Source organism: Pongo abelii, chromosome 4 (genome assembly GCF_028885655.2).
Source record: "Pongo abelii isolate AG06213 chromosome 4, NHGRI_mPonAbe1-v2.0_pri, whole genome shotgun sequence".
Classification (NCBI taxonomy): domain Eukaryota; kingdom Metazoa; phylum Chordata; class Mammalia; order Primates; family Hominidae; genus Pongo; species Pongo abelii.
Window position 1 is genome coordinate 182,340,333 of NC_071989.2, and position 72,089 is coordinate 182,412,421.

The following is a 72,089-nucleotide window of genomic DNA, read 5'->3' on the forward strand; positions in this document are numbered from 1 at the left end:
CTTTCTTTCCTTCTTTTCTTTCTTTCCTTTCTTTCTTTTCCTTCCTTTCTTCCTTTCTTTTTCTCCTTTCTTTCTTTCTTTGTTTCTCTCTTTCTCTCTTTCCCTTTCTTTCTTTCCTTCCTTCCTTCCTTCCTTCCTTTCTTTCTTTCTTTCTTTCTTTCTTTCTTTCTTTCTTTCTTTCTTTCTTTCTTTCTTTCTTTCTTTCTTTCTTTCTTTCTTTCTTTCTTTCTTTCCTTCCTTCCTTCCTTCCTTCCTTCCTTCCTTCCTTCCTTCCTTCCTTCCTTCCTTCTTTCTTTCTTTCTTTCTTTCTTTCTTTCTTTCTTTCTTTCTTTCTTTCTTTCTTTCTTTCTTTCTTTCTTTATCTTGCTCTGTTGCCTAGGCTGGAGTGCGGTGGTGCAATCTTGGCTCATTGCATTCTGCCTCCTGGGTTCAAGCGATTCTTGTGCCTCAGCCTCCCGCGTAGCTGGTATTACAGGTGCCCGCCACCAAGCCTGGCTAATTTTCGTATTTTAGTAGAGATGAGGTTTCACTGTGTTGGCAAGGCTGGTTTCAAACTCCTGACCTCAGGTGATCCACCTGCCTCAGCCTCCCAAAGTGCTGGAATTACAGGCATGAGTCACTGCGCCCAGCCCCCATTTTTATTATTTTTATTATTATTATTTTTTTGAGATGGAGTCTTGCTCTGTCACCCAGGCTGGACTGCAGTGGCACAATCTCGGCTCACTGCAAGCTCCACCTCCCGGGTTCCCACCATTCTCCTGCCTCAGCCTCCCAAGTAGCTGGGACTACAGGCGCCCGCCACCACGCCCGGCTAATTTTTTGTATTTTTAGTAGAGACGGGGTTTCACCATGTTAGCCAGGATGGTCTCGATCTCCTGACCTCGTGATCCACCCGCCTCGGCCTCCCAAAGTGCTGGGATTACAGGCGTGAGCCACCGTGCCCAGCCCATTTTTATTATTTCTATTGGTATATACACACTCTCTGTTTTGCTTGCTATTGGTTCATGTCCCATTTATTTTCTGTGATGATTTATTTCAGTAGAATGAAAGGATTGCTTCTGCTTTAACTTCTGATGCTTTATCAAGGCCGAGCTGAGGGCTACACCATCGGGAGCTTGGTAAGCTTGGGTGGCTGGCCCTGGCGTGGGGAGCGGGGTTGCTGAGAAGTGCAAGTGGGAAGGGCCCCAGAGAGTCACTGTGCCCACAGTCAACTGAGTGTTTTCACATTTTTCCCAGTCTGGCATCGTGGGAATTTGCCTGGCCTGCTTTATGGAGAGAGTCTGACTTGGATTCTGAGGGCTTGGAAAGATAGTCGAAAGATTATTCCCTTCCCTGAAATAGCCATGCATTTGTTTAAAGACTTGACACTGTTCTGATGCTGGAATTTCCCTCTGTGTTTATTTTCACATCTGGGTGATGGTCTTCTGCCATAGGAGGACTTTTAATGAATCACTTCGGAGATTGCTTTGAATGTTTCCCAGACAGGAGGGGGCTGGTGCTTGTCTTTTTTCTGAAGCCTTACAGGGCAGGACTGACTTGGCTTCTCAGCTGGCCGCCTGGCGCTGTCCCTGGGGGAAAGCAGACATTTCTCGTCTTTCTGGGAAACCTGTGCCTGCGGAGTTTCTCATCTCAGGGCCCTCTTTCTACGTCAGCAGGGGAAAAAAGGTGGAATGGACTAGAAATACAAGAGATAGACTGGGTTTAACTGGTTCAAGATGTACTCGGTGGCGTTCCCTGGGGTAGCCACTTGTAGACACTTCCCTTCTGCTTCCATAGGCTCCCGCCTGCCGTGTCCAGAACTCCAGGAGACAAAAACGGCTGGGGTCACCTTCCAAAGTGCAACTTGGGAAGTTATTGGCTGCCAGGGGTCGTTTGATGGATGCTTGTATCCAGGGCTTGCAGCACAGGCCGGGGTCTCTATGAGCACAGAGGTCAATGTTCCTGCTTGCTCTCAGCCTGACAGGTCTTTTGCGGTCACATCCCTGCTCCATGTCCTTCTGTCTCCTGTCCCACCCGTATTCCATGTTCCAGCCACATCTCATACACTCTATTGGGCATTTTCCAGTTACCTCCTCCCCAGAGCCTCACTCTACTCGTCTCTGCCCAGCTCTGCACCCAGAAGTCTGACTACAAGGGATGCTGGGCCAGGCTGCCCTGCCCCAACCTCTGGCTTGTGGTTGGGTTGGTCATGGGGGGAGGGGTCCCACAAGAGATCTGAGGAGGGAGGAGAGAGGTGGGGGTATTTATTCCCTCAGCGGTGACTTAGGAGTCTCAGGTCCTTTCAAGGCGGCCCTCTCTACATAATTTTCTCTTTCTGTATTCAGATAACTGCTGCCTCCTTCCATATTTTGCATCTAGGGGTGGTACGGCCCCCCCGGCCCCCACAACTCCTGCATTGTCTCTTGTGGTTTCCCTGTAATGTACACACACCTTTGTTAATAGTCCATTTTCTAAACTTATCTTGAATTCTCTTGAGTATTCCAGCTGGAATTCAGACTGATCTATACACAGTGTCATTTTACACACTGGTACATGTTCCCATGCTGTTTCTCCTTTTCTTTTCTTTTTCTTTCTTTCTTTTTTTTTTTTTTTTTTCCCCGAGATGGAATCTCCCTCTGTTGCCCAGGCTGAAGTGCAGTGGCAGGATCTCGGTTCACTGCAACCTCCACTTCGCGAGTTCAAGTGATTCTCCTGCCTCAGCCTCCCAAGTAGATGGGATTACAGATGCCCACCACCAAGCCTGGCTAATTTTTGTATTTTTAGTAGAGACTGGGTTTCATCATGTTGGCCAGGCTCTGGTCTCAAACTCCTGACCTCAGGTGATCTGCCCACCTCTGCCTCCCAAAGTGCTGGGATTACAGGCAAGAGCCACCGCGCACGGCCCCATGCTGTTTCTTCTACCCAGAATTCCCTTACATTGGCTACCTGTTGGTCTGCTCCTTGTCCTTCAAAATCTGCGGAAATGTCACCTCTCTGAAGCCTGCCTTGAGTTCCCCATATGAGTTAATCACTCTCTCCTTGGCCATCTACCTCTCTGATGGTGGCAGTCTTGTCCATATAGCATCCTCATGCTAACCCCTTGCTATCTAGGACATGTCCAAACTTTTCCTCATCAAAATTTTACAAAATTTAATTTCTTTAAGGTCTGATTATGTGACTGTCTAAAGAAACTACTTAAATTCCTGGTTCAGAGTAGATGCTTCATGAAAAGATTAGACTACTCCATGCTAAAGTGTGGATGGGCTGTGTGGTTTAATACATTATCCCTCCCAGGGACACACCACATTTATAAGGGAACTTTCAGGTTAATATTCCACCCAATGAATCCTAAATTGGTAAGAAGTGAAGTGGGTCACTTCACATCCTACCAAGTCAAAGGGTCTTCTTCTGGGGCTCTTCAAACTATACCAAGTCCAAGGCTTCCCTATCTGTAGGTTGGAGAAACAGAATCATGTCAGGTCAATCTCCAGCATGCAGAGGCTGCTTGGAAAAGTGAGCCAGGTTGCTCAATTGTGGCTTAGGGGAGCTGTGTCTGTGGAAAAAGACAGATGTGACTGGACACATCTCTGCTCAGCTAATATGTGCTTCCAGTACTATTGGAATGTGATTTTCTAAATTGTGACTGGCCGACTTTCTTCTCTTGTGGTTGAGTTTGCAATAACATAGACTACGACTCTAGTTTTGCCAAAGTGGAAAAAAATGCCATCCAATGGATTTTTATGGTGGTTCTTAAACATTTTTTAAAATGTTATTAAAGACGGAGCTCAGTGAGTCTTTCATGTCCCGCTTTGGGCTGATGAACCAAGGCACAGACTTACAAGGTTGGGTGTGGGCAGCCAGGGATGCTACCCCGGGACGTGCCAACACCAGTTAAGTCGCCCTGTGCAATTTTGCCTAAAAATGGAGCTACCTACGTAAGTACAAATCCAGAGTATTTTGATCGTCCCTGGCTCAGGGCAAAGATCAAAACAAAGCATCTCAATCCTCATTAGGTTCAGGAATCCAGGGAGCCTTCTGTGTTCCAAGAAGCCCAGATACATCTTTCCAGGACTCCAGAGTCACAGCTCACATCTTAGGTGGTAGACAGACAGAGCCAAGTGAAACTACCTATTGCAAACTGCCCTCCTCCCTGCTCTGTGAAGAAGTGGGGACCCATCTGACATATAGTTTCACAGTCAAGATGCTTAGGGACATCTTTTCCAGCAGGGTCCCATGGACATCCATACAGTTGGCAAACTGGCAGGATTCTTGGGAAGAACCAAAAGCGATGTTTGTTGAGTGTCTTGGAGTAGTCAGGACAGACGGTTTCTTAGGGGGTTTCAGGTCAGCAAAATAGGAAGCCTCAGGACTCTGAATTTGCTGCTCTTTCGTCCGGTTTCTCTTCTTATTAACATCGTGAATTCCCCTTTGCCTGGAAGCTGTCAGGTAGCCATTGTGAGGTCTCAAAATCTAGGAAGAGAAGTTTGTGAACTGGGCTGCAAACAGGGTTTGTCTTGGGATTAACTGCAACCTAAGTGGCCTCCTTTCTGCTGCCTACCTGAGTTCTTCCCACCCTGCAATGGGCTCCGGTCTCCCATGTAGTCATGTCCATGTCACCCAACATGGCTCTGGTTATACACACTTCCTCTGCTGTCTGAGTGGTCTCAGTTAGCACATAAATCCATTAAGGACCTGGAGGGCAGCTTAAATGTTGCATGTCTTAGGAGATTGGGCACATGAGTGAATCATAGACCATGAGCTCTAAGACAGCTGAGCATTGTGCCTCCAGGGCTTGGCACTTAGTAGATGCTCAATAAATATTTGTCAACTGAATGATTCTGAACTGTCATCTGAAATGCTTTTAGTTGTTCATTTTACCTCTTCCACCCCAGTGCTTATTTTCCTGGCTTGGACCCAGTTTTGGGAGGCCACTTCCATTGGCCAAAAGTGATGTGCTTGCATTATGTCCCTGGCCCGGGATGCTGTTACGATGATTCTCGCTTTATGACCTGTGCTGTCTGACTCAGGACCCTTGCTTCATGGTGTGGTGTGGAGCAGGGAAAGCTCTCTGGGGGGAGTGGCAGTTGAAATCCCCCTGGTTTCAAAAATGGCCCAGAAATATGTTGAAGACATTTAAAAAATTTCTAGTCAAAACATTTTGGGAAGAACAGCCAGATTTTGTAAAGAAAAAAAAAGGCAGTTTAATGGGCAAAGATGTTCTGAGCAATTCCAAGCTTTACTGACTCTCCGAGAGGCTGTTCAACAAGCATTTTCAGGAATCGTGGGCTCCAAGCTGACTTGCCATTGGAGCATCTTCAGTGGGTCACGGGGAGGTGCCTTGGTCATCTCACTGAGTGTTTGGACCTGACCAGAAAACCCTTGTTCCCCTTCCTTGCCTCCCTCCCACCCTTCCACAGCCCACCCCCTGCAGATTTCTACATCAGCAAAGTGACAGGTGAACATGATGGCAGAAAGGTTTGCTTTGGGACTGTTGGTGAAGGGAAAATGATGGAGTGTGTGTAACTTTGCTGGCTCCTTGTCTCTCCCAACCTGGAGGCTAGAATGCCTTCCCTGAACAGTAATGGCAGAGAACCAGAGAGCTGTTTGTCCACTTGGAAGTAGTGGGATGGAGTCAATGCCCTTTGCAGAAGCCTAGGAATGCAGCTCTTCCGGTATTCTCCCTACCCCACTCCTGGGCACACCTGCTCTTGGATTCCCACTGACTTCCTGTCCTTTAGGGCAGGTGCATTGGGTAGAGCAGAACCCACGGCAGAGGTGGTGAAGTTGCTGCTCCTAGTGATTATATTTTTAGAGCATTCTGTGACCAGAGGTAGGTCTCTTAACAGCTTTGTGCCTCAATTTTCCTATCTGTGTGACACAATATGGCAATGTTGTGATGCAGTCACTAGGAGACTGTGTTCATAAAAGGGGTTTGTCCCTATCCAACCCCATTCCCAACTCCTTAGTGGTGGCCTCTCACCTCTTATTGTTACCCAAATCTATTTTACTCTCAGCTGATTGTCAGTTTCTCTGTCCCTTCTAGGTACATTGGTAATAACTTGAGGGGTGTTTTCTTTAAGGACACCCTAACCAGAAAAGAGGATTCTGGAAAGGCAGAAGTCCTCAAGGTGCAAATGAATTCATCTCCAATGATAATATTTTGGGTGACATTTTTCCCCTCTTTTTTCAAAAGGGTGTCTTTTCTCAAACGCTTAAATTCCATCATGGTTGCAGAGGAGTCTCTAGCTGAGGTGGTTTAGTTTGCTTTTCCTGCTAAGGTTATAATGTGACTATTTTTCTTGTCACTAAAATTATTTTGTAAGCATCAAGTTTTCTAAGAACTTAAAGATTTTCAAACAGTGGAGAAAAGTTGAAATAATTTTAATGCAAGCACTCAAATGTCTACCACCTAGATTCTACAGGCATTCACATTTTAGTCTACTTAGCTTTATCTTATGACTTTCTGTCTGGCTCTGCTTCTAGCTATCCATCATCTATAATTTTGGGGGTGCATTTCAGGGTAAGTTGCAGACATCAATACACACCCCCTAGCCAGTTTACTTTAGAATGGATATTGTAAACTAGAGTTCATTATTTTCTTACAGTTATTTTCTTTTGAACATCAATGAAATGCACAAATCTTAGGTATCCTATTTATAGACATTGGTTTTTAAAAATTGCTGTGTCCATTTGAGTCTTGTATTCCCACACTTTCTTATTTAACAGTTAATTTGTTACTCAAGTAATAATTAATTCATCTACTCTGTCTTTTCCATTTGGAAGGGGAGGCTTAGCCTTCTTTATTCCTCAGTAAGGAGAAGTAATTTTTGTCCCACCCAGATTCACATCCAGTCTGGTCTCTCAACATCCTGGCAATGAATGCAGACCCCTTCCCTGCTCCCTTCCAGCTCTAAGCCTTGGTCCAGGAGGCTCAGAGCCACTTCCTGGTTCCATCTGATGCAGCCTGGCCTTGTCCTGTCAAACCCAGGACTGCTGACTCTCTTACCATGTAAGAGTTGAATAATTGTAGACATTAGCTACCACATTAGCAGGTGTGGTTCTTCTCAGTTTCTGAAGAGCTTGCCCTCATGTTGTTTCATTGAGACCGCACTACAGCAGGTAACTATTAGTAACACTATTATACTCATTTCTCAGATTGGGATACTGAGGCTTAGAGAGGGAGGTCATGCAGCTTGGGTCTGGATTGAGGCCTGAGTGGCTTCACACACTGAGTTCCTCCTGTGGTCCCACAGAGCTTTCACCTGAGCCTGATTTCCCAGGCTGTGACACAATGACTATGCATACTGCTAAAAGTGTGTCAGAGTAACTTTCTTGGAAGTTTGATTTGGGCGTGGTGCTAAACTGGGCTGTGGGTTTGCAGGTGACCTAATTTGCTGTTCGTGTGATAGAGAAACATATGGTCTGGTGGCTTTGCAGTCAGCAGACCTGGCCTCTGCCATGTAGAAGCTGTGTGACCTCAAACAAGCCACTTATCAATATCAAAAACCAATACTTTTTTGGATGCTTAATATATGCTTAACGAGGTAGATTCATAATCTCATTTGACTACACCTCCTAACATCCTATCATTGTTTTCAACTTGCTTTATAGATGAGGAAACTGAGGCACAGAGAGATGAAGGAACTTGCCCAAGGTCACACAGCTGAGGAACCCAGGCACTCAGATTCTGGGGCCTGCTCTCATAACCACAATGCTACATCCTTGCCTCTAACATTGGGACAACCAGGCCTTCCTCATGGGCATTATCGGGACTATAAGATAAGATGCATAAGGTTTTATCTCCAGAGAGAAGGCAGTTATGGTCCAAGGTCAAACAGAGGCTACAACTAGAAACCTCTAGACCAAATTTGGTCCATATGGTGTTCTCTATAGAATTTCTTTCTTTTTAATTTGGATTTTCAATACTTTAAAATTAAGGGCACACACATAACAGTATCTTTTTCCAGCTTCCTTAAACAATATCTGAACGTTTGGCCTAAGTAGATCCCTGCTGGGGCATGAAATAATCAGCTGATGCCCAGTTTCCCTCTGTCCTCACCGTCCCCTCATGCCTTCCCTTCCTGAGGCAACCGTCAGAGGCCGTTTCTCATCCTGCGTGCACTGTAGCATTTCTGATACTAGGTACACTTCACTCGCTATCTGCCTGGCCTCTGTGGGCATGAGGGTTTATAGACAGAGCAAAACCAAGTAGTTTGTGGAGGTGCGTGCCTATCATTTCCAAAGGGAGCCACAGGTCAGTCATTTGCTATCTATGAGATTCAAAGGTCAAGGTCTTCTGAGAGAGTAAACTCACGAAAGTACGTAGGAATATCTTGCAGGCATTTCTTTCCAGCATGCCACAAACCAGTGGTCTCACAGGGCATGATGTTTTAGTGAGAGCCGGGGCTGAACATAATGTTTTCAGCTTTTTTTTCCTTGCATTTTTTTTTTCTCAGCTCTGGTCTTCTTCTTGGCATTTTTGACACATACCACGTGCTGGCCCATCATTTCCTTCTGGTTACCCAGGTATTCCAAAAGATCCCTCTCCAGTGATACACTCCGTTCTCCAGGGCTCAGATCTGAAAGTGTAGTTATGTTACCTGGGATAGATGACATGAACACACTATTTTCCCAAGCACGGCAACCATCAAGGTGAATATCAATTCAAACATTTAGAAATGTAAATTATAACATAGTTATTTTTATGAGTACCAGAAAAATATAACTAGCAGATCAAGTTTATGTTTTCAAGAAAACTACTGGCTAGGAGGAGGTTTTCAAAAAGAATTATTTAAAAGTCGATTTGAAGAAAAATAGTAAGTAAATACTACTACAGGTGAAAAGTCACAGCCAAAATACATGGGGTGATACGTAAATGACTGAAGTTTGGGGAAGACTGCGCAGGGCCTCTGCTACCCTCTGAATCTTCTTTTGGCCAAGTCCAGGGGCAGGAGATGGGATACTCCTTTCTCTTCCTGTGCTTCATCTCCATCTCTCTTCCTTCCCCTGAGTCTAGGACACTTTGACCTGGATATTTGGGAAGGGATGGAGAGAGTGGGAAGCTTTGCTATTTGTAATCATAGCTATTCCTTAGTCTATGGTGCTGTCTTTGCAAATAGGCCTTTTTAAATTTAAATATAATAATTTTTTTATTATACTTTAAGTTCTGGGGTACATGTGCAGAACATGCAGGTTTGTTACGTAGGTATACACATGCCATGGTGGTTTGCTGCACCCATCAGCCCGTCATCTACATTAGGTATTTTTCCTAATGCTATCCCTCCCCTAGCCCCTCACCCCCTAATGGGCCCTGGTGTGTGATATTCCCCTTCCTGTGTCCATGTGTTCTCGTTGTTCAACTCCCACTTATGAGTGAGAACATGTGGTGTTTGGTTTTCTGTTCTTGTGTTAGTTTGCTGAGAATGATGGTGGTTATATGTACAGACAACAGTTGTTGGGAAGACCATGAGGACCTATGTTGAATTGCATAAATGAGCTCGGCCCAATTACTTCATCTCTTAAGCCTCAGTTTCCTCATCTGCATGATGGGGAATAAACATAATACTTGATTGAAGTGTTGTTGGAAGGAATAAATGAGATATAGCATGCAGAGTGGCATGTACACATGGTAGGATGATGGTGATGAAGGCCGGCACGGGAGGCTCTTTCTTTAGGTATGGATGTTAAGTTAGGGAGAGAGAGGAGTTGTATCTTGAGGTTTTGTGTGAAGTTTTTCCCCATGAGAACATCTTGACAGAAGGCATAGTTTGTTGGCATATTAACAGCCATGCCCTGGGGCAGCCATTTTCCTATGCCTTTGTTTGGTCTGTGGGGACAGGGAACATTCTGTCCTGTCGGTCAGAAGGAAAGACTGTGGGAGGGGAGGGCAGCCCTGAGCACTTGGCTGCTTTCTAGATTGGGTAAAAACCAGCGAGGACTATCCACAGCCCATCATTTTCCCACCTAGCTCCCTTGCATGAATGCATAGTTAGAATTTTTAAGTCTCAGCCAAGGGTCCAGCTGGGGGAAGGGGAGCACACAAGCACATTACCCTGAATGGACACTGCTGGACTTCTCACCAAGACAGCACAAGCACCAAGGACAGAATGGGCAGAGGAAACTAGCTTGGTTTCTCCCAGAGAGAACTCCCCATTGAAAATGGATTCCTCTCCTTGGTGGGTTTTGATTTGGCTTGCAGTTATTTTCATTGACTTTTGTAATAACCACATTTTCTGGTTTCTATACTTGACACTTTGTCATGTTGAGATCTTGCAGACACTGGAGGGCTTGGCCAATTCCTAAAGATAGTAAAACACTGGCCTGCAAATGTGCCTTTCATATGCAAACAAACCAATCCAGAGCCCACCACTTCCTTGGCATCACCACCGCCTTTATGTAGGCTTTTATGCTCTAGGCCACTGGCCACCTGCCGCAATTATCCCAGGGCAGGACACCCACCCTCACAGCTCAGAGCCTGCTAAAATTGTTCAAACTAGCCCATTCTAAGCCTGCTTACCCTCTCTCACCCCTACCTTCCCGCAAAAAGCACAGTAAAGTTTCCCTCCATTGAGACAAAATGAGAGGGAGTTTTGTCTCCCTCCAGTGAGACAAAACTTCTTATTGAAAATTGTTTGTGTGTCTGCGTGTTTTATCACAGCTGATTAAAACAAATCCTAGGTAGTTGAGACTCTTTGGATAGCAAGCATTCCAGTTAGTAGGATCCAGATATGAACTTATTAAACTCAGGGCCCCGCAGTCTGCATGGAAACAGCATTATTTACACAGAGGTGGGGTTTTGTCTTTCTTGGGAATCAGATAGACCAGGTCTAAAGCCTGGCTCCAATTGTTACCAGTGGGTTGACCTCAGATTCTTATTATGGACAGGAGGAAGAATACTTATGTCCTGTGGTTGTCATGAAACAATATCCTAGGACAGGTTTCCAAGAGATGGAAGTTCAGAGCATTTGTCTGTCAAAGGCCCATGGCCTGGAGGGAGTGGGAGGCTACAGCGCTGAGTACCTGCTTGCTGGCGGGTAGGATAGATTTCAAGGGCAAAAGGCTGAGTGCAATAAGGATAAGCCAATCTCGAAAGATCATATACTCTAGGATTTCATTTATATAACATTCACAAAATAACAAAATTATAGGGATGGAGGACAGATCAGTTGTTGCCACAGGTTAGGGATGGGGGTGAGCATGACCATAGAGGGTCAGTACCAGAGAGGTCTTTGTGGTGATGGAACAGCTCTGTACCTTGCCTGGGGTGGTAGCTGCACAAATCTACATGTGACAAATGACATAGAACTATACACATGTCTTGTATCAGTGTTGCTTGGTTTTCAGTGATGATGAAATCAACCATCCCAATGGAGACCCACTCTCCGATCAGTGAAGAGCAGCCTTTACATACGCATCAGGCAGTTTTGGATTCCTTTTCTTCTGGTTCCCTCCATCCATCAAAACCTAAACTGGGTGGGGGGGGGGCAGTGGGGGGTTCCTCAGCCTGCTTCCTCAAATTCCAAAGAGGCAGGAAAACAAGTAAAGGGTAATCAAAGATATACCTTGTCCTCAAAGAAAGATGTTTGGGAAAGGAGGTGGCTTTGAGTTTTTGCTGATTTCCAAGGAGTAGAAGTGGCAGTTTGGTGGCCATGAAAGATGTCATAAAACATACAGCCCCTCATTGTCCCAGCCAATGGCTGACTGTGGGGGTTTTTCATGAGGGAAGGAGTGACCACATTGCTCAGCGTTTGGTCAGTAGGGAGAGCCTTGGCTGCAACAAGTAGCAACTCAGCCCATGCTGGCTTCTGAGGCTGCGTCGAGACCTGCTTTTGTTCCAGAAAGGTGGGCTCAGGAAGTGCATGGACTTGCTACAGATTCAGCCTGGCCTGTAGATAGGTTTGTTTTTAATATTTGCTTTCAAATTTTTTTTACTTGAAATAATTATAGCTCCATAGGGAGTTGCAAAAATATTACAGAGAGGTTCCTCCTATCCTTCACCCAGTTTCTCCCAAGGGTTACATCTTACAAAATTACAGTATAATGTCAACAACAAGCAGTTGACACTAATACAACCGATGTGTATAGTTCTATGTCATTCATCATATGTGTAGATTTGTGCAGCTACCACTCCAATCAAGGTACAGAGCTGTTCTGTCACCACAAAGATCTTCCTGGTGCTACCCCTTTAGGGTCGTGCTCACCCCATCCCTGACCTGTGGCAATGACTAACCTGTTCCCATCCCTATAATTTTGTTATTTCGTGGATGTTATATAAACAAAATCCTAAAGTATATGATCTTTCAAGATTGGCTTCTTATTTTACTCAGCCTTATTCCCTTGAAATCCATCCAAGTTACTGCATGTAACAAATTATTCATTCCTTTTTATGGTTGCATAGTATTCCAGGGTATGAATAGATGTACCTTGCCTGGGGTGGTAGCTGCACAAATAGGTGAATGAATGGTTTGTTTAACCATTCACCTATTGAGGGACATTTTGATTGTTTCCAGTTTTGGAGTCTTACAAATAAAGCTGCTGTAAGCTTTTATGTACAAGTATTTTGCGTGGATGTAAATGTTCATTTTTCTGGGAGAAATGCCCAGGAGTGCAATTGATGAATCATTTGATGAGTAGATGTTTAGTTTCAAAAGAAACTGCTAAACTATTTTCCAGAGTGGCTGTACTGTTTTACATTCCTATCAGCAGTGTATGTATTCAGTCCCTTCACATCCTCACCAGCACTTGGTGTTGTCACTATTTTAAAATTTTATCTGTTCTACTGGGAGTCTAATGATATCTGACTGTGGTCTTAATTTGCCTTTCTCTGGTGGCTAGTGATGTTGAATACCTTTTCATGTGTTTATTTGCTATCCGTGTATCCTCATTGTGAAATTTGTCTTCGTGTTCTTCAGATGGAGGTTTGGAAATTTTTGGTTTGGTTAGCAATTCAGAAAGATGAACTTGAATTTGAATTTAATTTGAAAGATCAACAAGTTAATATGGTAAACCGCAGTCTGAGAGTCTTAGTGTGGTTGTCAAAATGGCGAGCTGGTGCTGTCCTTTGTGATGAACAATCTGTAAGGGGAAGTGAGATGTTCAAAATAAACACCAATGAACATGATATGTCAATTTAAGCATTTACTAGTTAATAAACATTACCAGCATAGTCTTAAAGTTAGTTAGTTCTTGTGGTTAGCAAAAGTTACAACAATACATGGTTGCTACTGAAGACTTCCATGGACCAGGCCCGATTCTGTATCACTGGTTATTTTAGTTCTCATCATAGCCCTTTAGGGAGGCTTTATGATCCTGTCTTACAGACAACAAAACTGAGACTCAGAGGACAAGACGTGTTCACAGACACACAACTAGGAAGTTTTGAACCCAGACACATTTGATTTCAAAGCCTGTGTGCTTCCTTCTGGCCTCTGTTTTGGTCCCCATGACCTGATAAAGATGTTCGTTTACACTCTAGGCAACTTCCGTTGCTCTGAGCACTGGGATTCTGTCCACATCTCAGACACTGTCATTGATCCTGGGGGGCACCCTTGTCTGTCAAGCTATAAAAGAAGAAATACTCAAAATTGGGTAATTTATAAAGAAAAGAGGTTTAATTGAATCACAGTTCTGCATGGCTGGGGAGGCCTCAGGAAACTTACAATCATGGCAGACGGCACCTCTTCACAGGGCAGCAGGAGAGAGAAATGAGTGCCAGCAGGGGAATGCCAGACGCTTATAAAACCATCAGATCTTGTGAGAACTCACTCACTATCACAAGAACAACATGGAGGAAACCACCCACGTGATTCAGTTACCTCCAACCAGGTCCCTCCCATGAAATGTGGGAATTATGGGAGCTTCAATTCAAGATGAGATTTGGATGGGGACATAGCCAAACCATACCACGAGCCAAGGTGATTTCATTTGAAACCCAGGTTTACTCTGATGGATACCCTGACTGGTCAATGGGCAGACAGGCCACCACCCCTCCCCTCTGGTAAGTGACTGTATGTCATTGTTTGCACACTCCCTCTACCCCTAGTCTCCTTTGGAATAAAGCTCTTCTAATAAGGAACATGGGTTTGCATCTGACAATTTGCATCCATCAGGTCTCGGCAGGAAACAGGTGGCACACACAGAGGAGAGTTACATCAGAGTGCAGGGCAGGACAAAGGGGACCAGCAAGAAATGGAGAGGCACCCAGGGGTCAGCCCTTGCAGGAAGCCCTGACCACTCCCAAACTAAATGGGAAAAGAGGGACAGGTGCTGTTGGAGCCCAGAGACAGCTGGGGCATGGAAAGAGGCTCTGCCTTCCAGAAGCTGTGGGCCGACAGCCATGACCAGACCTGCAGTGGAGTAGGTGGGGAGTGGGGCTGTGCCTCCTATTGGCCAAACCAAGCTGGGAACCACAGGGCAAGGGGCAGGTGATGCAGGCTGCAGAGGTTGGCCTGCCAGGGCACAGAGCAGGGCAGAGAGGGTGAAGAATGGGTGGGGGTGCCAAGGTGAGAGGTAGGCTGAGTAATAGCCTCTCAAATGTCCATGTCTTAATCCCCAGGACCCTACATGGCAAAAGGTTTGGCAGATGTGACTAAGTGAAGAGTCTTGAGATGGGGAGATGATCCTGCATTATCTGGATGGGCTAGGTGTGGTCGTGACAGTTTTCATAAGAGGGCTGCAGGATATTAGCCCTTTGTCAGATGAATAGGTTGCGAAAATTTTCTCCCATTTTGTAGGTTGCCTGTTCACTCTGATGGTAGTTTCTTTTGCTGTGCAGAAGCTCTTTAGTTTAATTAGATCCCATTCATCAATTTTGGCTTTTGTTGCCATTGCTTTTGGTGTTTTAGAAATGAAGTCCTTGCCCATGCCTATGTGCTGAGTGGTAATGCCTAGGTTTTCTTCTAGGGTTTTTATGGTTTTAGGTCTAACGTTTAAGTCTTTAATCCATCTTGAATTGATTTTTGTATAAGGTGTAAGGAAGGGATCCAGTTTCAGCTTTCTACATGTGGCTAGCCAGTTTACCCAGCACCATTTATTAAATAGGGAATCCTTTCCCCATTGCTTGTTTTTCTCAGGTTTGTCAAAGATCAGATAGTTGTAGATATGCAGCGTTATTTCTGAGGGCTCTGTTCTGTTCCATTGATCTATATCTCTGTTTTGGTACCAGTACCATGCTGTTTTGGTTACTGTAGCCTTGTAGTATAGTTTGAAGTCAGGTAGCATGATGCCTCCAGCTTTGTTCTTTTGGCTTAGGATTGACTTGGTGATGCGGGCTCTTTTTTGGTTCCATATGAACTTTAAAGTAGTTTTTTCCAATTCTGTGAAGAAAGTCATTGGTAGCTAATATCCAGAATCTACAATGAACTCCAACAAATTTACAAGAAAAAAACGAACAACCCCATCAAAAAGTGGGTGAAGGATATGAACAGACACTTCTCAAAAGAAGACATTTATGCAGCCAAAAGACACATGAAAAAATGCTCATCATCACTGGCCATCAGAGAAATGCAAATCAAAACCACAGTGAGATACCATCTCACACCAGTTAGAATGGCAATCATTAAAAAGTCAGGAAACAACAGGTGCTGGAGAGGATGTGGAGAAATAGGAACACTTTTACACTGTTGGTGGGACTGTAAACTAGTTCATTGTGGAAGTCAGTGTGGCGATTCCTCAGGGATCTAGAACTAGAAATACTATCTGACCCAGCCATCCCATTACTGGGTATATACCCAAAGGATTATAAATCATGCTGCTATAAAGACACATGCACGCGTATGTTTCTTGCGGCACTATTCACAATAGCAAAGACTTGGAACCAACCTAAATGTCCAACAGTGATAGACTGGATTAAGAAAATGTGGCATACATACACCATGGAATACTATGCAGCCATAAAAAATGATGAGTTCGTGTCCTTTGTAGGGACATGGATGAAATTGGAAATCATCATTCTCAGTAAACTATCGCAAGGACAAAAAACCAAACACCACATGTTCTCACTCATAGATGGGAATTGAGCAATGAGAACACATGGATACAGGAAGGGGAACATCACACTCTGGGGACTGTTGTGGGGTTGGGGGAGGGAGGAGGGATAGCATTAGGAGATATACCTAATGCTAAATGGCGAGTTAATGTGTGCAGCACACCAGCATGGCACATGTATACATATGTAACTAACTTGCACATTGTGCACATGTACCCTAAAACTTTAAGTATAATAATAATAAAAAAATATATAAAAAAAGAGAGCTGCAGGACTACAGTGAGTAGGAGACGCGATGACGGAAGCGAGGAGTTGGAGTGATGGGAGGAAGTGGTCACGAGCTAAGGATTGTGGGCAGCCTCTAGAAGCAGAAAAAAGCAAGGTAACGGTTTCCCCCCTCAGTGACTCCAGAAGGAATCCGCCCTGCCATTCCCTAACTTTGGCCAGTGAAACTGATTTTTAAAAAATTTTAGATTCAGGGGGTAGATGTGCAGGTTTGTTACAAGAGCATATTGTGTGATGCTGAGGTTTGGCTTCTGTCGCCCAGATAATTGAACAGAGTGCCCAATAGAAAGTTTTTCAGCCCATCCCCTCCTCCCTCCCTCCCTCCCTCCCTCCCTCCCTCTCTCCCTTTCTACCTCCCTTTCTCCTTCCCTCCCTCTCTCCCTCCCTCCCTCTCTCCCTCCCTCCTTTTGGAGTCCCCAGTGTCTATTGCTCTCAACTTTACGTTCGTGTGTACCTAAGGTTTAGCTCCCACTTCTAAGTAAGAAAATGAGATATTGGTTTTCTATGAAAGAAACTGATTTTGGACTTCTGATCTCTAAAACTGTGAGAAGATACATTTCTAATTCTTTAAAGCCACTGACTTAATGGTAACTCATTAAAGTGGCTGCAGGAAACTAATACAGATGGTTTTCTTTCAATTGGTCATCACATCTTTAATGCATATCTTCCATGATGTGTCAGGGGGACTTTCTCGCATATGGTGCTTCCTGCAGGGGCAGTGGGAGATGCCACAGCCATTCGGTTCTAGCCGAGTCGGTGATTGGTGGAGTAACGTTGAGTGCCCTGCCCTTCACAGGCTCAAGCTGGCTTAGTTAGATCAGCAGGGCTCTGAGACCAAGCTGAGGGGCCAAGATATCTTGGCTTCTGTGGAGTAGGGTGGCCATTGTGTAGCATCCTCCCTAGGAAGTCTGCTTGTGCTGAGGACAGGGGGTCCTGCTGGCCCCTTGAGTCATAGGACCTATATTAGATTTCTGTCACTATAAACTTAGCAGCTTAGAACAACACAGATTTATTCTCTTGCAGTGCTGGAGGTCACAAGTCCAAAATCGGTCAAGGTGTTGGCGTTCCAGAGGTTTTAGGGGAGAATCTGTTGCTTTTCTCTTTTCACCTTCTGGTGGCCACCTGCCTTGCTTGGCTTGGGGCCTCTTCCTCCATCTCCAAAGCTCATCACTGCAGCCTCTGCTTCTGTCACCCCATCACCTTCTCTGACTCGACTCCTCCTGCCTCCCTTATGATGAGATAGAGCCACCTGGGTAGTGCAGAATCATTTCCCCATCTCCAGATCCTTGACTTACTCACACCACAGAGTCGCTTTCACCATATAACTAACATTCATAGGTCCTAAGAATTCGGATATGGGCACCTTTGGGAGCCATTATTCAGCCTAGCACATGCACCGCTCAGAGCAGAAGGTTGCAAATGTCCTTTGAACTTTGGTAGACCCCTAGCCCACAGCTGTCCGTGGAAGGCCGTGGGCAGTGCTCAGGGTCTGAGGCCAGCTTTCCTCGGTGTGCATGTGAACACTACTCAATTTGAGGGCCACTTGCGCCACCATTTGGCTTTTCCTCAATGCATTTGCCTCCCCCCACCCCCACAAAAGGGATCTTCAACAGCCTTTCCCAAAAAGAACATGGAAATGTGATCATGTGCACATCTGTACACACATGAACAGATGTGATCACGAGATTTTGTAGAAGTCACCCAGAGCTTGCTGTAGGACTCAGGGAGCTGGGCTTCAGCAACCTGTCTGAGAAGAATTCAAACACATCTGTGATGAAAGGCCTGATGAGTTTCCATGATGCTCTTCCCAGCTTTCTTCCTGAGAGGATTCCTAACTTCTCTGAAGTCAAGTTGAGCATCCACATCTGAAGCCCCAGGTAAGTTCATGGTGACCAGGACTCCAGTTAGTGGTTACTTGTCTATCTCCACAAGGATATTTCCTACAACAACTGGAGTTTGGGTTCCTCCAAAAGAAATGCTTGGGCCTCAGCAACAGCGCCAGATTTAAAGGTTGATGGGGGTCACTGGAGGTAGGTGGGGTCTCCAAACACAGCTTAGGAAACACTGGGATGGGTAGTGAGAGAGAGTGAAGGGAGGGCTGCATTGTGAACCTGCATCTTTCTAAAGAAAGGAAGGCTTTGGAAGGCACCTGAGGACTGAAGACAGGGAACCCAAGCTATTTCTAAACTGCCATGATTGACTGTATTGTGTGCAGGCAGCCTTTGCATATGAATGAGCTAGGATATTTAGCTGAAAATGTTACAAGCCGGGCTAGGCAGAGTGGCTCATGTCTGTAATCCCAGTGTTTTGGGAGGCTGAGGCAAACAGATTGCTTGAGCCCAAAAGTTCAAGACTAGCCTGGGCAACATGGTGAAACTCCATCTCTACAAATAATACAAAAGTTACCTGGGTTGGGTGGTTCACACCTGTAGTTTAAGCTACCCAGGAGGCTGAGGCAGGAGGATCACTTGAGCCCAGGAGGTTGAGGCTGTAGTGAGCCACGATCACTCTACTGCACTCCAGCCCAGGCTACAGAATGAGACCCTGTCTCAAACAAGCAAGCAAACAAACAAACACACAAACAGACAAACAAACACACAAACAGACAAACAAAAACAAAGACAAAGAAAATGATAAAAGCATAACAGACTGGCTTATCTACTAGTGCTGCTATATCTTCATCCATTAGTGCTGCTATAAAAAAGTACTCCAGACTGGGTAATTTATAAAGAAGAGAATTTTATTTCTTACAGTTCTGGAGGCTGGGCAGTCCAAGATCAAGGCACTGGCATGTGTGTCTGGTGAGGGCTGCTCTCTGCTTCCTAGATAGTGCCTTGTTGCCGCGTCCTCAGCCGGCAGAAGGAGGAAGGGCAGGAAAGACTTCAGCTAGTTCCCTCCAGCCCTTTGATAGGTCAGGAATCCATTCATGAGGTCTGCTCTCACATCTGAATCACCTCCCAAAGTGCCTGAATGCCTTGTCTGTTAATACAACCCCAGAGGGATTATATTTCATATAAATTTTGGAGGGGACACCTTCAAATCATAGCAAGCCGGAAAAAAAAAAAAAAAAAGAAGCAGCAGAGAGAGAGAAGTTTTTTTTTTTTTTTTTTTTTTTACACTCAAGTATCTTTATAGACTTACAGAATTCATAGATAGAGCCTGCCTCCTTCAGGCACAGCTGGATCTGGAGTCCCAGATGTATCATTAGGTTTGCATCTCTCCCTTCTGCCACATCCCCATTAGCACCCTGTTAACTCTGGCTTGCTCCCTATCACTAAGCAGCCTCAGTAGAAGGAATGATGTTTTTCCCAGTAATTTAACAGAAGTTGTTTGGCTAATTCTCATTGGCTCGGTTTGGGCCACGTGACCATCCCCAAACCAATTCCCAGGTGGCAGGGAGGATGTGGTGCTCTGATTGGCTGGGTCTGGGTCCCATGTCCATCTGTGTAGCCAAGACCTGGGGTCAGATCTGGCTGAATCACAGGCATGAAAAAGGAGGAAGATTGGCTTCCCAAGAGAAGTTGGGTGCTGTTAACAGAAGATGAGGTACAGATGCTGGCGAGGCAGCAAATGCCCATGGGAACTTACAAAGAAGAAAGGGCTTTATTAAAAGGCAGCAATTATCTGTTAGATTGCTTGCTAGTAGAAGGAAGGGGCATGTGTGTTGCTTTTACAAATCTTTCTAGAACATTTTTTCAGAATCCTTAGTCCTGTTCCTTAGTTATGGGGGGACATATTCCATGAGACTTTAAGACAACTGGGATTATTTATTTAGTAAACCCTACAAAGAGAACAAAACACTAATTCTTTTTGTAAAAAAGACATTTGCAAGGTTTTAAAGTTCAGAGAATTATCTTTCTCAAGTGCTCTTCAGTGGACAAAATGAATAAAAATTTATATACATTGCTTGTCAATGTATACAAATTATGCCCAGAAATTCCATTCATTAAAATACTCTCAAATGAGAGACATGGGAAGGGAGGTCCTGATGCTCTTGGACACACAGGCTCTCCTGATGCTTTTAATAAGGGAGGCTTGTTCCAGCCAGTTGTTCTGGCTGTGGTCCAGTGAAGCTTGTTACATTCTATCTCCCAAATTCCTCTTCAATTTCCTGTGGAATTTTTCCTTTTTTTCCCCATTCCTTTTATCTTTTTTTGAAATTTTAAAAATTCCTTTTTCAGCATGAATCTGCTTCCTGGCTATTTATAAGAGCTGTGTGCCACCATGAGGTGACTGGTTTTTCAGAAAGAGACAGAAACATTTTGTTTTCGGTGCCCTTCCTGAGCTTGAATGTGGAGTGAAATGTGACCAGACCCAGGGTTTCGCTCAGGTGCTACCATGGCTAGAGGATGGCAGTAGCAGTTAGGACACATGGCAAGTAACAACAACAACAACAAACAAAAATAAAAAATAAAGCAAACTAATACAAACAAACAAACTCCTCAAACTGGCTAACAAGTTACAGGAATGTATTGGCTCCCGTAATTCAAATGTCTAGAGACTGTGTAGGGCTTCAGGCACAGTTTGATCAGGCTTCAGCATCGCTTCTCTCCATGAAAGCAGGGATTTTCATCTGTTTTATTCACTAATGTAATTGAGGCACCTGGAACAGTATCTGGAACAATAAATATTTTTTGGATGAACACGATTATCTCAACCTCTGCCTTTCTTTCTCTGTGAGTTGGTTTAGCCTCAGGCAGTACAGAGCAGCGGATGGTGAGATGATGTCTTCTCTCTCTCTCTCTTTCTCTTTCCTCCTTTGCTTTCTCTCCCCACATAGTGCACCCGCTTGCACTATTATCTAAATCTTCACAACTGCCCAAGGCCTCTAGCATTTGGCAGAGAAGGAAACTGAGGCCAGGACTCTGAAATAATCTGCCTTTAGACAGTCCTTTCATTCTCCTGTGAAAGACCGTGGCAGATACATTTCCACTTTAATCTCTCAGCCCCTACCTTGGTTTACATTCCAAAGAAACAGCTGCCTCCCAGCCAGCTGGACAAGGAGCTGAAATTCATTCACTAGTCCTGCTGGACTCTCTGTTCTCAAATAGGCAACACAATTCTTTCTTATCATAACTGCTGTCAGTTTGTGAAAAAGGAACACGTGGCAGCTTGACCGCTCCATTGGGACAGCCGCGAACCACTGCCACCGCCACTGTGGGGAGAAGCACTGAAGTCACCCCAGGCCCCACTCAGGCTAGGTCTCTGGGGCTGATGGGCTCTTCCGACTACAGCTGCTCTGAATCTAAACTCTCCTCTGTCTGTGCAGCATCCCCCAAAATCACACTGTTTTTTAAAAAATAACTAAATGTACCCTGATTGGGAGTTAACTGGATTTCCTGTTATTGATTTCAAACATTTAACACCTTTTTGTTCTCTGATTTGAGAATGTCTCATGTCCTTAGGATGAGCCTTCTGGTGGAGGAGAGTGCGCCTGCCTCTCCTGCCTCTCTTGTGGGAGACACCTGCAAGGACTCTGGTGGCCTGGACACACTTCTGGAAGACTGACTCTTTCAGACTGATGAAACCAAAGGTGAGAAGGAGGCACGAACAGAATCCAACAAAAATTACACAGTTTGAGCTTCAGTCCAGACCCCAGGATCAAAGGCAGTGTGTAACAGGCCCCACATAGTAGCCAGAACTTTTTAAACAGGCCTGTGTTGCCAGGCTGAGAATCCGCAGAGGCTGGCCAGAGATAACACAAGGAGAAACCAACAGTCTCTCCAGTTTTGGTGTGGAATTTGCAATAGCAGCCTGGGCCAGGGTCCACAGCATTGCATGCATGCTCCACTAGGTCATTTTAGCACACCGCGTTTTCTAACTCTTCGTGAACTCAAACTAAGAGAAGACATCATTAGCAACCTGATTTCTGAGTTGTTACTTCCTCTCAATCCCCTAAATCCCCCATGCAGGTAAAATGGGGGAACTGTGTGATGGATAGCAGAGTGGGTAGGTGAATGTGCATCTGTTGAACAACGCTTCTTGATGAATGGATGGAGACGGATCTGTGTGGGGGACTCTGGGTGGGGGGAGGGCTTTTCCTTATACAGCATTTTCATGAATGGTCTCAATAAAGATATGGAAGGCAGGCTTATCACATTTACAGATGAAACAAAGCCAGGATAGGTGATGCTATAGACGATGGAAAGAAAGTGGCAAAGGTCTTAGGCTCCAGCCAAGTGTGGCACATAACAGAGATGAATGTCAAGTCTCACGTTTAGATCCATGACACAAATCTGTGAATTGATCCACATCGCTGGGGAAGGCCTGACTTTAACTTCCTTCCTGGTTTCCAACTCTTGGTGTCTTCTTGTTCTCCCACAAAGCTTCCTTCTTATCCACAGTTCCTTTCCGTGGATCCCTTTTCTCCCTAAAGTGATCCTGGAGCTGTATGGGAATGTTCCACCTGCTGTGTCCTCTTAGGACAATGCCGTCCAGCCCTCTGGGACCCACCTGGGGGACAGAGTGAGAACTGCGGTTCTCGGAGCCACAAATAGGACAAGCAACTCCATGGACAGAGGTCAGGCAAAGGCTTCATGGGTGCTCGGGAGGAGGCAGCGCCACCGAGCAGGAAGTGGCCACCACAGGCTGCAAGTGGCCGGCTGTGGGATGGGCCTTTGGGCTGCTGGAGACCCTGTTCTGCATGGCTTCCTGCACCCGATGGCCCGTTCCCCAGTCTTGGAATGCTTGGATCTTAAGGGCTCTGATCTTTTGTGAGCTCTGCCGTTTTTGTTTGTTTCAAGATCTTTATCACAGTTAAAGAATTTTTTTAGGAGTTTATGTATGGGTAGTTTAAATGTTCTTGAATATGTTTTTTTCATTTAAAATTTTTTAATCTCTCAATCCTAAATACACATACACACGCAGACATATACATATGCAGCCTTCTGTGAATATTGGATATGGAACCAATTACTCTAGGTTGCAGTAATTACTTTTATATAACTAGAGTTGGGGACTTGTGAATCAATTCCATACCCATTAGCAATGTATGTGTGAGCCAAGATTTTTTTTTCTTTCTTTTTTTAACAGGACTGGACAGTGTTGAATCCTTGAGGGGAAGAAAAACCAACACTTTTTTTTTAAGCTGACAGCACATTCCATCCACTCGGCAATGTAGAACTAATGAAGATATAAGTGTAAGAAAACCTATAATTGAATCCAGCACGTAGCAAGCATAGTTGAGCGGCGAGTACACCCAAGCTGAAATCACATGTGCTCCTGTCTAATCCTCTCCGGGCGCCCAGCACACGGAAATATTTCTGGATTGTGTCTTAGGCTGTGATTTCTATCCAAGGCAGAATAGAAACGGCCTTTTCCCTGGGCAGAGGCTTTGGGCTGTCAGGGAACACCTGAGTTGCCTTTGATAAGGCTGCCGTTTGGATGGTGATTTAAAGGGCAAGGCTAGGAAAAATAACCTTGAGAAAGAGGAGTGTTTTGGACTAGAGCTCTTCTTGTGCGCTTTCATTCCGCTTCCCTTGCCAGTGTTTCTCGGTTTCCCCCATGGTGGCTGGAGGTGCGTCTGTCCCCACAACCCAGAACTGGGGCAGTCCCTCAGCAGCTGCTTTTCGATCCCAGCCCTCTGGTGTCCAACATTCAGGGCAAACCCGATCAACCCAGCCCACTAAGTTCCCTGCATCCGAGGACCCCTTTGATGTGTGGATCCGAGTGGGAGGGAGGCCAGAGTGCAACTGTGTTTTCCTTTCAACATTCCTCAGGAGTGATTCACTGCCAGGTGTCCCCAACACCCCCAGCTGCTCCGTCCCCTGCAGTTGTTCCCTGGGGATGAGGTTTTTTGATGCCCTGTCCTTGGCCCTGCCTGGCTTCCTGTGTGGGGTGGGAGAGAGCAGAATGGCCCCCAGAAACTCTGCTCTGGATGTAGGACTGCTTGCTCTGGAAGCTGTGGTGTGTGCCTCTGGCAGGCTGCTCCGACCAGCAAGCAGCAGCTGGATGCTTTGTGCACTGAACTGAGGCTGCGGTGGGTTGAATGTGCATACCTCTGCGTGGCTGCCACAGTACCCACCACTCGCTGTTGTTTCCTGCTCAGTGTAATGTTGTATTTTGTTATCTGGGTTCTCTGCTGGGTAGTGTTTGAGTTTAGACCCTGACCAGAGAGAGGGAGCAGGTGCTGTGCCACGTGGCCACTGTGGCAGATTTACACAGGGGCACCCACTCCCCAGCTGCCCCTGCCTCCAGGCAGTTGAGCTGAGGGTATGTGCTCAGCTGCCTTGGTGCCTAGCCCGTGGGCCCATGGCCTTCTGCTTCTAGGCCGTGGAAGGTGGCATGGGCCCAGAGAATTGGGCAGGTGTGCTGCCAGGCTCAGTCCCCGAGGCCTTGGGGGCCTGGATTGGAAGCTGCAGGGAGGTCCCTGGGAGTCCTCTGAGCAGGCGGCCTCTGTTGGGACACCCTGGCCTTTTAGTTGTTGAGTCCTAGTTGGAAGGGGCATTAATTCCAGGGACGTTCTTTCTGTCTGGAGCAGAGACTTGGCCTGAACCTTGAACCAAAAACCGGAACAAACTGCACTCGTTTGCTCAACCTCGAACCAAATCCAAATATTTTTTATATCGCTGAGAACCAAACCAGGGTTCTGGGGTTTGGTTTGGTTTGTTTTCCCACCAGAGAACATTTAGGGAACAAGGCTGAGCTAGAACAGGACTAGGAGGGAACCTGAAGAGGCCCTTTGTGTGGATTTTGGACTCAGCGAGCTCTCGGGCAGGGGAACACTGCAAGACACAGTTAGGTCCGCAGAGGTCGCGCTAGGTGGACTGTAGGGCTGGAGAGGCTATGGGGCCAACCTCTGCCCTGAGGAGAGGACAGTCACAAGTCCACATCTCTGTAAACAGTGCTGTGTGGTGTGGGATGCCCAGTACATTGCTACCAGGCAGCAGTGATGACTAGGGGATGCCAACGGTGGGTACAGAACTGTATACATGGAGGGAACTTTAATGAAATCATGCACCGATTGATTTTTCTGAATTTATTTCCGGTTTACTCTAGGTCACTCAATAGCCATCTGCTTAGCACCTGGCGCCATAATGAGGCAGATCCCAAAGAAACAGCAAAGGGGTGACCTCCACTCTCTCCGAGCCCTTGGTACACTTTGGCAGCTGGCGCTAGTGTCTTGGAGATACACTGTCATGTTCAAATAGTGTGGCTCACAAGTTCCTGTCCCCTTGGAAGCTCAGAATGTAGCCCTATCTGGAAATAGGGTCTTTGTAGATGTAATTCATTAAGGTTCTCATGACAAAAGCATCCTGGATTTCGAGTGGGCATGAACTCCAGTGACTGGTGTCCTTGTAATAAGAGGAGAGGACACACAGCCACACAGGGAGAAGGAGGCCCCGTGAGGACGGGGCAGAGCCTGGAGAGAGGCAGCCAGAAGCCAAGGAGGCCAGGGAGGAGTTGCTCCTGGAGTCTTCAGAGGGAGCGCAGACCTGTGACACTGTGAAAGGTGCCCCTTTCCTGTGGGAAAGTAAATATCTGTTGTTTGAAGCCACTCACGGTCACACAAACCAAATAGCGAAGCCCCCGAGATGCCACACTCATACCTCCTTTCTTTGAAAAAGTGAATTCTTCTGCATAATTAGCCACATTTTTGTCATGTGACCTTGCCACCCTGGTCACACATGGTTGGACCCAGGATTGGTTGGACATATGGCAATGCCCATGCTGGATTGGGGAATTTCTCATCAGCTTGTCCTTTGAGAAAAAGAGACACATGCACACAGAGGGGCGTCTGGTGGGAGTCAAGATGTGGAGCAGGAGGCAGAAACCTGAAAATAGGTGGATGCAGAGGCGGCAAGAAGCTCTGGTGAAGAGAGAGCGAGCGAGAGTGAGAGTGTTAGGGGCAGTCTGCAGAATCAGTGGCCATGTTGCTCACTCAGCAGAAGCACTGTTAGATCCTCCAAGAAGCCTGGGTCCGGCTACTGTGAATGCATTTGCTTCCTAGGCTCCTGCGCTTCCTCTGGATTCTTGTAGTCCAGCCCCAAGTCCAGAGAGAACCCGGGCACTCCTCTGTTCCCTGCAAACTGAAACAGCCCAGCCAACACCAAACACAGGTGAGACCACCGAGAAAAATAGGCGCTCACATTTGGTTGTGTTTCATCCAAGGCCAGCCCATATATAAACTGTTTCCTGGCTGTGTTACCTGTGCAGTTGCTTAACCTCTCTGAGTCTCATCTATGAAATGGAGTTCATGCCATCCTCAGAGGGTTTTGTGAGGATTAAATAAGCCATAGAAAATGAAACACTCACTCCAATGCCTGGCATAAAGCAGGGCCCCCATGGTTTTCTTTGCTTCGAGGGGATGCAGCAATTCAAAGTCTGGATTGAGGTCAGGGTCTATAGTGTTGAAAACTGACACGTGCTTCCACATGCTTCCAGTTTAACCAGTCTGCAAGTGATATTTTGAAAATTCTTTGGTTGGGTTCAGTTCAAGGTTCCATAACACAATTTAATTTGGGTGGAAATGTAGCAAAGCAGTGTGTTCCTCCTCCCCGCCCCGTACTTTTTTTCTTTCTTGTTTATGGCTTGATTTTCACTGATGTTCCTACAAGAACTCATCCATACAGCATTAATTAAGACATCAGCAGAGGCCCTGAAAGTTGATTTTTGGAGCTCATTAGCCTGCCAGAACATTTCCTAGCTTATGAAAAAAAATTTTTTACAAGTCTGATAACACTTTGTACATCATTGGACCTCAACAGTGTTGCGCAACCAAATCAGCACTGGCCTCACCCTCACTGTTTCCTAATGCTGCGCCATTCTCTAGTGCTCCAGCTCTGGGCCACGCCCCCCGCCTGGGCCCCCAGTCCCTTAAGAGAAAGAGCATAAGATTTTTAAAACGTGGAATCATGTTCATCACCGGCATGCGACTTAGGAAAAACAAGGAGAGTTGAGGCAAAACAGATCATATTATCTGGTGCAGCCTATCATGTCTTCCGGAGGTAGAAATGCTTCTTTAGGAGGTCCCCAATGTGGTTCCCAGGCCCTGTGCCTCCAGTTCCACCCTCTGATTTTCATCCTTGGTCTTCTCCTCTTCCTACCAGGCTGGCCTAGCCGCCAGCCTGCTCTGTGGCTGAGCAGTTCCATAGCAGGGCTCTGCTGCATGCATTTCCCAGTGTGCTTTCCCAGTGATGGCTCCCAGTGGAGAGGATAAAGGTGTGGTGGGAAAGGAAAAAAAGACCCCCATGTGAATGACCAAAAATAGCAGCTCTAGCTAGGGGAGGGCAAGGAGGCGGGGGGCAAGAAATGGGGATGTATACAGAGGCTGTGAGGGGCCCTGTAATGTTTTATTTCTTTTTTGAGATAGGGTCTCACTCCTGTCGCCCAGGCTAGAGTGCAGTGCACCACCACGCCTGGCTAATTCTCTGTATTTTTTAGTAGAGACGGGGTTTCACCATGTTGCTGTGGCCGGTCTCAAACTCCTGGACTCAAGCGATCCACTTGCCTTGGTCTCCAAAAGTACTGGGGTTACAGGTGTGAACCACCATGCCTAGCCTGTTTTATTTCCTTTTTTAAAAACAGATTGGTGGGAAAAATGGCATCATGATAAGACAATAAATTTGGTTAGAACTTACAAGATATGTGCTAGTATTCTCCAGACTTGCTTATATGTTTGAAATATCTTGTATTTATAAAATTTTTGAATTTTTGTTATCATTTTTTAGAGACAGCATCCTGTTGTTGCCCAGGCTAGAGTGCAGTGGCTCGATCATGGCTCACTGCAGCCTCAATCTCCTGGGCTCAAGCAATCCTCCTGCCTCAGCCTCCCAAGTAGCTGAGACCACAGGCGTGTGCCACTACACCCAGCTGGTTTTTAAATTTTTTGTAGAGACAGGGTCTTGCTATGTTACCCAGGCTGGCCTTGAACTCCTGGCCTCAAGCTTATAACAAAGCTTTATTTTAAAAATACTTGGAAAGAGATGTTGGACTTAAAAAGAATAAAATAAAAAAGAATTTCCTGTGTTGAGAAAGCTTTTAAAAGCAGTCTATACGGAACTTGCCTGATGTGAATGAGAACTTGGGTACTGAAATTCTTCTTGAGTATTTGAATGACTATTTGAGCACATCATAGAGATATAGATTGAAATAGCTTCCCCCGTCACAGAAAGCCACATATTTAATCCATTGACACAATGTAGACCTTTGAAGTATCTGACCCTGTATGAAGGTTTCTTCAAACGATGATTCTGCTTTAGGGCCCTCTTTGTGATGGGATTTTTCATTCTTTCCTCCAAAGCCAGTTTATTTCTCAAGATTGTTCTCTGCTGAATAAAAAGAGAAGTATTTGGGCAATCACTGCCCATAGCTAGGACTCTTGTTCCTTGGGATCTGTGGCCAAAGTGAGGATTGTTTTTGAGGCTCCAGAATGACTGTGTGTCATGAGAGCAGCCGTTGTATGCTCAGCTCTTGTATGCTGGGCCTGTGTAAGTGTTCCTGGATCTACATCCTGGTGTCCTCAATGCATTCTTGCGATGTCCATGGGTGCTGGGGGTTAGGCAGGGCAGTGGGTTCATTCACGCCCAGAAACTGAGGCAAGCTCTAATTTGCTTCTGAGATGGCTGAGGACTAGGGGAACACTATTTATGGAGGCTTGAACCCCTTCATTATGACCTGGTGCTGTTCGGATTTCTTTTTGTGTGATTTTGTGTGATTATATCCCTGGAGGTATATAATTACCCTTTCCTCGACTAAGAGCTTTCAGAACACGGAGAGGCCACGCACCAGAGGACCTCCTACAACCAGCGGTGACCTCTTTGATTTCTTGGAGGGTTTGTATGGTGATTTTAGCCAGTTCTCCAGGACTTGACCTGGGCATCAATGAAGGGCCCAAGGTGTGCTGAGTGTGCTGCAGAGGAGAGTCAGAAGCCAGAGAGGGGCTGTCGTGCCCTCTGCTTGTTACATCACTTGAACGAACCACCCTTCTCATGGTGATGATAATATCCAATCAAAACATTGCCTAGTAAATGAAAGAACTCCCAGGGAACAAAGCTGGACCAATTCAAGCAACAAAGTAAAGTAGTATTGCATTCTAACCTAAAATATAAAATAAATAACCACAAGTCCATTTTGATGTAAACACATGATTGATATATTAATAAATTGAGGAGAAAATAACAAATATCCTATGTGGGAAAATTCCAAGTAATTTATGTAGCCATTTTGTTGTTGTTGTTGTTGTTGTTTTTAGAGACAAGGTCTCGCCCTGTTGCCCAGGCTGGAGTGCAGTGACACAATCATGGCTCACTGCAACCTCTGCCTCTTCAGGATAAAGGGATCCTCCTGCCTCAGCCTCCCGAGTAGTTGGGACCACAGACATATGCTACCATGCCCGCCTAATTTTTGTATTTTTTGTAGAGATGGGATTTCACCATATTGTCCAGGCTGGTCTTGAATGCCTGGGCTCAAGCAATCTGCCTGCCTCAGCCTCCCAATGTGCTGGGATTACAGGTGTGAGCCGCTGCGCCAGGCTATTCTACCTTAAAGGAGGTGGAGAATAACTCGTCACTCCTCAAGCGTGGATTGTGCATAGCACCTTTCTTCCAAAGAGTTCACCATGCAAAGTGGGGAAAACTGGGCAGCGGGGAGTGGAGAGACCTGACAAACACTACCTCAGCCAGGCGGTCAAGGCCAGCACCAGCAGTCATAAACCATGTGGATAGCATGACCCTTGATATGATGTGCTGAAAATAGTGCTTTACTTCTGTGATCTGCCTTCCACAAACCTATACCCTCAGTAAAATCATGAGAGAAACACCAGACAAATTCTCATAGTAGGGCATCCTGCAACATATCTGCCCAGTACTCATCAGAACTGCCAAGGTTGCTAAAAACAAGGGAAGTCTGAGAAACTGTCACAGCAAAGAGAAGCTTCAGGAGACATGACAGCTAAATGTGAGGTGGCATCCTGGATGGGTTTCTGGAACACAAAAAGGACATCAGGCTGAAACTAAGGCAACCTGAATGAACCATTGAATTTAGTTAATAATGTTTCAATCTTGGTTTATTAATTATAACAAATGTACCACACATATGAGATGCTAGTGATAGGGAGAATTGTGTGTGTGGGAGGGGTGGGTGGGGTGTAGATGGGAACTCTGTATTCTTTATGCAATTTTTCTGTAAATCTAAAACTGTTCTCAAAAAGTCTATTAATTTTTTAAAAATGAAGGAAAATAGGAAAAAGTACACTGAGATGACAACAGCAGACATTTTTGTTCCATGCACACATAAATAATTAAGATGTCATATTTATTTCAAGCTTCTTTAATACATAAATTATAAAAGTTGAAAAAAATGTTGCTGTGATAGATCAACTAAAAATATGGTTGTAAAAATACTATAGCATCTGTGGTGGATTTAAGATGGTCACAGATTCTTTGTCTCTCTGTTTCTTCACCCCGTTGAATCTGGGCAGAAGTGATGTGTGCCAGTACAAGGCTTGTCTTTGACCAGACTGGCTGTTTCTGTCTTCTGGAACATGGCAGTGATGTTGTGAGGCAGCCCAAGCAGCCATGTAGAGAAGCTCATGAACTTTCTTCATATACTGACAGCCCAGTTGAACTCCCAGCCCACAGCTAGCACCAACTTGCCAGCCATGTGAGTGAATCATCGTGGAAATGATATCTACCAGCCCTGGCCAAAATGCCCCAGCTGATGCCACATAAAGCAAAAATTAGCAGTTGCCACCAAGCCCTGCCTAAATTGCAAAATCGTGAGTAAAAAATGATTGGTGTTGTTTTAAGCCTCCAAGTTTCAGGATGATTGGTTACCCTAATAGAAGATGACCAAAACAGTACTGTACAAACAGAAATGTTTGACCCTATGTCTTATCTTTTATTTGAGACTAACAATCCCATCCATTCTTCCATAGGTTGAGATGTTTCCCAAAATGCCTCACAAATGTTCTGGGATATCACCTTTTGTAATGGATCTGCAGGTTCTATCGTGCCCTAGCTTTTTGCCCAAGGGGAGGCTCTGGCCATGGGTCCCTTTTCAGGTCAGCAAGAGCACCTTGCAGAGCAGGAGCCCCATCCAATGCTCTACAGGTATACCATTTAATACTGTCCAGTATTGTAGCCATAAGTGACTACTGAGCACTTGAAGTATGGCTAGACTGAGATGTGCTGGAAGCACACAAAACACAACTGATTGTAAAGCCTTATAAAGTACTAGTCTTCAAGAGAATGTAAAATATCTCACTAATAATTTTATATTAATTATGTGTTGAATTGATAAAATTTGGATGTACTGGATTAAATAAAATATATTATCAAAGTTAATTTCACCTTCTTCTGTTTATTTTTTTTTTAATGTGGCTACTAAAACTTTTAAAATTACATGGGTATCCCATTGTATTTCTAGGGGACAGCACTGCTGTAGAGAAAACTGTTCTGGGTTGAACGTGTAGTTTGAGAAATGCTGCTTAGTTACCCCTTCCCGGAGAATGACAGGGCACAGGAGCATATTCAAGGCTCTGAGAAGATCTGCAGTAAAGGAACCTGTTTAACCCTGGGGCATGATCAGGATTGCAATGGACAAATAGAAATATTTAATTGGATCTTCTATGACCAGCCCCTCTTTGTCATTCAGCTCCCAGTTCCAATGTGTCTGTTCTCGGTGAGGCCTTTCCTGACTACTCTCTCTAAAATAACCCCCTCCCAACTAGTTACTCTCTGTTACATTATTTTGCTTTATTTTCCTTTATTTTCTTTCATATTTTTTTCTCCTTGGCTGGAATTAATCCTGGGTATCTATCAGGGTTCTCATAGGAAACAAGTGACACTCAAAATAGATGACTTGAGACGTTTAACAAGGGCTGTTTATAAAGGTGGGGAGGAGTTTAGGGAAACAATAGAGATGCTATAGGATCCTGGCCTCAGCTGGGAGCTGACACCGCCCCTGAGCTTGAAGGGGCAAGTGGAGGGGACGGTTATCAGTACCCAGAGAGGGAGGCTGGGTGGAGGGATGGCCAGGTGGAAGCCGGGGCCTCCGTAAGGGGACATGGTCAGCCTGTGGCCACCCCACAGGGAGGGAGCTGGGGGAATGAATATACTAATCTCCTCCATCCCCAGCTCTGGACTCCTGCCAGTCCTCCCTTGGCCAAATCCTCCAGAAGTCAGAGAGCGAGGGAACACATGAACTATCTATCCTGGTGTACTGTCAATCTTCCACTGAAATATCAGCTCCACAAGGCTAGTGGTGTCACGGATTTGCTCACTGCTGTAGGTGCTTAGTGAATATTTGCTGGAAATGGAATACATGGGCGAGTACATAAATAGTTGCTTATGTTCGAAAGCCAAAGGCCTCAGGACACTGAGGTCCTAAGTGACACTTGTCCTAAGTGACAGAGCTAATCTGCCCCCCTTTTATTTTTTAGTAAATCTTTTATGATAGTATAGCCTAAATATATAAAACCATACAAACTATAAGGACATGCTTCAGTGAATTTTCACAAACTGAGCTCACCCATGTACGTAGTACGCAGATCAAAGGAGAGACCGTTGCAGTGCCCTGAGGCCCCATGTCCCCTACCCAGGCATCACCCTCCCCACTATTGTCTCAGATTTACCACCAAAAATTGGTTCTGTCTGGTTTTGAACTTTAATAGAATCATACAATATGTGTGCTTTTGTGTTTAACTTCTTTTGCTCAACCTTAGTTTGTGACATTCATCTGGGATGTTGTGTGAGGTTATAAGTTGTACGTTCTCATTGCTGTATATTATTCAAATATTTGAATATAACACGATTTATTTTTCTATTCTATTTTTGATGGGTATCATTAAATTTATTTCTAGATGTGTTCTTCCATTGATTTAAGTCTTTATTAATTTTTCTCATTAATGTTTGTATGTGTAGAGGTCCTACACATTATTTGTTAGATTTATTCCTATATGTTTTCAATGTAAATATAACATTATGCCAATAGTTCTTAGCTATTATGAATAGTGCTGTTAGGAATATTTTTGTATATGGCTTTTGAGGATATATGTGTGTGTGTCTGTGTGTGTATATGATATATATATCATATACACACATATGTATATATATCATATGTGTATATATATGTATATGTGTGTATATATCATATGTATATATATCACATGTATATATATCATATACACACACAGACACACACAAATATCTTGGAGTGGAATTTCTGTGTCATAGAGTATATGTATATGTATATATTCAGCTTTAGTAGATATCACTAATTTTCCAAAGTGGTTGTCTAGTGATATACCCACTGCAGTGAATAGTATTACGGAGATTTTAAAAATTACAGCCATTTTGATGAGTGAGCATTGAAGTTGATATTTTCACTGTGGTTTTAATTTGCATTCTCTGATGGCTAAGGAGGTTGAGCACCTTTTTATATTGGCTATTAAGATATCTTCTTTTGAGAAGTGCTTATTCACGTCTTTTGTTCATTTTTCTGTTGGGTCATTTTCATTTTTCTTATATATTGCATATGTGTGTATTAGCTGAAGGACTCAAATATAGAATATATAAAATTTCCTGCAAGACAATGATATATATTGACATATCTATGACACATATATCTCTTCTTACGTTGATTTGTCTTATCAGTCTCTGAATGCTATTTATATTAATGTGAGTTTTTAATTTTAATAGTTCCAGTTTATCAATTATTTCTTAAATGGTTAATGCTTGTGTGTGTGTGTGTGTATGTGTGTGTGTGTGTGTGTGCAGGTGTCTAAGAAATCTTTGGTTGTAAAGATCTTCTCCTATATTTTCTTCTAGAAGGTTTATAATTGTACTTTTTGCAGTTAGATCTGCATCTGGAATTGTGTGGTGTGAATCAGGGGTCAAAATTTATTTTTTCCATATGGATATCTAATTGACTCAATATAATTAAGTCAGACCATTGTTCTCTCCCTCCTCCACTGTACTTCAGTGGTACTTTTGTCATAAATCAGGTGACTGCATAGTATGGGTCTTTTTTTTTTAACCTCAGTATTGTATTTCATGGATCTATTTTTATATCCTTTAGCTATTAACATACCATGTTTGCAATAGGTCTTGTTATTTGATAGTTGAAGACTCCCAGCTTTGTTCTTTCTCTTCAGAATTGCTTTGGCATTTATGTCCTATTTCAGTATAAATTTAATAGTTGACTCATTAAGTTCCAAAAAAAAAAAAACCTTTCAGGATCTTGGTTTGAATTGCATTGAATCTATAGTTGACTTTGAGTTAAATTGATGTCTTTACAGTATTGAGTCTTCTAATCCATGAATATGGTATGTTCCTTGATTTATTTAGATCTCCATTTATTTCACTAATGTTTAATGTTTTATGCTAATATAAACAATATTCTTTTAAAGTTTGTCAGCTTTTTGCATTTATATGGAAATATGATTGAGTTTTACATACAATTGACCTTCTTATCCAATGACCTTCCGAAATTCACTTATTAATGATAATAGTTTTTCTTTAGGTCCTTTTGCATTTACTATGAACAAAGTAATTTTTTTTGCAAATAATGATTTTTTCCCCAAATTTTATATCTTTTTACCCCCTCTTTCCTTTTATTTTGCACTGGCTAGAATCTGTGGTTCAATATTTAATAGAAGTGGTGAAAACAGGCATTCTTGCTCATTCTCATTCTCAGGCAGAAAGCTTTCAACATTTGCCATTAAGTATAATACTTTCTGTAGGGCTTTTTTTTTCTTAAACACTCTTTATGGGATTAAAGAGGTTCCCTTTTGTTCCTGTCTGCAGAGGGGATTTCAAGTTTTTTAAAATCATAAATTTGTGTTGAATTTTATCATAAGCTGTTTCTGTGTCTACTGAGATGATCAGATGATTTTCTTTTTATTCTGTTAATGTAAATTATAGTAATTTTAAAATATGGAGCCAACCTTTCATTCTGGGAACAAATGCAACTTGCTCATTATTCATTATTATTTTTATATTTTACTAAATCCAATTTGCTAGTTTGGTATTTTTGCATCTCTGTTCATGGGACTGATTGGCCCATAATTTTGCTTTATGTCAAGGTCAGTTTTTGATGTCAAGATTACAATGGCCTAATTAAACAAACTAGAAAATATTTTTTCTAGTCTATGCAAATGTTTATATAAGTTTGGTGTGATTTCTTCCATAAATATTTGCAGAAATTCATTTGTAATTTATTTGGAGGAAAGCCATCTATGTCTAGAGATTTCTTTGTTATCTTCAGCTTTAATATCTCTAATAGAAATAGGACTATTTCAGATTTTCTATTTCTTCTTACATCAGCTTTTGTTAATTTCGTTTTTCTAAGGATTTTCCATTTTATCTAAAATTTTTAATTTATTAACATTCAATTGTTCATAGTAAGCTGTAACTATATTTTTAACATGTGCAGGATATGGAATGATGGTTTCTTTTTCATCAAAACTGGTAATTTTTGTCTTCTCTATTACTTTGCTATTACTTTGTTATAAGACTTCCCAGAAATCTAACATTTATTTTACTTTTACAAGTGCCAACTTTTGGACATATTGATTTTCTATCTTGAATGTCTGTTTTGTATTTTATTAATTTGTGCTACTAGTTTTTTTCTTTTTTCTGGTTTCCTTAGACATAATTTTCTATTCTTTTCTTCTTTTTGACATAGATAACTAGCTTACTGATTTACATTTTTTTCTTTTAAATTTATGTATTTAAGGCTATAATTTCTCTCTAAGCAGAGGTTTAACCACATCCTCCATATTTTGATATGTCATATTTTCATTATCATTTAGTTAATGATATTTTCCAGTTTCCACTGAAATTTTTTCTTTGACCCACTTAAAAATATATTGCTTAATTTCCAAGTATTTGAAGAATTCCTACTTATTTTGTTATTGATTTCCAACTTAATTCTTCCATGGTCAGAGAACATATTTTGTATGATTTCAATCCTTTGAAGTTTGTTGAAACTTCGTTTATGGCCAGCATAAACGTTCCATGTACACTTGAAAAAACAGTATACTCTTTTGGGCACAGTGTTCTGTACATGTCAATATATCAAATTTGTTAATTGTGTTGTTTAGATCTTACATATTCTTACCGATTTTTTTCTTTCTTGTTATATATTTTATTGAGAAAAGTTTGTTAAAGTCTGTCATTATTATGAGTGTGGATTTGCCTAGATTTTCTTATAGTTCTCTCAACTTTTGTTTTTTATATTTTGAAGTTGTGCTTTTTACATACACATAAATTGAGAATTTCTTGGGGGATTAACCCTTTTATTTTTATGAAACTTGAAACTTTTGATATTAATCAGGCTTTTTGCCTTAAGTCTATTTTGCTACCAGTACACCTACACCAGCTTTCTTTTGGATATTGTTTGCATGGTAAATCTTATATCATCTCAATTTTTAATTACTTTATATCCTTATATTTGAGGTGTGTCTCTAGTAAACAGCATATAGTTAGATTTTGTTTTTTAATCTAGTTTGATAATTATAGACGTTTAATTGAACTATTTAATCGATTTACATTTAATGTGATTACTGATATATTTGGGTGTGTATCTACCATCATGCTATTTGGCCAAACTACTGCATCATAAACGGAAATGAGTCAGTCCCTCCTTCTGGTCCCACTTTCTTCACTCTCCTCTATCTCGTTCCTCTTCCTGCCTCATTGGCTTCTTCTTATCTTAGTTGGTTTTCTTCTTTTTTGCTGTGCCTCTCTCTTTTCCTAGACGTCTAAATATTGAAGTTTCCTCTCAGTCCTCACAATTATTTCTTCTTAACTCACTCTTTAAGTGATCTCACCCCTTCTTAAGGATATAAATAGGCTGCCAACTCCGAAGGTGATGGCTCCACACTGGACCTCTTCCCGGAACTTCAGATACATATAGCCACCACCATACAGCGCCATTTTGGGAAGCCTACATCTACAGGCATCTCAAACTGATGTTTCAAAAACAGAGGTCTTAGCATAGTGAGAGCTTGTGTGTTCTTTCTGAAGTCTTCCCCATCTCAAGAAGGAGCAACTCCATTTTCCCACTCATCAGGCCAAAATTTTAAGGTCATTTTTGATTACTCTTTTTTTCTCTTACAGCAACATTCAATCCATCAGGAAGACTTGTTTATGCTATCTTCAGAATATATTCGTAATATGACCACTTTCCACCACTTCCTTTGCTGTCGGCTTGAGCCTAACCTCTGCCATCTCTCAGCTGCTGTATTGCAGTGGCTTCCTAACTGGCATCTTTGCTTCCAGTCTAGCTTCTGTGCAGCCTTTTCTCCACACAGCTGCTGAAATGATCTTTAAAGGACATATGGCACAACGCATCACTTCTATGCTCAACACAGAAATGGCTTTCTATCTCAATCAAAGTAAAGGCTGAAGTCTCTACCATGGCCTGTGGAGCCCTGATTGATCTAGCTTCGTGCTACCTCTCTGATCTCAGCGTCTGCCCATCCCCCATTCACCCTGCTTAAGCCAACTGCTCTCCCTGCGATTCTTCATAAACACCAAGCATACTGTCACCTCAGGGCCCTTGACCATGCTGCGCCTCCTCCTCCTTCATATCTTTGCATGACACACTCACTCACTTCCTTCAGGTGTCTGTTCTAATGTCCCAGTCTGAACCATCTTATATAAAATATCAAAGCTCCTTTCCTCCATGGCCCTCATCTGTTTTGCTCTGTGTGATTTTCCCCCATAACCCTATCAACCCCTGGTATATTATATGCTCATTGATTGATTTATTTACACTGTTGCCCTTCAGCATAAGCTCTGAGTCACATAAACTTTGTTTTATTCACTGATGTATCTCCAGAACCTAGGTCAATATCTGGCATATAGTTAGCCACCAATAAATATCTATTAAATAAACAAAAGACATTTTTACAGCAATCCTGTGATATTGACAGGGATGGTGCTGTTTTCTGCTTCCTGAAGAGGAAGCTGAAACTCAGAGCCTTGAGTGATTTATAGAAACCACACATCTGTTAAGTGGCTTAGCTGGAAGTCAAACAAATCTTTTCAGCTCAGTTACAGGCTCATTTCACAGCAACACATTTGTCGGCCATGATGGATTCCATATTGATAGCCAATGATGACAAAAATTGTAAAGTGAGGATCAGGCAGACTCTGACATCTCTTTTGTTCCAGTTTCCACATAGATCAGCAATCCCCAAAAAGAAAAAAAAAAATTAAAGACCTTTCAATATATGTGGTTTCTTCAGAGTTTGCTATGGTTAAAAAAAGAAGTGGGATCTGAGTGAATGAGTTAGGAAGAGCTGAGTTTTGTGGTCAGGGATGCCCTCCCAGGGTTCTGGGAGGTGTCATCATATATAACAAATCATCAGGGAATTTTTTTTTACCCCAATATCAAATATGAACTTTTTAAGATTCTAAGATAAAAGAAAAATTTATACATTCATTTAGAAAATATTTATTGGGTTACTTGCGATGTAGCATCAGGAATACTGTGCTAAGCACTGGGAATAGAGTGCTGAACAAAACAGACAGGGCCTTGCCCTCCTGTAGTGGAGAAAAATAAAGTCTAAGTGAGTTATCACTGGATGAATGAATTTCAAAAGAACATGGCATTTGCTGTGGAAAGCACATTCAATAATTTCTCAGAGTACTTCCTTGTTAAAATAAAGGACTTCTATTTAGAGGCCAGAATTAGGAAACCATATGATATGTCAGGTTGGAGACTTAGCTAGATATACACATGCGAAGTCACAGAAAAAGAGGATTAGAAAAGGATATCAGGGCTGGGCGCGGTGGCTCATGCCTGTAATTCTAGCACTTTGGGAGGCTGAGGTGGGCGGATCACCTGAGGTCAAAGGTTTGAGACCAGCCTGGCCAACGTAGTGAACCCCCATCTCTACTAAAAATACAAAAATTAGCCGGGTGTGGTGGCGTGCGCCTGTAATCCCAGCTACTCAGGAAGCTGAGGCAGGAGAATTGCTTGAACCCAGGAGGCAGAAGTTGCAGTGAGCCGAGATTATTTCACTGCACTCCAGCCTGAGCAACAGAGTGAGACTCTGTCTAAAAAAAAAAAGGAAAAGAAAAGGATATCAGTGAGAGAGATGCACAGTAACTGGTATTTGGCAGGTCTAGTTAAAAAAATCCAGGTGAACTATCATCTTCTAGCTATCTAGAAAAATCCATCCTTCTTTCCTTGTGCTTGGGATATAAACTTCATTTCTTAGCTTCCTTTGCAGTGAGATATGGTCATGTGCATGAGTTCTAACCAATAGAATGTGAGGGGAGGTGATGAGTGCCACTTCAGGTCTGGACCTTAAAACCTCTTGTGAGAACTTTTTAATATGGCAGAACTGCCACTAGCCTGGCTCCCTGAATGACTGTATGGAGTAGAGCTGTTGCTGACCTGAATCCCTGCTACCCAGAAAGGATTACATTTAGAAATTTGGAAGTTTTGAAATTCTTTTTTAAAATTCCATAGACTTTCTGGAGTCTATGAAAGAGACTCTTGGTATACACTAAATACTATGAGCTCCTCTACATTTCCCAGCCTCCCTTGCAGTTGAGCTGGCCAGGTGACTCAGTTCGGGCAAATAGGTCGTGGGAAAAAAGATAGATGATACTTCAAAGCCTATGCCATAAAAGTCCCTATGTAAAGCCATTTATTCTCTAGCCAGTTGGTGCCAGGCCAATTCTGAAGCCACAAGATGGCAGAGGCACGATGGGAAGGGAGTCTGTGTCCCTGGATTAGTGCTTGGAGAAGAGCCACTTAGGAATACAACATCAGGCTTTTCATAAAGATAAATCAGTTTTTATTAGTTTTAGTTTCTGATATTTAAGGTTATTTCTAATGCAGTTAGCCCACCCTGACTAATACAAGGTCTATTTATTGCTGCATTTTAGCCTACTTTAACTAATGCACCAAGTGTTCAAATAGACCCAATACCAAAATTTGAGAGCATTAGCTCTGACACTGCACTGAACAGGTATCAGCCATTTTACAAGAACCAAGAGAGAAGAGGTGAGGCCTGTTTTGTTCTACAGTGTCCCCAGTGCCTAGCATGGCACCTAGCACTGTAGTAGGTGCTCAAATGTGTATATTGAAATGATCATGACCAAATGTCCATTTTTCCTTTTTGACATATTCTGATGAAAACCCCAAATCCAATTCTAAGTTTCACAATCTTAATCAGAATAATTATAACATGTGACTTTTAAAGAAAGATGTAAAATCTTTGGAGTCAGATAATCCTTACTCTGTTTGCCACCTTAAAAGCATGTCATCTTCTGGACCTCAAGTCTGATTTGCCAAACAGAGGTGCTGCTTCCTGTGTTTCAGGGGCACGGTAAGGACTGCATGAGGTGATTAAGGTCCTGTAAAGAATCTAGCTCTGTCTCTGCCACCAAGATGGTTTTGATTAAATGTTTGTTTACTCATGGTACTGACAAAATGTATCATTAAATGCCTTGAGTAGACCCAGGATGACTAATGAAGGGCTTACATGATAGGTCCTATGAAGAAAGACCAAAAAGTTACTCAAGACATTCCACTAGCTTAGAGGAGGCTCATTCCACAGCAGCACATGAAAAGCAACACATACACGAACAACACTTGTTTTTAAGCATGTGAAAGGGTCCACCATTTATTTTACAAGGGGATAATGAGGGACAATCTGGAGCTGTGAAAAGAGATGGTTTTGGAGGCAAACCTCGGTTTGAATCTTGTTCATTTAATACTCAACCAATCTTTATTAAGGGTTTCCTCTATGCCAGCAACTGTTCTAGGCACCCAGGATCCAGGGTTGAAAAAGACAAAGGCTCTACTCTCCTGGTGCTTTCATTATAGTGCAGGGGATCAACGATAAACAGCTAAACAAAGAAATAAATGTGATCACATCTGTGCTATGAAGAAAAGTAACTAGCTTATTAGCTGAGAATTTGTCCAAGTTATGTTTACCGCCATGAGCCTCATTTTTCCTCTGTAAAATAAGAAACAAGTCTCTGTTTTTCTTGTTGTAGATTAAAATGTTATATGTAGAGCACCTTATAGTTGACGAAGAGTCTCTTGCCAGGCGCAGTGGCTCACGCCCGTAATCCCAGCACTTTGGGAGGCCGAGGCGGGTGGATCACGAGGTCAAGAGATCGAGACCATCCTGGTTAACACCACGAAACCCTGTCTCTACTAAAAATACAAAAAAAAAAAAAAAAAAAAAAAATAAGCTGGGCGTGGTGGCAGGCACTTATAATCCCAGCTACTTGGAAGGCTGAGGCAGGAGAATGGCATGAACCCAGGAGGCGGAGCTTGCAGCGAGCCGAGATTGCACCACTGCACTCCAGCCTGGGTGACAGAGCGAGACTCTGTCTCAAAAAAAAAGAGAGTCTCTTGTAGTTACTGTTGTTACAGTTATTGTGCAGCTCGAGATTAGTGGCAGTGTTAGAGTGGAAGCTGAAGCCCTGACTCTGATTGCCTACATTGTCCCATATTATCAAAGACTGATTAGAGAGTTACTTGTGAAGATGGTAGCAGGAAAGTCTTTCTTGGGCAATGCATCTGTTGTGAATATTTCAGTAATAATTTATAGAAAACTTAACTCAAACTGACTAGAACAATAAAAGGACCTTATTGGTTCATATTACTGATCAGTCTAGAGGTAGGGCTTACTTCAGGTATAGGTTGATCTAGCATCCGAAACCAACAATCTCCTTTTCTCTTTCTTTTTCTTTCTTTCTTTTTTCTTTCTTTCTTTTCTTTTCTTTTTTCTTTCTTTCTTTCTTTCTTTCTTTCTTCTTTCTTTCTTTCTTTCTTTCTTTCCTTCTTTCTTTCTTTTTCTTTCTTTCTTTCTTTTCTTTCTCTTTCTCTTTCTTTCTTTCTTTCTCTCTCTCTTTCTTTCTTTCCTTCTTTCTTTCTTTCTTTTTCTTTCTTTCTGTAACTCTCTTCATCCCTCGGTGTAGTAGTCGGTTTTGTGTTGCTATCATGTAATACCTGAGGCTGGGAAATTTGTAAAGAAAAGGGGCTTATTTGGGGTTCTGTAGGCTGTACAAGAAGCGTGGTGCCAGCATCTGCTTCTGGTGATGGCCTTAGACTGCTTCCAAGGAATTTGCACAAAAAACAGGACTCTCTCACTAATTTCTTCATATCGAGTACATGCTAAAATTATAATATTTTGGAATATTGAGTTAAACAAAAATATAAAATTATTTTTGCTTGTTTCTTTATACCTTCTAACGTAACCAATATAAAGCTTAAAATTAAATATGGAGCTTGCATTATATTTCTGCTGGGCAGTGCTGCTTGAAGCAGAACGATTCTGGGATTGGTGAGGTGGGGGAGATATGAAGCGTACTTGTGACAGGGAGAGTACCTTTGCTCCAGGTTCCTGCCCCCTTGTATTAGTCCAAGACTCACATTCCATTTTATCTGATTTTAATATACAGTAAAATTCACTTTTTTGGTGTTTTATTCGTTTTGACAAGTGCATAGAGATGTGTAACCATCACCACTGCCGTCAAAATACAGAACTATCCCATCATCCACAAATAACTATCTTTGTATTAACCCCCCCCCCCGCCCCGCCAGCAGCCACTAATCTGTTTTGCATCTCTATAGCTTTGCCTTCTCAAGAATGTCATATAAGTGGAATCACACTGTGTGTAACCTTTGAGTCTGGCTTCTTTCACTTAGCATAATGCAGGTTAGATTCATCCATGTTGTGTGTGGCAGTAGTCCATTGTTTTGTTGTTATACCATTGAATAGTATTCCATTATTGGATGTACCATAGTTTGTTTATTTGCCAGCTGAAACACATTTGAATCAAGGTTCCCCAGAGAAACAGAACCAATAGGGAGAGAGAGAGAGAGAGAGAGAGAGAGAGAGAGAAATGTGGAACCACCATTATCACTCTCTCTGTAGAGAGAGAGTGTGTGACTTTGAAGAGCAAAAGTTTTTAAATGTAAGGAAGTCCAATATATTATTTTTTTCTCCATGGATTGTGCTTTTGGTGTCATATTTAAGGACTCTGCCCAATCCAAGATCCCAAATATTTTTTCCTAGAATATCTTCTCGAAGTTTTATTGTTTTAGGTTTTGCATTTAGGTCTATGATTTATTTTAAATTTTGAACAGGTGTGAGGTATGAGTCAAATTTCTTGTTTTCTTTTTTTGGCACATGAATGTTCAATTGTTTTAGTAACATTTGTTTAAAAAGATGATCTTTTCTTTAATAAATTCCCTTTGCATCTTTGTTACAAATCAATTGGCCATATTTGCATAGGCCTATTTCCAGACTCTCTATTCCGTTCTACTGGTCTTTGGGTCTCTCATGTATACATAGCTCTGTCGTGTATTTCAGCAACTGCTGTGCTGTGTCTACACCCAAAGTAGGATGTAGCTCTTCTCAACTTACAGGATAGAGCTGGCATTATTTTAAGAAGTTCGTAATTCCATACATGCACAGATTATTTCTAAATAACCCATGTCAACACTTAAGAGTAGCATTTTTCTATTTCTCAACCCACAGAATCAGTTGGGAAAGACATGTGGCTATTTTCCTATAATGACTTGATCTCTTTTAAAGATATTCCTGTTCTATTTTATTAGGATTAGAAACAATCTTAGTCATTTTGGGGTCTCCCTCTGGCTCTCCCAGGGTTGCATCTCATTCTGAGGAGCTGAGGTTGTGTCCTGGCGTCAAGAGGGGACCAGTCCTCAGCGCTCCTATACCATGCAGCAGCCCCAGAGACAAGGTCATCCCTACCCGTCCTTGGCTGTCAGTTCATGCAGTCATGATGCAGTCTCTTGGTTTATCCCACACAGCCTGTTCCCACATGCCAACAATGTGGGATATTTCCATGCCCCTCTTGGGGACCTAGGAATTAGATAACACTCCTTTGTCCCTCTGGGCTGTGAGAAACTGCATGATATGGTCTTGAACTCCTCTACCTAGATATACACACTCAGATACCTCTTCAGCTCCAGCTCCATGCTGGCAAGGGCCGCCTTAGGGTCCTGCCAGCTGCTGGGCTCTTCACTAGGGAAGGGGGCACAGGTACCCTGAGCTCTCAGATCATGAAACCCATTCGTCAAACAGTTTTCTCAACCTTGTTTCTGGACTCACCCTGGGTGGTGCGCAGGGTGGAGAGCCTCTTCTTTCACACCTAGCTTCATCCAGTGTCTCTTTCTGAGTCCTTAACCCTAGTCCAGGCATGCTGCCTCGTTCTATAATTGGAAACCTTGCTGTGCTGGGGTTTTCCATCATTATGCAATTTCTGAATTTGTGTTCTGAGTCCTTTCTGTGGCCCTTTTACTGGAAGGGTCTGAATCTCCTTTGAAACTCATAAACTAAGAATTAATTTCTTCATTGCTGGTCAACACTACCTGGCTGGAGAGAATGCTTGTAGTCTTAGTGCCTAGACAGAGAGAAGGATCAATGTGAAAGAAAAGATTAGAAAAAAATAGATGTATTCTCATCTTACAAATATATGTTATGCTTTGAGATTAAGAAAATACATATTTATCTATAAGTGCTATTAAAGTCCTATAAGCTTATTGTTATTATGTATTTCTCAAATAATGCAAAGTAACATAATAATCATCCTGAGTGAAGTCTTCAAATGTTTTGGCATTAAAAAGGGATACACCTAGTCAAAGAGTTGACAATTATTACCATAACATATCTCAAAATCAAATAATTGTGGATGAGGGTGTTTTGTATACATGTATATACGTGTTAGCTGTGCAGGGGTTACATCCCTTTTGCTTGTATGGGTAATTGTACAGAGTTACATTTCAAGAGCTAAAATGCTTTTGATGATTCAAGAAAAAATGTATTAGAATAAAAAACCAACTTGCATATTTGAACAGTTTTGCTGAAGTATAATCAGTGCATAATAAACTATGTATACATGAAATGTATACTTTGATAAGCTTCGACACATGTATACAACTGTGAAACTATCACCATGATCAAGATAATGAACGTGCCTGCTTCTGCTAAAAATTTCCTTATGCCCTTTGGAATTCCACCCTCACACCCCTCCCAACCTCTCCACACCTTCCTCTCCCCCATCACCAGGCAACTACTCATCTGCTTTCTGTCACCATACGTTAGTTTGCACTTTCTAGAGTTTTATATGAATGAAATAGTACAGTATATACCCTATTTTTGTAGTTTTTTTTCACTCAGCATAACTTTTTTGAGCATCATAATATGAAGCCAGATTTACCCTGATACAAAACCAGAGACATTACAATAAAGAAAACTAGAGACTAATAGCTCTCATGAGTATAGATGAAATAATGCTCAATGAAATATTAACAAATTGAATCCAATATTATATATAAATAAAATAAATGTAACTCACCATAATAAAAAAGAAAATCTACATATGAAGCACCTTAAAATTTTCTTCATATTTCTTGTGCTTGGGGTTTGTTGTGTTTTTTAGATTTGTGAGCTTCAGTTTTAATCAAATTTGGAAAATTTTAAACTATTATTTTCTCATACTGTTTTCTGTCCTCATCCTCCTCTATTAGAATTCAAATGACACATAGGCTACTTTAAGTTGTTCAAGTAGAAAATCCCCTCTGATTTTTAAAAATATTTTTCCTTCTGTGTTTCATTTTGCATAATTTCTATTGTTGTATCTTCAAGTTCACTAACTTTCTTTTCTGCAGTGTCTAAACTGCCATTAATTCTATTCAGTATATTTTTTATTTCAGACATTGTAGTTTTCATCTCTTGATGTTTGTGCCTTTTTTATATTTTCCATGTCTCTACTGAACATATTTAATGTTACTTGTAGTTTTTGAATACATGGAACACAATTACAATAACCATTGACATGTTCTTTTATTTTTTGAGACGGAGTCTCACTCTGTTGCCCAGGCTGGAGTTCAGTGGCACAATCTCAGCTCACTGCAAGCTCTGCCTCCCGGGTTCATGCCATTCTCCTGCTTCAGCCTCCTGAGTAGCTGGGACTACAGGTGCCTGCCACCATGCCTGGCTAATTTTTGTATTTTTAGTAGAGATGGGGTTTCATCGTGTTAGCCAGGATGGTCTCGATCTCCTGACCTCATGATCCACCTGCCTCAGCCTGCCGAAGTGCTGGGCTTACAGGCGTGAGCCACCGCGTCCGGCGACATGTTCTTATCTAATAATTCTAGCATCTGTGTCATTTCTGAGTCAGTTTAAATTGATTTTTCTACTCCTTAAGTGCCATGTTTTTCTGCTCCTTTCCATGCCTGATAATTTGTGATCAGATATCAGACATGAATTTTACCATCTTGGTTGCTAGATATTTTTATATTCTATACATATTTTTGAACTTTACTTTGAGATGAAGTTATCTGGACACAGTTTGATCCTTTAAGGTCTTGCTTTAATTTTTTTTTAGGTTAGACTAGAGAAGCATTTTGTCTAGGACTAACACTTCACCACTTAGGTAAAACCCTTCCTAGTGCTGTAACCAATGCCCCATGAAATATGAGATTTTCCAGTGTGGCTAATTATAATAGGCATTGTTCCCACTAATTTTTTGAGTGGTTCTTTCCCCAGACTTGTGTAGTTTCTTCACACACATACCCTGATTAATATTCTGCTAAATACTTAAAGAGACCTTTTACAGATCCCTGGAGTTTTCTCTGTGCAGCTTTCTCCTGTGTTGCATTGTGCCCTGCAAACTCTAGCTGCCTTCATCTCTGTAGACTCTTGGCTTTATCTCCTCAACTCAGGGAGTCCTCTAGGCTCTGCCTTGTTCACCCCACAACTATGTCATATCCTGGAAATGCTCTCGAGGCAATAAGGTGAGGAAATATAGAACTAGACCCCTGTGTTTTCAGTCTTGCCGGAGTCACTGTCATTTATTGCACGGTGTCTTCTATGATTTGAATGTTGTGCTCCCCCAAAATTCATGTTTAAACTTAATCCCCAGTGCAATAGTATTAAGCAGTGGAGTTTTTAGGAGATGATTAGGTCACAAGAACTCCACTCTCATGAATGGGATGAATGCCCTTATGAAAGGGCTTAAGGAAGTCTGTTGGGTCCTTTTTGCCCTTTTCCATGTGAGAATGCAGTAAGAGGTGCCATCTATGAAGCAGAGAGTGAGCCTTCAGCAGACACCAGATCTGCTGGCACCTTGATCTTGGACTTCCCAGCCTCCAGAACTGTGAGAAATAAATTTCTAATATTCATAAATTACCCAGTCTAAGGCATTTTATTTAGTAGCAGAAAAAGACTGAGACAGTGTGCAATGTCTTAAAAACCATTGTTTCATATATTTTGTCCAGTTTTGTAGTTGTTCCAGGCAGGAAGGTTAATCTGGTCCCCTTCCCCCTCTCATGGCCAGAAGTAAAAGTCTACTTATGCATCTTTTATTCTTTGGATTCCTATTCTATCTGAATTACTGTTCAACTCTTGGGTTATGTTGAGTTGTAAAGCCCCTGATGGTCAGAGTGAGTTCACAATGTTCACAAATACTTCAAAAGTGAGAAAAGAGGACACATCAGGCCTTTTACTTTAACTACTTGTTTTAATCATTTTAGCATTTTAAAAGCATTTCCAAAGTACAATGATTGCATGGGGCCCTGAGGGAGATATAGTTCCAGGCCAATGAATGTTCTAATGAAGTTTTATCCTGAGAAGGAGACAGATTTCTGATCTTAGAACTTACTTTAATAATACAAACTAAACTAGTTTTAAAAGTTTTTAAATGACATAAGGACTACAGAATCATTGTAAAAACTTTGAAATAAGTGGAAGTTAATAAAATTAAAAGTGAAAACTTTTTCTCTGACGCCTGCTAAATCTTACTGCCCAAACAAAAGTCATTATGATAAAATCCTTGAAACATTTTTCTATCATTACTGAATTGTGGAAGTGAGAATTTACAGGTGCATTCTGTTTTTAAAGACCATTGGCTCTTCAATAAACTCGGTGTGTAAGAGAGAAATCATCCCCTGTACCCCTCACTACTCTGCTGTCCACTCCATTGCATGAAACTTCTATCCTAATCAGTGAGTACTCAGGCACCAGGTTCTTCAGCCTAGGACGGGGGGACCTCCAGAATGTCCATTTCTCATCTTAAGCACTGCGCAATGGTGGTGGTGGAGACAATCTTGTATACAGAATACTAGACTGATTCAGTGGCATTGCATGCTTCAGTTTACCTCATCTTCTTTGCAAACAGGCTTGGAGCTAACTAGAAAAAGCTTGAAAAGTTCGTTGGATGTGGAAACTGTTTCAGAAGACCTGGAGTCTTTCTCATCATGGTAGTCTGCAGACCCAATCAATCTATGAGAAACCCAGCAGTTCCACCTCACTGCTGCACACTGATTCCATTACCCAGGGCTGCTGGAGGTCTTAATTCATCAAGGCCTGTCTGCTCTCACTGAGTGAGCTGCTTTACCCACGATGTTATCACAGACAACCAGGACTATATTAAACTTGTCAAAGTAAGAGTCTTTTAGAAGGATGGGACATCCTGAACTTTTTTCAAATGGAGACATTTTCCTGTTTCTTGAGTGTGTTAAGAGGGACAGGGGTCCCCCACCTTTAGTTTTTGGCCATAACAGAAAAAAAATTTCGATCAAGATCAGATATTATTATTACCATTTAAATATTTACCTGTGAAATTTAGTGAGTGGCAATGAAGCTTCTTGGCATTTAATTTTTTTGATATTCTGCCATTGGGAACTTATCTTTGCAACACTTTTTGTTAAGAGATATCATGATCACCCTCCCAAGACTAAACCAGGAAGAAGTTGAATCTCTGAATAGACCAATAACAGGAGCTGAAATTGTGGCAATAATCAATAGCTTACCAACCAAAAAAAGTCCAGGACCAGATGGGTTCACAGTCGAATTCTACCAGAGGTACAAGGAGGAGCTGGTACCATTCCTTCTGAAACTATTCCAATCAATAGAAAAAGAGGGAATCCTCCCTAACTCATTTTATGAGGCCAGCATCATCCTGATACCAAAGCCTGGCAGAGACACAACAAAAAAAGAGAATTTTAGACCAATATCCTTGATGAACATTGATGCAAAAATCCTCAATAAAATACTGGCAAACAGAATCCAGCAGCACATCAAAAAGCTTATCCACCATGATCAAGTGGGCGTCATCCCTGGGATGCAAGGCTGGTTCAATATACGCAAATCAATAAATGTAATCCAGCATATAAACAGAACCAAAGACAAAAACCACATGATTATCTCAATAGATGCAGAAAAGGCCTTTGACAAAATTCAACAACCCTTCATGCTAAAAACTCTCAATAAATTAGGAATTGATGGGACGTATCTCAAAATAATAAGAGCTATTTATGACAAACCCACAGCCAATATCATACTGAATGGGCAAAAACTGGAAGCATTCCCTTTGAAAACTGGCACAAGACAGGGATGCCCTCTCTCACCACTTCTATTCAACATAGTGTTGGAAGTTCTGGCCAGGGCAATTAGGCAGGAGAAGGAAATCAAGGGTATTCAATTAGGAAAAGAGGAAGTCAAATTGTCCCTGTTTGCAGATGACATGATAGTATATCTAGAAAACCCCATTGTCTCAGCCCAAAATCTCCTTAAGCTGATAAGCAACTTCAGCAAAGTCTCAGGATACAAAATCAATGTGCAAAAATCACAAGCATTCTTATACATCAATAACAGACAAACAGAGAGCCAAATCATGAGTGAACTCCCATTCACAATTGCTTCAAAGAGAATAAAATACCTAGGAATCCAACTTACAAGGGATGTGAAAGACCTCTTCAAGGAGAACTACAAACCACTGCTCAAGGAAATAAAAGAGGATACAAACAAATGGAAGAACATTCCATGCTCATGGGTAGGAAGAATCAATATCATGAAAATGGCCATCCTTCCCAAGGTAATTTACAGATTCAATGCCATCCCCATCAAGCTACCAATGACTTTCTTCACAGAATTGGAAAAAACTACTTTAAAGTTCATATGGTACCAAAAAAGAGCCCGCATCGCCAAGTCAATCCTAAGCCAAAAGAACAAAGCTGGAGGCATCACACTACCTGACTTCAAACTATACTACAAGGCTACAGTAACCAAAACAGCATGGTACTGGTACCAAAACAGAGATATAGATCAATGGAACAGAACAGAGCCCTCAGAAATAATGCCACATATCTACAAGTATCTGATCTTTGACAAACCTGACAAAAACAAGAAATGGGGAAAGGATTCCCTATTTAATAAATGGTGCTGGGAAAACTGGCTAGCCACATGTAGAAAGCTGAAACTGGATCCCTTCCTTACACCTTATACAAAAATCAATTCAAGATGGATTAAAGACTTAAACGTTAGACCTAAAACCATAAAAACCCTAGAAGAAAACCTAGGCATTACCATTCAGGACATAGGCATGGGCAAGGACTTCATGTCTAAAACACCAAAAGCAATGGCAACAAAAGCCAAAATTGACAAATGGGATCTAATTAAACTCAAGAGCTTCTGCACAGCAAAAGAAACTACCATCAGAGTGAACAGGCAACCTACAAAATGGGAGAAAATTTTTGCAACCTACTCATCTGACAAAGGGCTAATATCCAGAATCTACAATGGACTCCAACAAATTTACAAGAAAAAAACAAACAACCCCATCAAAAAGTGGGCGAAGGACATGAACAGACACTTCTCAAAAGAAGACATTTATGCAGCCAAAAAACACATGAAAAAATGCTCACCATCACTGGCCATCAGAGAAATGCAAATCAAAACCACAATGAGATACCATCTCACACCAGTTAGAATGGCAATCATTAAAAAGTCAGGAAACAACAGGTGCTGGAGAGGATGTGGAGAAATAGGAACACTTTTACACTGTTGGTGGGACTGTAAACTAGTTCAACCCTTGTGGAAGTCAGTGTGGCGATTCCTCAGGGATCTAGAACTAGAAATTCCATTCGACCCAGCCATCCCATTACTGGGTATGTACCCAAAGGACTATAAATCATGCTGCTATAAAGACACATGCACACGTATGTTTATTGCCGCATTATTCACAATAGCAAAGACTTGGAACCAACCCAAATGTCCAACAATGATAGACTGGATTAAGAAAATGTGGCACATATACACCATGGAATACTGTGCAGCCATAAAAAATGATGAGTTCATGTCCTTTGTAGGGACATGGATGAAATTGGAAATCATCATTCTCAGTAAACTATCGCAAGAACAAAAAACCAAACACCGCATATTCTCACTCATAGGTGGGAATTGAACAATGAGAACACATGGACACAGGAAGGGGAACATCACACTTCGGGGACTGTTGTGGGGTGGGGGGAGGGGGGAGGGATAGCATTGGGAGATATACCTAATGCTAGATGACGAGTTGGTGGGTGCAGCGCACCAGCATGGCACATGTATACATATGTAACTTACCTGCACATTGCGCACATGTACCATAAAACCTAAAGTATAATAATAATAATAATAATAATAATAAAAGAAAAAAAAAAGAGATGTCATGATTCTGGGTTGGAGGAAGATAGGAATATCTAAAATGCTATGTCGTGGTTCAATTGTACAGAAAAAAATAAGGTAAACATGAAAAGAAAATCCATTTGACCATGGTATTTGTGGCTATTTCCTTCTGGCATCTCAAGGGTTGTGATATAAGGTACTTAAATCAACAGCCAGTGGATGACTTTTTCCTTCACACTCCAGAGTGAGTCTCTGCTCAGAAACTCTGACCACTCAATCTGAAATACTCCTCGTCTGTTACTGTCTAAATTCCTACCTTGCTTTATTTTCCTTTGTGGTACTTATCCCCACCTCAAGTTATGCGTGTTCATGTGTTTCGTGCCTGCCTCCCTACTAGAGTGTCAGCTCTACAGGGCAAAGATATCAGCTCTCTTCTTCATTATGCTGTATCTCTAGTGGCTAGAACAGTGCCTGGCAGGTGGCAGCACTCAGTGAGTAACTGTTGAATAAATAAATAAATAAATAAATAAGTCAATAAGTGGATAAATGACTTATAGAAGACAATTTAATTTTAGTACACTACTTCGGCCAACACGAATAATATTAATATAATCATGTTAATGTAAATGTTGTAGAGCGAATTGAAGTTGGAATGGGAAGTGCGAAAGCAAAGCCTGGGGAAAGAGAAGACTATTAACAGCCTCAACTTACAAAGTGGGTAGTTGAGATGTAAATGAGAAGAGATGAGACAAGAAAAAGAGGTTTAAGTCGGTTATTTAAAGTTATAAAAGTGCTCCATTGATAAAATACACACACACACACACACACAAAATCGAACTTTGGGAGGCAGAGAGGCATAGCAAAAGCATAGTAGAATTGAGACACACATTCATCTTTTATATTAGGGTTAAGAGATATTATTTAGAGTTGATAAAGCAAGGAAAAAGGACTAAACATATGTTCTGGAGTAGTCAAGGCAATGAGCTAAATAACTTTAAATGGAAACAGTGAACATAACTCACATAGGTATATAAACGTTGCTCCTCTCCCATCTTAAAGCAAATTGCATTTGGCCTCTGATCCCCACTTAGCTTCTGTCCTATATCTCTGATCCTCTATAAAACAAAACTCAAAACTCCCTGATATGATTTGGCTCTGTGTCCCCACCCAAATCTCATCTTGAATTGTAATCCAAATTGTAATCTCCAGGTGTAGTGGGAGGTGATTGGAGCATGGGGGCAGTTTTCTCCTTGTTGTCCTCATGATAGTGAATAAGTCTCCTGAGATCTGATGGTTTTATAAAGGACTGTTTCCCCTGAGCTCTTCTCTCTCCTGTTGCCTTGTGAAGAAGGTACTTGCTTCTCCTTCACCTTCCGGCGTGATTCTAAGTTTGCTGAGGCCTCCCCAGCCATGTGGAATTGTTTGTCAATTAACCCTCTTTTCTTTATAAATTACCCAGTCTCAGGGAAGCTCTTTATAGCAGTGTGAAAATGGACTAATACATTCCTAATATCCACTTTCGCTTCTCATATTCCCTTTTTGCCCCTCCAGTCAGGCTTTTGCACCTCATTACACCACCAAAATCACTTTGTCCATTTTGCCCTTGGCCTCAATGTTGGTAACTCCATCCATCAATGCTCAGTCCTTGTCTGTTAGGCTGCAAGCAGCACTTTCCCCAGCTGACCACTCCCCCAGAAATACTTTCCCTCTTGATCTCCTCTCCTGAAGTTCTGCCTCCACCATTGGGTGACTCTTTTAGTCTCTGGAAGAATTTCCCATGACTCGATGCCTAGCCTCTTCTCCTTTTCTAAGTATACTCGGGACCTGGTTTTCTCAACCTCATAGCTTCAGTACTATTCATAGCCTCTCTCCTGTACTAATGGTTTCTATGTCCAACTGCCTGCCTGATGTGTCTCCTTAACACCAAAACTGAGTTCCTGATTTTTCCCTGAATCCTTTTCCCATGGTCATTGCCATTTTAGTAAATACACCTTCGTCCCTCTAGTTGCTCAGACCAAAAACCTTGGAGTCATCCTTAATTCCCTGTTTTTTTCCCCAACTCACTTATAATCTGTCTAAATCCTGTCAGCTATACTTTCAAAATATATGCCAAATATGACCCCTTTTCACCATCTTCACCAGTCTGGTCTAGATGGTCTAGTCACCATCATCTCTCACCTATTGTGGAAGCTGGCTTGCAAGATGGCCTCCAAAGATCCTTATTTCCTGGCATTCATGCTCTTCTATAATCTCTTCCCATGCCCAATCTGAGCTGGTCTGTGGGGCCAATAGAATGTGGAAGTGATGGTGTGTGACTTCCGAGGTTAGGTCATAAAAGATATAAGCTCTTCTGCCTTGCACTTTTGAATCACTCATGCTGGGGAAGCCAGCCACCATGTTGCAAGAACATTCTAGCAGTCCCGTGGAGAGATCCATGTGGCAAGAAACAGAAACTTCCCTGTCAACACCAGCACTGATTTGTCAGTCATAAGTGAGCCATTTTGGAGGGAAATCCTCCAACCCTGGTAAAGTCTGTTTATTTTGAGACTGTAACATCATAAGGTTATGTATTTCAACCTTATGAAATACCCAAGCCAGATCCATTAAGCTAAGCCACTCCAAAATTCCTGGCCCATAGTAACCGGAAGACATAATAAATGTACATTATTGTTTCAAGCTGCTTAATTTTTGGAAAACCTTGCTTCCCAGCAATGGACGCTGATACTAATTGCTCTAAACTAATCTTCCTATAGTTTATTCTCCATCCAGCAGCCAGACCTACCATACATACCAGTATGGTATGACCTACTTTCAAATGTAGGTCATACCATAAAATGGAAAATACACTGGATGGAGTCATTGGCAGATTAGATATTGCAGGAGAAAAGATGAATGAACCTGAAGACACAACAATAAATTGGACAAAATAAACATACAGAAGAATAAAACTGAAAAAAAAAGTCAATAGAGCATCAGTGAACTGTGAGCAACCTCAAGAGGCTCTTGGTGTTGGAGTCTCTGAAAAAGAAGGAGGGACATAAATGATATTTGAAGAAATAAGTTTGTCATGTGTGACAAAAACTCGAAACTCACAGATCCAAGTCCAGTGAACCCCAAGCACAGGAAACATGAAGAAAATGACACCGTGTTGCTGTAAGTTGCTTAAAATCAGTGTAAAAGAGAAAATGTTAAAAAGTAACCAGAAAAAAATGGAAACATTAAGTACACTGGACTTTCAACGAGATTCTTGTTGAAAAAAATATAAGCAAAAGACTTTCCCAGACGTTAAAAGGTAGAGTTCATCACCAGCAGATGTGTACTATAAAAAAAAGCGAAAGGAAGTTCTTCAGGCAGTAAAATGATAGAAGGTGGAAACCTAGATCAACACAAAGGATTGATGAGCAGCAAATGTGGTAATTACATGTGTAAAAACTAAAGATTCTTTTTCTTATTATTTAAGTCTTTTAGAAGATAATGGAGCATTTACAGAAAAATTATAATAAGTTATTCTGTTTATGACACCTGGAAAAGTAAAATGTCAGGTGTCAGGAGGAGAGAAATGGAAGTGTACTTTTGTAAGTATACACTGTATGTGACACAGTATAATATCACTTGAAAGTAGACTGTGATACATTTATTGTAAATGTATGACCATCAGAAATAGTTAAAAACAGAGTCAGAGCTAATAAACCAGCAAGAGGGATAAAAGAGGATCATAAAAAACTACGTAATGAATGTTAAAAAAGGCAGGTGATACCTTGGACTTGTGATTTCTAAGTGGAAAGGTTATGTGTGCTGCGTCAGGGCTCCAGGCCTTCTCTGTAAATGATGATGAGAGGCTGGGCAGTGTGGGAGGATGCTGGGCAGTGGCAGCCACGGCTGAGCCTTGAGGTAGCTGGGCAGCAGAGTGGCAGGAAGAGAGAGGCACTGTCTGGGGTGCTCAGAGGCTAGGCCGGCTGCCCATTCATCCACAGGGCTGCCCTGCTGCAGGGAGATGCACCCAGGGGGCTCATGCCGGCAGCTGTTGATTGGGGCCATTCCAGGGCCTTGGGAGCAGAGCAGGTGGCCCTGGTGACACAGACCCTGTAGAACAGTAAATCCTGCAGGCACAGGACTTCAAGAGAAAGGCTGCCAGCAAAACGGAACTCCAGTTTGTAGAAGATTGCATAGAACTTGTCCTGTCTTCAGCTTGCTAAAAATCCTCTCCTCTTCTCTTCATCCTGGCAGACACTTCTGTAACTCCAGTACTAGCCTGTGGATGGTGAAGGGAAAAGCACCCTGCCCTATGGAACAGGCTCTTAGTCCTCTCGCCACAGAGCTATTCGTGTGGTCCAACCCCTCATTTAACACTCCCAGGACAGGGGCCCCAGGCCCAGCGGCTTTGCCCTGTTTCCCTGGCTTCCAGCTGGTTCACAGGTCAGGGGCTGGAAATTTCCCTGAACCACCCCCTTTGAGTCACTGTGGGAGGCAACCTTTCTCCTTGGGGACCTTCTTTTCCTGCTGTCTGCCTCATGGATTCCAGCAGGTCTCCACCCCTAACCTCTCTGGAATCCATTTCCTCTTGAGTGGAGGCCGTGATGAGGTGGGCAGGGTTGGGTTGGAGGGTATCTGCAAGCCTGACTTCCTCCCAGCCCACTCCCAGCCTGGGCTGTCTCCTCTTTGGGCCCTGAGTGCCTGCTCACCACTTGCCCTGCAGGGCGAAGCCCACCTAGCTGGATGTGTGCGCATCCAGGAAATAGGGATGAAAGCCACCTTGCTGCTGTATGGGAAACAGAGTGCTCACAGCCATGGAGTTACATGCTGGAAAGGAAGTGCTGTGGACTGAATGTTTGCATCCCTTCAAAATCCATATGCTGGAACCTAATTCCTAAGGTGACAGTATTAGGAGGTGGGGCCTTTGGGAGGTCATGAGGATGGAGCCCTTAGGAATGGTATTAGTACCCTTATAAGAAGAGATGCCAAAGAGATGGTCTCTCTCTGCCATCTGAGGGCACACAAGAAGGTGGCAGTCTCCTAACCATAAAGAGGGCCCTCCCCAAAAACTGAATCAGCTGGCACCTTGCTTTTGGATTTTCCAGCTTCCATGATGTTGCTTAAGCCGGCATTTTCATTACAGCAGCCCAGATGGACTGAGACAGGAAGCTATTGGAGTGCCAGCCCCTGGGTTTTCCCTACATGCTCTCCACACCAACTCCTTGGCTGCTGAGTTTACTCTTGGTTCCTGAAGATCAAGTATGAGATTAGGACCAAACGACCATGATGTGAGGTGGCTTCCACATCAGCACATGCCCAGCTGGACATTTGAGAGCTCCGGAGAGGCTGAGCTGCCTCTAGCATTTGCTCCACCACAGCCTCAGTTCTGGGAAAGCTTTCAGTAGGGAAACGGCTCCCAGGGCTATGTAGCCTGGTGCCCACAGCACCCTGCTTCCTTTCTTTTTGTCCTCCTCTAACGGCTTCTCTAACGTATGGACATTTTCTCGGGCCCAAACCTCTCCTTCTGCCCTTTCCCCTCGGGCTTTGCTTCTCCTTAGAGTTGATTTTCTAATGTGGGTTTAGCGCCCATCCTAATACCTTCCTTTCTGATGTTTCCTGTCTATCTCAGTCCGTTTGGTGTTGCTATATTAGAATACCCAAGACTGGGTCGGGCATGGTGGCTCACACCTGTAATCCCAGCACTTTGGGAGGCCGAAGCAGGCTGATCACTTGAGGCCAGAAGTTTAAGACCAGCCTGGCCAACATGGTAAAACCCCGTCTCTACTAAAAATACAAAAATTAGCCAGGCATGATGGTGGGCACCTGTAATCTCAGCTATTCAGGAGGGTGAGGCAAGGAGAATCACTTGAACCTGGCAGGCGGAAGTTGCAGTGAGCTGAGATCGTGCCATTGCACTGCAGCCTGGGCAACAAGAGTAAAACTCCGCTTCACAAAAAAAAAAAAAAAAAAAAAAAAAAAAAGAATACCCAAGACTGGGTAATTTATAATGAACAGAAATGTATTGACTAATAGTTCTGGAGGCTGGGAAGTCCAAGGTTGAGGGTCTGGCATCTGGTGAGGGCCTTTCTGCTGCATCATCACCTGGCAGAGGGCAAGAGAGAGCCAAACTCGCCCTTTTACAACAGCCCCAATCCCACCCATGAGGGTGGAGTCCTCCTGGCCCAAGTGTCCTACCTAAGTTTCCTACCTTTTTTTTCCTTTTCTTTGTTTTTAGAGACAAGATCTGGGCTGGAGTGCAGTGGTATGATCATAGCTTACTTGACGTCCTGGGTCAAGTGCGCACCGTCGCATCTGGCTAATTTTTAAAAGTTTTTGTAGAGATGGGGGTTCACTATGTTGCCCAGGCTGATCTCAAACTCCTGGCCTCAAGCGAACCTCCTGCCTTGGCCTTCTAAAGCACTGGGATTACAGTGTGCCAGTGGGCCTGGCCAGTCCTACATCTTAATATTGTTACAATGGCAATTAAATTTCAACGTGAGTTTTGGAGGGGACAGACATTCAAATTTTAGCAACATCTCCTTTTACAGGTTCTTCCATTATCTACAAGGCCTCTCCCTTATGCTGGCATCTGTAACTTGGCTCTTGGGCTCTGAACTCATTTCTCTTTTTCTTGGTATTTTTTATCGATATATAATAGCAGGCCAGGCGCGGTGGCTCATATCTGTAATCCCCACACATTGGGAGGCTGAGGTGGGCAGATCACCTGAGGTCAGGAGTTCGAGACCAGCCTGGCCAACATCGTGAAGCCCTGTCTCTACTAAAAATACAAGAAACATTATCCGGGCATGGTGGCAGGCACCTGTAGTCTCAGCTAGTTGGGAGGCTGAGGCACGAGAATCGCTTGAATCCGGGAGGTAGAGGTTGCAGTGAGCCGAGACCGCACCATTGTACTCCAGCCCGGGCAACAAGAATGAAACTCTGTCTCAAAAAAAAAAAGTTGTACGTATTTTGGGGGATACATGTGATATTTTGATTAATATATACAATACGTAAGGATCAAATCAGGCTAATTGGGATACCCATCACATCAAACTATTATCTTTTCTTTGTGTTGGGAACATTTGAATTCTTATCCTCTAGCTATTTTGAAATATACAATAAATTATTATTATTATTATTATTTATTTATTTTACAGAGTCTTGCTCTGTCACCCAGGCTGGAGTGCAATGGTGCGATCTCAGCTTACTGCAACCTCTGCCTCCTGGGTTCAAGTGATTCTCCTACCTCAGTCTCCCGAGTAGCTGGGATTACAGGTGCCCACCACCACACCAGACTAATTTTTGTATTTTTAGTAGAGATGAGGTTTCACCATGTTGGCCAGGCTGGTCTTGAACTCCTGACTTCAGGTGATCCACCCACCTCGGCCTCCCAAAGTGGTAGGATTACAGGCGTGAGCCACTGCACCCGGCCTAAATTATTGTTAACTATGATTTCCCTACTGTTCTATAACATACTATGAACTAGTCCTTCTATCTAATTGTATTTTTGTACCCATTAACTAATTTCTCTTCACCCCGTCACACCTCCTCTGTTCCTGGCCTCTGCTAACCATTCTATTCTCTACTTCCATGAGATCCAGTTATTTTATTATTATTTTTAGCTCCAACACATGAGTGAGAACATGCAATCTTTGTCTTTCTGTGCCTGGTTGTTTCACTTCACATTGAGCTCATTCCTTTCTAAAGAAATTTCCTCAAAGTTGCTATCAGATTCACTGCCCTCATTCTCTCCCTCCTCCTCCCCTTCCATTAAGAACTCCAATTTTGTTGATGATGGTTCAAAGGTAATCAGGGCAATCCTATCCTCCTTTGTCACTGATTGGTCTGGGGGCAGGTGTGCTTCCCAAATCTGATCAATGAGATGTGAGAAGTCTGTTAGAAGACTTCAGGAAATTATTTTTTCTCTCTAATAACAAGATGGAGTCCAGGCCTCATGAAAGGGAGGGCCTTTTGTTCCATGCATTTCCTTCATGCTTAGGATGCTGCCAAGTGAGCATGTGGTATTTGAGGCTGCAACAGGCACCTCGTGACCATGAAGGATGGCCTGTGTTCAGATGGGAAGTCCTGAGACCTTAGCATCATAGGTGTACCTCTGCACAGCCCTGCGTGCCTCTGGGCTTCTTGCAAAGTGACCTTATAAGGGTCTGTATTATTCTAGCCACCTTCCATTTGATAATCCATTACTTGTAGCTGGAAGTATTCTAACTGCTGCACAGGGTATCCAGGTTAATAGGACCATGCCTGCCTCTAACCCTTTAAAACCCATTCTATATAGGTAGCAAAATTCTCTTTCTGCAGTAAGATCTCAATCACATCACTTCCCTTATCCAGAGTTGGCAGCAGCTCCTGATGGTCTATCAATTTGAGTCCCAGCTTCTCAGCAGGTCTGGCTTGAATGGAGAACCTCTCAGCTGGAGCCCGCAGTGAATGAAGTCACAGTGAGCGCTTCTAAGAGGCCTTAGAGGTCCACATAGATACTTGTTACACTGAACATAAGTAGCTGCCATCATGACCCAGATAAATCATTTTCAACTCATCATCACAATCCCTTAGGGGGCTTGTTATGAACAGATGGTTGGTCCTCACTGTCAAAGATTCTGATTCAGTACATCTGGGGAACAGCCCAATAATTTGCATTTCTGACAACCTCCCAGGGGATGCTGATCTGCTGGTCCAGAGACCACCCTTTGAGAACCACTGGCTCCCTGAATTTCTCCCCTCCACGCTGCTGCCACCAGGGGCCCTCAGTGTTCAGTAGGAACTGCACTTATATTCATTGTCAACCCACAGCAGGAATGAAGGCTAAGTGCTGAGGGGAGGGGATAAAGAAAGTGAAGTACTTATGGAGTACCTACCACATTCCAGGAACTACATGGGCAAGCGATTTAATGGTGAGCACAGGCAGATATTCCTCCTGCGCTCATGGAGCTCACAGACGAGTGACTAGACAAACAGCAAGTGAACAATTAAGGAAAACAAGCTCAGATGTTATAGGATCTGTGTAAGAAACACAGGGGGCTGCCTTATACAGGAGGCCATGGAAACCCTCTCTGAGCAGGTGACTCTTAAGTTGAGAGAAGCAAAAGTGATGGGGAGAGGCAGCAATTCACAACAAACTAGGAAGAAGAAACAAGATGTTCAAAGGCCCTGAGGTGGGGATGAGCTGCATATGGCCAAAGCTTAGAAAGTCAGATTGGCTGGGGATGGGGGAGTAAGGGGAAGCGGCATAAGATGCAACCAGTGAGTAGGCAAAGAGAAGCAGCATAGACAGGGATTCATAAAACACACCACAAAAGCCCTGCCAAGCACATGCTGTCTCTCCACTGAATGTCAGCACTATGGCAGAGAATCCTCTATTCTACCATGGGGCCCAGGACACACACCATCAGCATGAGGTGCCCCCTTCCTGGAGTCAGATACCAGACATGCCACTCAGAGGCCCAGGAGGATGGTCCTGGTCCCATCCAGGATGTGGAGAGAAAGCAACTAGTTGTGGCAGAAATAACATGGAGTCTGGGAAAGAAGAGCTGGGTCCAATCCTGGTTTTTGTAGCTGCAGCCAAGTCCCTTGTCCCCCTTGAACCTGATGGCCTCTCTGGAGAATGTGGATCAGAATGCCTTGTTTGTCACCTCATGTGTACAGGCTCTTTGCATCTGTAAAGGATTATTTTGCCAGTGCCCGTTCATCTATTTCAATATTCTAATGAAAAATTCATAATCAAACCATTCTGGCCACCCCAACCTACTACGTGCAATACACGCTGTACTCTTCTGGTGCTCAAAGGGGCATGGGGACACTTGGCCCATTTGAAGAAGGCAGGAGGACTTGGAAAAAGTCTCCTGGAATCACATTTTCACTGGCCTGGAAAAATGTCCCTGAATGTTTTCTGATGGAGGCCTTGGAAGCTCCCTAGAGTTGAACAGGAATAGTCCGTGGCAGACCCACATTTCTTGTTGTTTCTGAACCTTTGGCAAAATTAGGAGCAGGTTCTCCTGGCCAAGCAGGAATGCTTTATGATGTGCTGATACCTCCAGGAGATGTCATAGGGAGCGCCGAGTGCCATCTCCGAAGCATGTGAGTTTATGGCTTTCTCTTTTGCACGCTCCAGGAATGCAGGCTCCTCTTATGCCTGCTGCTTAGAACAAAAAGGAAATCTGTGAAGAGTCACCTTTGCCCAGGCTCAGACCATGCCCAGGCCCATTCCTTGAGATTTTGGCATTCAAAGGAAAGAGCAAGTCCTCTCCTGGCTGCACATGCTGTTTCCCTCCAGCACTTCTGTGGCTCCAATAGAGGGGCACCGTGGGCGTTCCCTGTTGAAGGACACACCAGTGCTCATGAGCAGAGCCAACTCAGGCCTGGGTTCCAATTCTGGCTCTGTCACTGTGAGCTATGTGACCTCGGCAAACCACCTTGTTTTCTCTACCCTTAAAATAGGGTGAATAGAGCCTTAATTGCTTCTTCTCTAGAAGCAACTAGAAGCTTCTCTAGAAGCAACTAGAGAGAATTGCTACTCTCTAGAGTAGCAATCAGATAGCTACTAGTAGATAGTTATTGACTGAGGTAGCTGTTATTTATTGAGAGCTTCAGCCACTGTGCTAAACTACTCCTGTGAATTATTTAATTCAGCATTCACAAGATTCCTATGACGTAGGCACTGTTTTACAGAAGAGCAAATGAGGCTCAGAGCCATTAGGAAAGTGGCCCAAGGTCACACAGCTGGCAGGATTCAAATCCACCAGACTGCAGGGCTGACCATTATACTGAGAGTCTCCTAGGTTTTTTGTTGAACCATTGCAAGTGTCAGATGTTACTGTTTAAGGAGCCTGGCTAAAGGCGTCACCTGAGATGCAGCTCCATGCTCACTAGTTCCCTTGCCATATGCCCATCTGCTGAGTAGAGAAGTCAGAACAGCAGACCATGGCTGCGGGTACTGAGGATCAGAGCTGGCAGGGAGCTCAGAGAGGCCCAGCTCCCACAAGCACCTGTGCCAGGTTCAGTCTGGTTCCCCTGAGATATGGGCCTTCAACACTCCTCTGAGTAGCTTTTGTTTTCTTAGGCTTGAACAGGAACCTGCCAGAGTTGAGCATTTGATGGTGAGGAGCTTGGCACCCGCTACAGGATAGTTCTGGGCAAGTTAGTTTGACCTTTTGAGCCTGTTTCCTCATCTGCAGATGGGGCCATGATAGTTCTTATTCTTCAGGGCATGAGATGGAGCATATAGAGCTCTTAGCATCACATCTGCTGTACAATAAGCACTGAGCAGAGGGGAGCCTTATCACCCTATCTTAAAGGCTCCAGACAGAGGGCAAAACAAGGGTGGGGAAGCAAGCCCTCATTCTGAAAACATTCTAGGACACAGAAAGGCAAAAGTCAAATAAAGGAAGACCCAGCTATAATTTGACACGCAGCAGGCCCTCCCTGGCCTTTGTGTTCTTCTTTGTGTATCTATTTTGACCCTTCCTTTTAAATGTATCTAACCTTTTCTCAAATAAAGCAAGAAGTCCCTTCCCCACTTCGCCCCGAGGGACATGTGAGAGATTCTAAAGATGCTGTGATGTCCAGCTTCTTCTGAGAAAGGCAGAGCATCACATTGCCAAGAGCACGGGCTGTCCTGAACTCTAAGTACCCTGGTCACAGTTTGCTGCGTGTTATGTTTAAGGCACATAATTAGTTGTGCCTTTTTCCTGAGGTCTTAAAAAAATCCTTAAATTCCCACAGAGTCTCTTTAAATCAGCTAAACAGTAAATTCTTTTTGCATTAATCTTAAGGGAACTGAGTGGTTTGTAGAAATGTCTCTAAGAGTCAATCATTTTCCAGGGGGCTGAACCCTGTTTTTGAGTCTGCATCACCAAGAATTCCACCCAAGAGGGCAGCAGAATTATATTGCCTGAGGACAGCGATACAGTATCCATGGCCCTTGCTGACAGCACTCTGATTTTGTTTAGAGCAGCAACAAACTCAGTTCCCAGTGGTAGACTCACTTTCCCAGACACCCTTAGAACTAGGGGCAGTCTCGTAACGCCTGGTGGACAATGAGATGTGCACATGGGAGAGCTTTGGGAGCTCTTTGGAAGGTGTGCACTTTCTCCCTTCTCCCTTGTTTCTACCTTGAACACAGACATGAGGTGTGGAACCAAAGCTGCCATCTTGAAAAGGTGATGAAAAGCTGAAAAGAATGGAAAATAAGTGGTCCTGACATCACTGAGCTGCTGGACTATCCCAGCACTTCCTGCTTCCAGCTGTATGATAATGTGAGAAAAACAAACTCCTTCCCGGCTGCGGTGGGAGTTGGGTTGCCTAGATGGCTGAACTGCTCTGGGGCAGATACATGAAGTGAGGCCATTGTGGGGCAGGGGGAACCCCCAAATATGAGCATCCCCACCTCACCCAGCATGTCCCACTGGGGAAAAACTTGTTTAAGTCACTTTAGTTGGATTTTTTTATTACTTGCAGCCTAAAGTATTTCTAAGTGGTAAGCAGAGCTGGATGTAACCTTTGAAAACCCAGGTAGGGCAAACTGGGGAGTAAATTCAGGGCTGGATTTTCCTCTTTGATCATGGTCTTTCCACTCCTTCTGAGTTAGAGATCGGCTAAATCACCCTTGGAAAGCAGCAGAGTATATCCAGAAAATCTAGATCAGGAAGTTTGGATAGGTCACAGACAAGACACATCTAGAAAAAGCAGTGAGGGTCCCTGTGTCATACACTCATAGCTTTTCAGGGGAGGATGTCCTCAGAGACCACCCAGATCCTCATCTCTCCTCCCCTCCTTGGGTTCCCATTCTGCTATGTCAAGCTATGTCAAATTACTCACCATTTCCTGAACATTTTGTGCCTTGGCTAAGCCATCCACTTGTCTCCAAAGCTTTCGTCATCCCTTCTTCCACTCCCCTTTTTGGCTCATCCTTCAAGACCCTACTTGGTGACCTCTTCTGTCAGGTCCTCCTGATCACCCCCATGTGTCCCCACCCACACAGGATGTATTGCTCCTTCCCTTAGGTCATATCAGAACTCTACTCTGACATCTTTTCTAGCTCTCCTTCATCCAAGAAGGGCTTGTTCCTTGGAATACCAGGATAGGCAGTTGTTAGCACATGATACTGTTATTCATTGCAGACACATTTATCTCACCCAGCAGAATAGGATTTCCTTCAGGACAAGATCGATTTATCATGACCACTTAGATTTTTTTCCAGAGCCCAGTGTGGTACACAGAAGACAGAAATCAGGGCTTAAATGTTCAAATTTAGTGCTGCTCAAAGTGTGTGCATGGGAATGTGGTTTCCTAGGAAGATTGTAGAAACTGCACACCAACAGGATTCCATGGTCAAACAGATGTAGAGAATACCAGAGTGCACAAGGCCACAGGTCTCTATTGCCAGGTTTCTCAAAGCCTTAACCACTTGTGAATCACCAAGACGGAGACTGAGTATGCAGGCTTGCCCCAGTGGATTTGACCATGGGATTTCTTTCTCATGGAGAACCTCAAGGGGCTAAAGTGTGGAGGAATGCATTTTGGACGCCCAAAGTCAGACACTCATTCATTTTAAAAAGAAATAATCATCTGGTTCCTTTCTTAAGGTTTCCTAGCTGGTTGGAGGGGTAGATGGGACCTAAGATTGAGAGTTCTTGAAGGTATACCATGGGAGACCTCAGGGGTCATCAGACAGATGGTCAGTGAACTGTGGTTGACAGGCAACAATTTGAGGGATCAAGAAGACCTGGGCTCAAATCTGGATTTTTCACATACCTGAGTCACATAAACAAACACTCCAGACTCTCTCAGCCTCAGGTTTCTCATCTTTAAAATGTGGCTAATAATACCTATCTCGCACAGTACTTGTGATGTCTCAAGGCTCAAACATGTATCAAAGGCTCAGTAAATGGTTGCTATGGAAGCCAACAGCATTCTCCAGGCTGCCTTGGATGTAAGGACAGATCCTACAGATATTGGAGGTAAACATTAAAGAAAAGTTAACATCCCTTTGGGTACACATTCCAAAGGTGCATAGAGATATAGCCAGGAAAGGTTCCCAGGTGAGAATAAGAACTCTCCAGGCCAATGTTACCAGTGGGACAAGGGGCTGGTTCAATCTGGAATCTTCCTTCCTGTACCTGGGGGCTGATGCATGAACCAACATCCCAACATTCCTTGGTCCTTGAAGCTGGCTTCCTTCCCCATCCTGGTGGCCATCTGTCTGAATCATCTGCACTCCAGGGTGGGTGGATGTGACATTCCTGTGACCCCACATTCCTCTCCTCCTCTTCAATCCACCTTAACCTGGTCCCTGCTCACCTGTTGAGCTTTTTTTCCCTTCACTCTTTCTGTCACTTTCTGTCTTAGGGACACTGCCCCTCCTTTACTTCCTGGCACCCTCAGGGCTTCTCCCTTGTGTCTGGAAGCCTTCCCTTCTCTTTGTTGGTCTCACTCTTCCTTCAGGTCTCGTCTCCAATGTCAGGCTCCTAAGAGAAGCCTTCTCTAAGCACTGCCGTGATGAGTCACTCCTCTGTATAGCTTCCTCTGTGTTTTCTTCCTACTAAACACTATTAACAACGATATACTTTAGTGATCTTTAAAAAATAATGTCTACCTCTCATTCCTAGGAGGGAAGCTTCATGAGGTGTGCTTTGCTGACCATGGCATCCTGGGGGCCTCAGTGGAGCTGAGCACACCCATAGTTACCCGTCAGATATCTGGTGAAGGGACTGAGGCATGATGGGGTCTAGACAACATTTTTTGTTATTTCGGGGGTCCATGGATCCCCAATTTTCTGAATGAGATCGTCTCCTTCATGGGTTTGGAAGGAGTGGACTGGAAAAGATGGCCAAGGCTGCTTCTTCCCAGAGAGGGTTGTTTTTTTTCCAGTCTTGACGTGTGAGTGGCCAGACACAGGAGTCTGCAAGAGGCCCCATCGTCAGCAGGAGCCTGGATCTCTCATACTCCACAGGGGACCTTTGGGCACCCCAGGAGAAAATTCTCCCAACCTTCAATAGAGCGTTTTCTGAACACCCAACACATTTTATTTTTAGACATTGCAAATTTTGGAAAAACTTATATTTTCTGTTTTGCTTCAGCTGCTGGGAATCTCAAGTTGGATTTGTAGCCACTTCTTACAACCGAATAAGAGCTAAAGGCTTCCAGCTTGGGCGTTAACCACACCCAGGATTCATTTTCCTTTTTTACCCCCATTCTCCTTTTATTCTTATTTCTTACTATACTTACTCCACATCCTGATGCACGTATGTAACACTGTTGACCATATCAAATTTTTTTCTGCAGTGATTCAGGTACTTTTTAAATTGCAGTGAAATTCACATAACATAAAATGAGCCATTTTAAAGTAGATAATTCAGTGACATTTAGTGCATTCACAATGCTATGAAACCACTACCTCTATCTAGTTTCAAAACATTTTCATCACCCCACAGGAAAAACCTGAACCGCTTAAGCAGTCACTCCCTATTCCTCTCTTCCCCAGCGCCTGAAACCATCAATCTGCATGCATTCTGTTTCTATAGATTTGCCTATTCTGGATATTTTGTCTAAGTGGAATATATAATATGTGGCCTTCTGTGTCTAGCTTCTTTCATTTGGCATAATGTTTTGAGGTTCATCCATATTGTAGCATGCATCAGTACTTCATTCCTTTTTTTTTTTTTTTTTTGAGACAGAGTCTTACTCTGTTGCCCAGTCTGGAGTGCAGTGGTGCGATCTCAGCTCACTGCAACCTCCACCTCCTGGGTTCAAGCAATTCTCCTACCTCAGCCTCTCGAGTAGCTGGGATTACAGGCGTGTGCCACCACACCCGGCTAATTTTTGTGTTTTAGTAGAGATGGGGTTTCACCATGTTGGCCGGGCTGGTCTCAAACTCCTGACCTCAAGTGATCCACCCGCCTCAGCCTCCGAAAGTGATGGGATTACACACGTGAGCCACTGCACCCAGCCCTCATTCCTTTTTATAGTTTGTGTTGATGGATTGACTGGTTCAAAATATGGGTCAGCAGAAGCTGGGAGCATCAAGGTCCTGCTAACATGTGAGAGGCAGAAAACTTCTCCAGGTCTTTACAGAGTACACAATAGAGAGGCTCCCACCCAGAAAACCAACGTGCCATACATGGTCCAATATTACATTCCAGAGGTCTTGGGACCTGGGCACGAGCCGCTTCTCTCCTGAGATATTCTCCCGGAATAGACAGAGGTGTCAGTCAGCATGAAAATAACCTTGGCAGAGATCCCCACACCAGAAAGATAGCCACAAACATGTGTGCCAAGGCACATGGTTGTGGGGAGGGGGTTCTAAATTAAGTCTTGGGCTCTGTGTTCTATTGACTTGGGCCTGGTGGGGCCGACCAGTCAGTTCTGCCCCTTTGGGTGCACATCGCTGGTTTGGCAGATGCTAGGTGAGAAGGGTCTTGGGAAGGCCAAGGTGGAGATGCTGCCAAGAGCTGTGGAATGACTTCCAGCACTCAAGCACTACATCCAGGCCAGAGACAAACCGAGGAGGGAAAAATAAAGGGAAGCAAATGAAGTTCAACTTCTTGAATGGAACTTAGAGAGGCAAATATAATGCCATTTGGCTCATGGAAAGGGTGCCATTAACATACTGACTGATTATTGAGATCAGAGATGATCAGAGGGATGACAGGGAACTGAGTTAGATGAAAATAATTGTAGAAACCACTGTGGGCTGAACCTAATTTTCCTCTGTGACATAACACGGTCTTCTTTTTAAATTTCATAATGATGTGAAATGGTGTTTTTGGCATTTGTGGGATGCCTAGGGCTAAGATGAACCTGAGAACAGGCCCCAGCTGTGTCATCTCTGGTTATGTCAACTTGGGTGCATTTCCTCTCTGACTCTCAGTTTTCTCCTCTGTAAAGTGGAGATGATAGCATGGTTACCTCGGAGACCTACCATGTGGCTTGAAACTGACATAGCTGAGATGCCTGGCACTTGCAGGTGCTCCTTCAAGTGAAGCTTGATCTCTTCCTCCTTCTTTCTCTTGTAAATATCAGAGGAAAAATAGGTGTTTAGCTGAATACAATAAAGCATAGCTATCAGTGATGCAGTGTTACCCCTAATGGTGGGCTGCAGTGAGAAAGCGAAGGAGTAAGACACAGTGAATGCCAGTAATTGAGATGGCTTCAAGACTTCAAGTTGGAAAAGATAAATCCATAAATCATTCTACTATAAAGACACATGCACACGTATGTTTATTGCAGCACTATTTATAATAGCAAAGACATGGAACCAACCCAAATACCCATCTATGATAGACTGGATAAAGAAAATGTGGCATATATACACCATGGAATACTATGCAGCCATAAAAAAGAATGAGTTCATGTCCTTTGCAGGGACATGGATGAAGCTGGAAGCCATCATTCTCAGCAAACTAACACAGGAACAGAAAACCAAACACTGCATGTTCTCACTCATAAGCGGGAGTTGAACAATGAGAACACATGGACACAGGAAGGCGAACCACACAAAACGGGGCCTGCCGGGGGGTGGGGGGCAAGGGTAGAGAGAGCATTAGGACAAATACCTAATGCATGCGGGGCTTAAAACCTTAATGACAGGTTGATAGGTGCAGCAAACCACCATGGCACATGTATACCTATGTAACAAACCTGCACCTTCTGCACATGTATCCCAGAACTTAAAGTAAAATTTAAAAAATCCATGGGAGAAACAATTTCAGAATAACTCAAAACAGTGCACAGTGTGAAACAGGTACTCCCTCCTTTGGTCTCAGTTGGTGCCCTCTCCTCTGGATAGCCTCATCTGAAACCTGCAATGGGTAAATGCCACTCCACCCCAGCAGGCTTCCCATCCTGGCACTGACACCACATCAAAATGATCTAATTGTGGTTCTGGGCCTCCTGCCTCCAACTTACTGTGAAGACTGCCTGGCACATAAACACTTCTTAAAATATGATAAGCTAGCATTTAATGAACACTTAATACGTGAGACAGCCTGTACCAAGATCTTTGTATTTGCCTCTTTTTCATGACAAAGATGCTAAGGTGCAGGGCATATTATTATCCCTAATGTGTGGAGGAGAGAAGTGAGAGTCAGGGAGAGAATATACTTGCCCAAGGTTAGTAGGGTGGCAGGCAGCAGAGCTGAGCTTTAACCCAGGAAGCCAGAGTTCAGAGGCACTGCGCAGAATCTCAGACCCTTTGCAAACCATACATCCGATAGGGAGTTACTATCCAAAACATGTAAGGAGCACAAAGAGCTCAATAGCAAGAAAACAAATAACCCGATGAAAAAATGGGCAAAGGATCTGAAGAGACATTTCCCAAGGAAGACACACAAATGGCCAACAGATACAGTCTATGAAGAAATGCTCAACATCACTGATTATCAGGGAAAAGCAAATTAAAATTATAATGAGATATCACCTCACACCTGTAAGAATAGCTTTTATTAAAAAAAAGAGAGAGAAAACTAGTGTTGGAGAAAATGTAGAGAAAAGGGAACCCTCGTTACACTGATAATGGGGTAGTATAAATTAGTACAGCCGTTATAGAGAACAGTATGGAAGTTCCTCAAAAAATTGAAAATAGAACTATCACATCATCCGGAAATCCACTTCTGGATATATGTCTGGTATGGTTTGAATTTGTGTCTCCACCCAAATCTCATGTTGAATTGCAAACCCCAATGTTAGAGGAGGGTCCTGGTGGGAGGTGATTGGATCTTGGGGGCAGACCTTCCCCTCGTTGTTCTCATGACAGTGAGTGAGTTCTCATGAGATCTGGTTGTTTAAAAGTGTGTAGCACCTCTTCCTTCACTCTTTCTTCCTCCTGCTCTGCTCATGTAAGATGTGCCTGCTTCATCTTTGCCTTCCACCACAACTGAAAGTTTGCTGAGGCCTCCCCAGCCATCCTACCTGTACAGCCTGCAGAATCATGGGCCAATTAAACATCTTTCCTTTATAAATTACCCACTCTTGGGTAGTTCTTTATAGCAGTGAGAGAATGGACTAATAAAATATTCAAAGGAAATAAAATCAGTACCTTGACAGATGTCTGCACTCCCATGTTTATTGCAGCATTATTAACAATAGCCAAGATATAGAAACAACCTAAGTGTCCATTGAGAGATGAATGGATAAAGAAAATGTGGTATACGTATACACAATGGAATCCTATTCAGACACAAAAAAGAAGGAAATCCTGTCGTTTGTGACAACATGGATGAATCTGGGAGACATTATGTTAAGTGAAATAAGCCAGACACAGAAAGACAAATACTGCATTATCTCACTTACTTGTGGAATCTAAAATAAATCGAACTCGTGGAAGCAGAGAGTACAATGGTAGTTACCAGGAACTGGGGATGGGGATGGGGAGATGCTAGGTAAAAAATCTCATACCCAACTTGCTCATTTCCTTCTGCATCCATGCCTACCGGGTGCAGTAGGATGGAAGCAAGGTTAGCAGGGCCCTGCACAGATGCTGAAGGTTCCAAGAAGACACTGGGAGACCGCTGGGCACATGTGCACTGAAGACCTGGATGACCACAGAGACATGGACACGCAGAGCGTCCCTGTGAAAATAAATTGCTATAAGCATTTAAAGCAGCAGAAGTGGGCAGCAGAAGTAGGAAGACTGAGGAAGTTTCTATCATGGGAAACAACCTTCCCAGAGAAGCTCTTGCTCCATCACACAAGGTGGGGAGCACTGGCTTTGTGTAAGCTCAGAAGGTAAGGTGTGGGCGTGGCCAGGAGCAGGAAGGGCACCTGAAAGAAAGAAAGAAAGGAAGGAAGGAAGGGATAGAAGGAAAAGAAAGAAGGAAGAAAAGAAAGAAAGAGAAAGGAAGAAAGGAAGGAAGAAAGAAAAAGAAAGAGAGAAAAAGAAAGAAAGAAAGAAAGAGAGAGAGGTACTTGGGGGCTGATGTCATCCCTTGGAGCCAGATCAGCCATCACTAGCTGGGTAACTGAGAAAGTCACCTTTCCTCTCTGGCCTGCAGTTTTCTTATCTGTAAAATAAGGATAATAATAGTGGATACCCAATGGAATTATTCCCATCATTAGAGATAATGCAAGCGACGATGCTTCCTCCATAGATATATATGTTGGTTTTTGTTTTTAGAAATTGAGAGGTGTTAATATGAGTATTAATATTAGCATAAGTATTAGTATAAGCCTAGGTTTTGAATGGCCCTGCAAATTCTTGGTGAAAATCAGGAGTGCCCACCTTTTTAGTAAAAGCTTTGGAGCCAGTCTTAGAGTGGAAGGTGGAGAAAGTTGCTGTGTGTGCACGTGTGTGTGCACATGCGTGTGTGTGCACATGTGTGAATACGTGTGTGCCTGTGTGTATGTGCATGTGTGCGTGTGTGTGTGTGTTGCAGAGGTGTGAGTGGTTTCAGACATGGCTGAAGAGCAGGTCTATACCCAGTACAGTGCAGCACACAGGAGGGAATTGTTACC